This window comes from Musa acuminata, chromosome BXJ2-4 (assembly GCF_036884655.1).
Source record: "Musa acuminata AAA Group cultivar baxijiao chromosome BXJ2-4, Cavendish_Baxijiao_AAA, whole genome shotgun sequence".
NCBI lineage: Eukaryota > Viridiplantae > Streptophyta > Magnoliopsida > Zingiberales > Musaceae > Musa > Musa acuminata.
The window spans coordinates 39146519-39199512 of NC_088341.1; the positions used below are offsets into that span (position 1 = coordinate 39146519).

At 37.8% G+C, this 52994-nt stretch overlaps 3 protein-coding genes across 4 annotated transcripts; 1 reads left to right on the forward strand and 2 right to left on the reverse strand.

Annotated features, from left to right (window-relative positions):
- Positions 1–10150: 10150 nt before the first annotated feature.
- LOC103983142 (rhomboid-like protein 19) lies at positions 10151–23340 on the forward strand. Of its 2 annotated transcripts, XM_065105749.1 has the most exons (9): positions 10169–10308; positions 10345–10424; positions 13429–13553; positions 14284–14344; positions 17350–17516; positions 18451–18562; positions 18663–18865; positions 18963–19103; positions 23066–23340. In XM_065105749.1, exons 2-9 carry the CDS (start codon positions 10383–10385, stop codon positions 23169–23171), a joined length of 957 nt encoding a protein of 318 aa, XP_064961821.1. In that variant the 5' UTR covers positions 10169–10308; positions 10345–10382; the 3' UTR covers positions 23172–23340. The 2 variants fall into 2 exon arrangements, with proteins under 2 accessions (XP_009398592.1, XP_064961821.1); XM_009400317.3 differs by having other exon boundaries at positions 10151–10424.
- Positions 23341–25558: 2218 nt separating this feature from the next.
- Positions 25559–39174, reverse strand: LOC135610799 (beta-galactosidase 6-like). Its single transcript, XM_065105751.1, has 19 exons — positions 38651–39174; positions 38449–38544; positions 38229–38341; positions 38055–38121; positions 37861–37953; positions 37616–37759; positions 37372–37460; positions 37048–37153; positions 36812–36899; positions 36491–36609; positions 31876–32040; positions 29227–29444; positions 29023–29132; positions 28784–28893; positions 28247–28354; positions 27635–27742; positions 26323–26534; positions 25907–26231; positions 25559–25827 (listed from the first exon to the last, which is right to left on the reverse strand). Exons 1-19 carry the CDS (start codon positions 38855–38857, stop codon positions 25720–25722), a joined length of 2586 nt encoding a protein of 861 aa, XP_064961823.1. The 5' UTR covers positions 38858–39174; the 3' UTR covers positions 25559–25719.
- Positions 39175–42489: 3315 nt separating this feature from the next.
- Positions 42490–50005, reverse strand: LOC103983140 (phosphoenolpyruvate carboxykinase (ATP) 1). Its single transcript, XM_009400315.3, has 13 exons — positions 49906–50005; positions 49388–49696; positions 46873–47051; positions 46121–46274; positions 45944–46028; positions 44768–44868; positions 44220–44518; positions 43893–44066; positions 43734–43799; positions 43475–43653; positions 43222–43391; positions 42958–43126; positions 42490–42870 (listed from the first exon to the last, which is right to left on the reverse strand). The coding sequence occupies exons 2-13, from the start codon at positions 49684–49686 to the stop codon at positions 42727–42729; spliced, it is 2019 nt and encodes a 672-aa protein (XP_009398590.2). The 5' UTR covers positions 49687–49696; positions 49906–50005; the 3' UTR covers positions 42490–42726.
- Positions 50006–52994: the final 2989 nt, after the last annotated feature.

A 52994-nucleotide genomic window follows, 5' to 3' on the forward strand; every position in this document is an offset into this window, starting at 1 on the left:
TACTTTATTCTAGTATTTTAAAAAAGTTTTTAATTTACATTATTAAGATAGAATATAACATATATTATAATTCAATAAATCTACATTCCATATAATGATTCAAAATAAAAAAAATTTTACCGAAGTCTTCATCATTCGATCACTCAATAATAGGATCTTTCCCTTGATACCTCGTCCTCACTCTTCTCATGGTTGTACTTGTTAGGATCGAGAGCACTAAGAGGGGGGGTGAATTAGTGCAGCGGATATCTTTTAGCGATTAAAAACAAAAGCTGCGTTCGTTCGATAAAAATCAGTTTTGAAGCAAAAGCCGACTCAAAGATAACTTATGACTAAGTGCAGTTTACGTCTAAACGTAGTTTACGTCTAAACACAATTTACGTTTAAATGCAGTTTGCGTCTAAATGCAGTTTTACGTCTAAACGCAGATTTACGTCTAAACGCATATTTACGTCTAAACACAGATTTACGTCCAAACTCAGTTTACGTCTAAAACGCAGTTTTACGTTTAAACGTAGTTTACGTCTAAACGCAGTTTTACGTCTAAAATGCAGATTTACGTCTAAACGCAGATTTACGTCTAAACGCAGATTTACGTCTAAACGCAGTTTGCGTCTAAGCGCAGTTTGCGTCTAAACACAGTTTGCGTCTAAGCGCAGTTTACGTCTAAACGCAGCTTACGTCTAAACGCAGTTTGCGTCTAAGCGCAGTTTACGTCTAAACGCAGTTTGCGTCTAAACGCAGTTTGCGTCTAAACGCAGATGACAGTTTGCAGTTCTAAATGAAATCAAGACGTAAACGTAAACTGCACAGAACCTTGTTCGTAAAAGCGCAGAAGACAGTTTGCAGTTGTAAATGAAATCAAGACGTGAACGTAAACTGCACAGAACCTTGTCCGTAAAAAAGGCGCAGAAGATAGTTTGCAGTTGTAAGTGAAATCAAGACGTAAACGTAAACTGCACAGAACTCATTCGTAAAAGCGCAGAGAGACAGTTTGCAGTTTGTAGATGGAATCAAGACGTAAACGTAAACTGCACAGAATTCGTTCGTAAAAGCGCAGAGAGCAGTTTGCAGTTTGTAAATGGAATTAAGATGTGAACGTAAACTGCACAGAACTCGTTCGTAAAAGCACAGAGAGCAGTAGCTATGTAGGAGGTTTGCAGTAATGATAAAGTGCTCAAAATAAACGCAAACCAGAGATTTAGAGTGGTTCGGTCAGTCTTGACCTACTCCACTTTTGGCTTCCTCCACCGGCGAGGTCACCGACGTCAACTAGGAGCCTTCCTTCAATAGGCGAAGGCCAACTACCCTCTTACAGATTCACTCCTTTTGACGGGCTCAGGAGACAACCCTTACAAATGTTTTCTCTCCTCTCTTTACAACTCAAACTTGAAGAACAGAAGGAGGAGGAAAACTAGCAGTTTTGAGCTCTAAGAACCACTGAAAAGATCAAGATTTCGGCTTGAGTTCTTGCTCTTTCAGTGCTGAATGGGTGGGGTATTTATAGGCCCCAACCCAGTTCAAATTTGGAGCTCAAAACGATCAAATCCCGGAATTCCGGGATCAGGCGGTTGCACCTCCTGACTGGAGAGGTTGCACCGCCTGGCAGAGCTCGAAGACTGAGCTCAGGCGGTGCCACCTCTTGACAGAGGCGGTTGTACCTCTCTGCCAGAGCTCGAAGACTGAGCTCAGGCGGTGCCACCTCTCTGTCAGGGAGGTTGCACCGCCCAGCTCAGGCGGTGCCACCTCCCGGCTGGGGCGGTTGCGCCTCCCAGCCTCGTTGGAAGACTTAGCCTGGGCGGTGCTACCTCCTGGCTGGGGCGGTGCCACCTCTTTCACTATTTCAGCTCACTTGGTTTGGCTCCAAACTTGGCCCAAACCAGTCCGAACTTGGGCCTAATTGGCCCCTACTTGGGTTATAGGATTAACACCTAATCCTAACCCTAATTAATGTGCTAACTATGATTTTAAAGACATTTTCTAAGCTATTACAAAGTCCGCAAGTCAAGACTTCTTCTAGCGAGCTTTCGACGAGCTTCTTCGGCAAGCTCCGATCTTTCTCGGCGAGCTCCGCGAACTTCCAACGAACCTTCCGGCGAGCTTCCGAAAATCCTTCGGCAAGCTCCCAACTCATTCTCGGCTAGTTCCGGTAGCATTCCCGATGAACCTTCGGACTTCCGTCGAACTCTCGAACTTGCAACAAATCCTTCGCGCTTGACTCCGACACTTTGTTTCGCTTTATGTCTTCATCGTTATCATAGTTAATCCTGCACAATTAAAGCAAAACTTCGATCGAGACAATTAATCCTAAGCAATTAACCAAGTTGTCCGGCATGTCATTGGTCCCTCGACGCTTCGTCTGATTCTTCGGCGCATCGTCCTCTCCTGCGGCCTATTGCCCAATCGGCCAGTTGACTTCACAACTCCGATATCCTTGGCACAATACCCGCTCTTCTTGGCCCGATGCCCGAGTCCACGACCCGAAGCCTTCTGTCGATACGTCGACCGATCCACCGGCCCGACGTCCAATCTTCTGACATGTTCCTCCGGCACAACATGATGTTCCTGCTTTAATTGTCTCATCCTGATCAAAGCATCCTGCGTCACTCAAAACGCAGATTAAATCATAAACATATATCAAGTAGTTTCATCATCAAAATACGAGATTCAACAATCTCCCCCTTTTTGATGATGACAACTACTTGATGACGGAGTTAAACTTAACTCCCGGAGTTTAAACAAACTCCCCCTATCAATATGCCATATTGATAGAACCTTGAATTCAAACTGAATTCAAGTCATTGCAATATTCATCATGAATACTTGCAACACGTCAACATGAACTTATGCATAAACTTATGCATAACATGTCATGTCATCAACATACTTCTCCCCCTTTGTCATCAACAAAAAGGAGAAGTACCACAATCAAGTGTTTGTGATATTGGTTCAACTCATTGCATGAAAAACATAATATCAAGTTTTATCATCATGCAGTTTTGAAGCCAAAAAATTTAGCAAATGTTATATCATGCTTCGAACATTCAAGCTATCAAGATTTAGATATGCAAGTTTTACAGTATACAAGATAGCACTTTTAGAACATGCAAGCTAGCAATTTAGAGATGTTCAAGAAAGCAACTCTTGCTTCTTGAGATATGCAAATTTGTCAAGTTTTGCTAGATGTGCAAGTTAGCATTTTTGCCTCTTGAGATAGGCAAGATAGCACATTTGCTTCTTTTGAGATAGCAACTTTTCGCTTCTCTTTAGACTACAAGCTAGCAATTTTTTTTTTACGATATATAAGTTAGCAAAAACTTCGAAAGCAAATGCAAGATAACTTTCTTGTGTAGGCTCATGATTATTGCTTCCTATTGTAATGTGCAGGTTGCAAGTCTTGCTTCTTGAGATATTCAAGATGGTGATGTTCAAGAAGACAACTTTTGCTTCTTGAAATAAGCAAGTTAGCAATCTTTGCTACTTAAGATAGGCAAGCTAGCAATCAAGTTTTTTGCATCTTCTTGACTTGTGCAAGCTAGCTATCTCCCCCTTTGTCATTGTCAAAAAGAAAGGAAGAATACAGTTTTGTAGTTCTTTTTCCTTTTACAACGATTTCAAAATCATGACAAAGGATGAATAATCAAGTTATGAATGTCAAGACAATTTTTCATCATGAATATTTTATCATTGCATTATCATAAGTTGAAGTATTACATGTATAATATCATATCATCATTCATAATTACATTAATGTTTCAATATAGCAATTTCTTCTCAAAATGTGTAACTTAGCACTCATCATGATTTACATCATATGCAATACATCACATCATAATTAGAAAGCACAAGTATTGCATGCATAATTGCAAATCATAAATGTTTCATATCATGATGGTATCAATTTTGTCAAATTATATCCTACCATGCATGATCAATAACTCCTCATTTGTATTTCATGCATTATTTCATTTCATCTCATAAGGAATATCAAGAAAAGTTATTGGATGAGGAGATAAATATTTTATGAATACACGGAATTGTATAAAAATCATATCATAAGTGTTTCGTGTATTCATATTATCACATGAAGCATATTATCATTTTTGAGATTCATAACATGAATAACGTTATTACTATTTCATCAAAATCAATTTCGAGATTCACACAATATCATGAAATCATTAATCTCGATAAGATGGGAAAAGCATTTTCTTTTTAAGTGATTCTTTTAACACATCATAAAAAACTCATTCATAACTCAAGTGATTTACAAGATATCATAAATGAATTTATCACTTGTATTTCATCAAAATCGAGAACTCTAGAGATAGAAAATGATTGAAGCATTAATGCATGATTCATATTTAAAGTGTATCTTATGTCGTAAATACGAATCAAGCTTTTGTCAAATCTGAAATCATCCTCAAAATTACGTTCAATAAATTCATGTATGACAAGCATGGATTTATTGAAAAATCAATAAGATAGAGGATTACATTTCAAGTGTTCATCAATTGTAGCATTTCATCATATGGTAAGATATCAATGCGTAAAAGTGTGAAGCAAGATTTTGTTTGATATCTTGATACAGGGCATGATGTACATATTTCGAATATTTTAGCAAGTGTAGCATTGCATCACATGGTAAGATATCAGCTCGTATGATGCAAATTTTTGTTTGATATCTTGATACAGGGCATATAGCAATGATAGCAATCATATATTTCTTGGTGATGCAAGCATGGGATAATCATAGCATAGTGTTTATAGCATCAATTCATATATTTCTCCCCCCTTTTTTTTTTAAGTGTTTCATCTTAAGTGATCAATTTCATGTTAGCATGCCTGTTCATTTATGCCAAATGAAAACATGCATCAACGTTTAGGATCATGAAATGAATTTCATCATAAAACCATCAATCACAAAAATCATCATGTATAACTTTAAAATCTCAAATCTTTATTCTTATGTCAAAATCATACATCATATTTAACAAACAAAGACAATGAAAAATATCAAGCCTTCCAGACAAAAGCCGTGTATCGTCATTGAAAAGCAATATGAAAATCATCAAAATATACATTCTTGCTTCTCAAGCACATAAATAAGATTTAATCTCACTAGGTGTACAATCATTAGATTTCTATCTTGCATTAACATAAGACATGCAATTTTCATTATCATTTTCAAAATTACAAGCATGATCATATTTTTGAATTTTCATTATTAAATTATTAAAAATGTAATTTTCAAGAAAATTTAAAGAAAAAGAAAAATGCATCATGAAAAACATCATGTAATTTCGAAGTAAATTAAAGGCATTTTGATTACCTCAGCGTCGAAAGGCATAAAGGCGTAGTTTGCCACCTCGCCTTTGTTGATTTTCTCCTTGTCTTCAGAGGAGCTCGATTCATCCCAATTTTTGTTCTTCTTCTTGCGTTCAAAGCAAGTAGTTCCGTTCTTTTTACTTTTTAATTTTTGTTTCATTTGTAGTTTAAGTTCACCATCACTTGAGCTTATGCTCGAGTGGTCTTCAAATGTTCTATGTCCCAAATCCTTCCTGTTTTTTGGAAGGTGGTTCTCAAGTTCTTCACGTGCATTGCACGTCATTTCATATGTGATCAATGAACCAATTAGTTCTTCAAGTGGAAATTGGTTCAAGTTTTTCGATTCTTGAATAGCAGTTACTTTTGAATCCCAAGTTTTAGAAAGTGAGCGCAAAACTTTGTTAACGAGTTCAAAATCCGAAAAGCTTTTACCAAGTGATTTTAAACCATTGACGACATCCGTAAAACGGGTGTACATGTCAACAACGGTTTCGCTTGGTTTCATATGAAAAAGCTCGAAATCATGTAGTAAGATATTAACTTTCGAGTCTTTGACTCTACTAGTTCCCTCATGCGTGATTTCAAGAGTGCGCCAAATATCGAAAGCCGTTTCGCACAAAGAAACCCGATTGAACTCATTTTTGTCCAAAGCACAAAATAAGGCATTCATAGCCTTTGCGTTTAAGGAGAAATACTTCTTCTCCAAATCCGACCATTCGTTCGTCGGTTTAGAGGGAAGTTGAAAACTGTTTTCAACGATATTCCATAAATCCAGATTTAGAGAAATCAAGAAAACTCTCATTCGAGTTTTCCAATAAGTATAGTCCAATCCGTTAAAGAACGGTGGACGAAAGATCGAAAAGCCCTCTTGAAGAGCCATTTCTCTCGGGTGTAAATCCGAAATGAGAAATACCCCGCTCTGATACCAATTGTTAGGATCGAGAGCACTAAGAGGGGGGGGTGAATTAGTGCAGCGGATATCTTTTAGCGATTAAAAACAAAAGCTGCGTTCGTTCGATAAAAATCAGTTTTGAAGCAAAAGCCGACTCAAAGATAACTTATGACTAAGTGCAGTTTACGTCTAAACGTAGTTTACGTCTAAACACAATTTACGTTTAAATGCAGTTTGCGTCTAAACGCAGATTTACGTCTAAACGCAGATTTACGTCTAAACACAGATTTACGTCCAAACTCAGTTTACGTCTAAAACGCAGTTTTACGTTTAAACGTAGTTTACGTCTAAACGCAGTTTTACGTCTAAAACGTAGATTTACGTCTAAACGCAGTTTGCGTCTAAGCGCAGTTTGCGTCTAAACACAGTTTGCGTCTAAGCGCAGTTTACGTCTAAACGTAGCTTACGTCTAAACGCAGTTTGCGTCTAAGCGCAGTTTACATCTAAACGCAGTTTGCGTCTAAACGCAGTTTGCGTCTAAACGCAGATGACAGTTTGCAGTTCTAAATGAAATCAAGACGTAAACGTAAACTGCACAGAACCTTGTTCGTAAAAGCGCAGAAGACAGTTTGCAGTTGTAAATGAAATCAAGACGTGAACGTAAACTGCACAGAACCTTGTCCGTAAAAAAGGCGCAGAAGATAGTTTGCAGTTGTAAGTGAAATCAAGACGTAAACGTAAACTGCACAGAACTCATTCGTAAAAGCACAGAGAGACAGTTTGCAGTTTGTAGATGGAATCAAGACGTAAACGTAAACTGCACAGAATTCGTTCGTAAAAGCGCAGAGAGCAGTTTGCAGTTTGTAAATGGAATTAAGATGTGAACGTAAACTGCACAGAACTCGTTCGTAAAAGCGCAGAGAGCAGTAGCTATGTAGGAGGTTTGCAGTAATGATAAAGTGCTCAAAATAAACGCAAACCAGAGATTTAGAGTGGTTCGGTCAGTCTTGACCTTCTTCACTTTTGGCTTCCTCCACCGGCGAGGTCACCGACGTCAACTAGGAGCCTTCCTTCAATAGGCGAAGGCCAACTACCCTCTTACAGATTCACTCCTTTTGACGGGCTCAGGAGACAACCCTTACAAATGTTTTCTCTCCTCTCTTTACAACTCAAACTTGAAGAACAGAAGGAGGAGGAAAACTAGCAGTTTTGAGCTCTAAGAACCACTGAAAAGATCAAGATTTCGGCTTGAGTTCTTGCTCTTTCAGTGCTGAATGGGTGGGGTATTTATAGGCCCCAACCCAGTTCAAATTTGGAGCTCAAAACGATCAAATCCCGGAATTCCGGGATCAGGCGGTTGCACCTCCTGACTGGAGAGGTTGCACCGCCTGGCAGAGCTCGAAGACTGAGCTCAGGCAGTGCCACCTCTTGACAGAGGCGGTTGCACCTCTCTGCCAGAGCTCGAAGACTGAGCTCAGGCGGTGCCACCTCCCGGCTGGGGCGGTTGCACCTCCCAGCCTCGTTGGAAGACTTAGCCTGGGCGGTGCTACCTCCTGGCTGGGGCGGTGCCACCTCTTTCACTATTTCAGCTCACTTGGTTTGGCTCCAAACTTGGCCCAAACCAGTCCGAACTTGGGCCTAATTGGCCCCTACTTGGGTTATAGGATTAACACCTAATCCTAACCCTAATTAATGTGTTAACTATGATTTTAAAGACATTTTCTAAGCTATTACAAAGTCCGCAAGTCAAGACTTCTTCTAGCGAGCTTTCGACGAGCTTCTTCGGCAAGCTCCGATCTTTCTCGACGAGCTCCGCGAACTTCCAACGAACCTTCCGGCGAGCTTCCGAAAATCCTTCGGCAAGCTCCCAACTCATTCTCGGCTAGTTCCGGTAGCATTCCCGATGAACCTTCGGACTTCCGTCGAACTCTCGAACTTGCAACAAATCCTTCGCGCTTGACTCCGACACTTTGTTTCACTTTATGTCTTCATCGTTATCATAGTTAATCCTGCACAATTAAAGCAAAACTTCGATCGAGACAATTAATCCTAAGCAATTAACCAAGTTGTTCGGCATGTCATTGGTCCCTCGACGCTTCGTCTGATTCTTCGGCGCATCGTCCTCTCCTGCGGCCTATTGCCCAATCGGTCAGTTGACTTCGCAACTCCGATATCCTTGGCACAATACCCGCTCTTCTTGGCCCGATGCCCGAGTCCACGACCCGAAGCCTTCTGTCGATACGTCGATCGATCCACCGGCCCGACGTCCAATCTTCTGACATGTTCCTCCGGCACAACATGATGTTCCTGCTTTAATTGTCTCATCCTGATCAAAGCATCCTGCGTCACTCAAAACGCAGATTAAATCATAAACATATATCAAGTAGTTTCATCATCAAAATACGAGATTCAATAGTACTAGAATTACTGTTGTTGCTTGGGACCATTGTAACACTTTAACCTTGATTCTCGTTAGTGTTATATTCAATAAGGTCTAAGAAGTTGTCGACCTCGATTGAGAGTGAGAGCGCCACAGTGTTCTAGTTGTTGCCCTTCAAAGGATCGAGTGGAAGCCTCCTCTTATTTGTCGTCCTCGTGTTTTGATTCGTTGAGGCCCATTGGATGCTAATGTGGTAGGGATGGGTGAGGCTAGGGTAGACGATGAGGCCGCCACTGGCCAGGGCGGGGATGATAGGACAATGGGCGAGCAAGTTAGAAAGAGGGGCGATGATAGGTCCTCAAGAAAGCAAAGGGAATGAAGAAAGGCGCCCTAGCTATTGCCCTTCACAGGTTCAAGAGGTAGCCGCCTCCTCTTCATCGTCCTCACACTCCGATTCGTCGAGGCCCACTGGGACATTGATGTGGTAGGGGATGGTGAGGGTAGGGTAGATGACGAAGTCGTCGTTGGCTAAGGTGAGGCTAATGGGGTGACAGGCGAGGAAATAAGGGAGATGATTGGTCCTCAAGAAAGTGGAGGGGAGGAGGAAAGTGACACTTTGAGACGGTGCCCTGGTCGTTGTCCTTCATAGGTTCAAGAGGCAACCTCGTCATATAGAAATAGGGGTAATTATTGGTCCTTAAGAAAGTAGAGGGGGGGAGAAAAGCATCGATCGGAGGCAACTTGGATCTCCTTTGGAATGCGACCAACGCCATCATTGGTCTAGTTGTTGCCCTTCACAAGTTCGAGAGCCAGCCTCCTCCTCTGGAAACAAGGGCAATGATTAGTCCTCAAGAAAGCAGAGGGGAGGAGGAAAACGGTCATAATTGAAGGTGGTGCTCAGATCTCCTTTGGAACGTCACCAGTCTTGTGCACCGTTGATGTCGTCACTGGTCTACCGTCCATAGCGTAACCGAAGGAGAGGGAATTGGAGGGGAGAAAAGCGGTAAAAAGTTTCTATGAAAGCCGAAGAAAAATTCATATGAAGTTAATAATTTCAAAGATAATAAAATTATTTTTTTTACCATTTTCATTTATGTCATTTTTACACTGCCCATGCCATTTCTTCGATCCATGAATATGAGAGGTTAAATATTTTAGTGTCAGGCAGGTATCTTAATACTATTTTTTAAAATATAAGAATTAAGATATTAATTATAATTAATTATAAAAAAATATATAATTAGCCCCTTATTAATATTGAGCCACTCGCAAAAACTTAGTTCATTTGTAATTCTACTTGATACAACACTCTCCTAAATTAGGGATGATAGATATCATTTAAATGGAATTGGGGCATCTTTTGATCTGGTTTAAATAGAACTTTAATTTGGGGGCCGTTTAATTAGTGGATTTTGGATTTGACTAGCATTAATTTCTAGACGGAATCAACATTTAGCATTACGACTTACCAACGTGACTTGGCGACGAAGCACGTGACGATGCCTTTGTTTAAGCGTGTCTTGGATTTCATCTAAATCACCGTAAAAAGCGATCACATCTGCGACTCGTGCGTTGCACCAGGCAGCAGCATTTCCGTAGGCGGTAGCCAAAGGCCCCAAGCGCTTCGTCCCCCGGATCTCCCCCCGAGCCCTCCCCTCGCCCCAGAGACGAAGGGGGACGCCTACCTCTCTCCCACGCAATTTGCCGCAGAGAGAGAGAGAGAGAGAGAGAGAGAGAGAGAGAGAGAGAGAGAGAGAGAGAGAGAGATCGGCAGCGGCGAAGATGTTGAGCAGCTCCTCTCCTCCCCAGCCGCTCCAAACTGGAGTGAGTACTCTGTCTGTTTTTCCTCGCATTTCTTGATTCCACCTTGGATCCCCTACGCTGGATCTGATCTTTGGATTGCTGGATCGGATCTCATTTCGATAGCTCTTTCGGCCTCCGATCAGACACCGATTATGTGTGAATTTCGTCACCATATTCGGGATTGGCTTCGTGACTTTTAGCATCGAATATGCGCCATTTGATTTCTGAAAACTCCTTTTGGGGAGTAAAATACTCTTTTCTTCTTTGATTCTTGAATTAGCCGTACAGGAGATTTGTTGTTATAAATGATTAGGCCTTCTGTGACTCCAAGGATTAGATTTTTGGTCTTCTGATGAAGTCCTAAACAAGATTCACAGATTTACTCGTTTAACTTTGATTAAAATGATAGACAAATCAATTAAGGAGATGATGCATTAGTTGTTCCATCCTTCATGTGTCGGGCTATCTAATTTTCAGTGTTTAAGCTTCTCTGCTTACCTTTTTGGTAGATTGTTGTAATGTTTCCGGCATGAAACCCTGATTTCGATGGGAGCCTACACATGACAATTGGAGAGCAAAAAGAAAAAACTTTTCCTGTTTGTATGTGTCTGGGCGGGCATGCAGGCATGGACCAGGGGTGTTTTTGGATAAGATGATGGCTAAAAAAAGTTTAACAAACTAAAGAAGAAGATAACTTGAATAGCAGGCCAAACATTCGTTGATATCTAACTTACACTCTTGTCATTCTCATTTAAAGCATTAAATATAATTCCAAACAACCTACTAATGTTTGACTGACTTATTACATCTGATTCATAGTTCCTGGTATGTTCAAGTACCTAGAGATAATGTATTCAGAAACTTAAAAAATTGTTTTTTTTGTTAATTTCAGGCCAATATTTGGAATATAAATTTCAGATGTTACTTATAATTTGCAGATTTTGCGGTGATTTAAACAAATTTTGATTAGAGTAATTGCACCCCTTGGTAGGATATCTTGAATGATTCTTGTTAAGATGTTCTATTAGATTATTTCCTTATAACCTTTTGCATTTCACAGTGCCCCCACTTCACCATTGCTACATTAGTTGGCTTTGTTTTGGTTAAAAATAGTCAAGTGATCATCCAAGGGGCTAGGGAAAAATAAATTTTTGTCCAGGGAAACTGATAGATTCGAGGATTGTAGATGATTGTGTTCCCTTTTTTAATGGGTTAATCCAAGGTGATCAACATGTAGAAAAAATACCAATTTTTTGTTTGATAGTAAAATAGGATCCAAATCTTTATTATGACATTAGAACTATGAGAGGCCAATTTCTACAGAAGAGGTTAATAAGCCAGTTACACTCTCCGGGACTCAAAATTAATGTGGTCTATCGCATGACTTAGATTCTTTAATTAGAATAACTATCATAAGACTTTCAAATTTCAGTTGTATCCAGAAATAACTTTCTTTGACTAAAACAACTTTCTTGATGGAATTATCTTGAAAGCTACTCATAGTTTTGAATGGAAAAAAACCCTAAACATTGTTGCTTGGAGGATTAGTCATAAAGAACACTGAAGGCAATTGGTATAGTGCAAATTGCATGATGATTATGTTGATCATGGATTGTAGAATACAACCATTCTAGTCCAGTTACAAGGTCTAGGCATGGATCATCAGATCTTGGTAATCCTAGGCATGGTACCAGGCATGCAATCATTTTCATTTTTAGCAAGTTTCTGTCACTGAGGATGAGAAAGAGCATGGCTAAGCATGTATAATGCAGTTACTAGCAAACCTGCCAAGGAATTGGTCATGCTATTTTAAGGTGATCTAACACCCTCACTCCATTTGCAAATATTTAAATGGGCATTGGAAGCCAAACCATCATCAAAATAACAGGTGTCTGTGGATCCATCTGCAAAGCTTCTTTCTGCTTCAGGCTTGATAGTTCAGGTCAGCAACAATACCATATCATCTTCCACAACCACAGTGATTTGGAATGCCAACTTATTTTGGAAATCATGGGTGGTTAATGGAGATCCTTATATAAAATCTTTTTCATGGATCATCAGCTCCTAAAAACTCTGGGCATGTTGATATATGACACACACACCATAATTGCGTGATAGAGTTGACACTCTGCAGTAGGTCTCTCATGCAGAATTGTTACGAGACCTGGTCATGATATGATTAAAGGGATTCAATACCTTCTCTATTTTTTGGCAAACCGAATGACCAGGATGTTGACTCATTTGCAAAATACATGAAAGAGCATAACCAGATCATCGAGCCTTATCTTGTTTGTCCTTGTGGATCCTAGTTTGCTAACCTCATATTGTTTTATGTGGGACTTCTAGCTAAGATATTACCTTTTTTCCTGTATTGTACATGATGCAAATTACTGTAGTTGCTACTCTAGTGATAGTGAAAGGCCTAGTCTGTGAATTCTTTTGGAAGAAATATTTAGTCGTCGGAAAATTTAGTGGATTACCTTTCAATTGCAAGGATACATGGTCCATAGGCCAAATTCGAATATTTTCATCATGCATATGTAAGGCCCCCTTGCTTTTGTTAGTTATTGCTATCATTCTATAGATACTAGAGCAACGTAACTTTAGCTTTAGGAATCTTCACTGGTTTGAAACTTGAATATAAAAAAATGCTCGAACACCTGTATGGACAAGTAAAGAAATGCATCATAAGAATTTTACTCCATGATACAAACTACAAAGAAGCTTTTGCTTTAGATTTGTGGAAAACAAATTTAGCCAATGACAAGGGAAAATGCATTGACAGCATTATAAATGCCTCAGAATCTTTGTTTGCTATGATATGGACAAATACAGTTATGGTTGACCTTCTTTTATCTTGATTTTGTATAGTATTTTCTTGCTGTATTTCTGTATAAATTGCTCTTAGTTACAAAATATAATTTAAATGTTCATTCAGTTACTGAAGTCTACACTTTTCTATTCTTCTATCTATTTTTTTTGGAAATTCATCACAAATTTATAATGCTACATTTTCTAAATGCAGAGCAGCAGCTTTTATACAGGGTTTACTCGATTGTGCAAGGGCCTAGCTGTGATACTAGTTTTAGGACATGTTTTGCTTCAGATCTTTCCTTCAGCTCTCCCTTATGTTGCTCTTATTCCCTCAAGGTAGCAATTGGAGTTCCTAATATGCTTATTATGCAGGATAAAAATGCATATACTTTATATGCTTACATGGACAATGCATATGTATGGATATACATATATTTTTTTTCTACAATGTATATGCATCTATGATGTTGTTGCCCAGAATGTGTTTTTTTCCTTTTACTTAAAGTCTTTTAATCCATCTTTTCTTTTTAAAAGAGTGCAAATTTGCTTTTTTAAAAAAAATTAAAACCTTGCTTCTTTTTTACATTGACTTTTTGACATTGACAATAACTTTAGATTAGGAAGTACAATTTAATTGATATAGAAAATTAATGGAATTAGATGGAGGAAGAGAAGGTTCCCTTTAGTAGGGTTGGATTTGTGGTTGCAATTATGATAGCACCTTCATTATATACGCAGGCCAATGTTGAGGAAAAATTGTATATTGCATTACTAGCCTAGCCACTGTTTTGATCTTTTTGTAAAACTAGATATATGAACAGAAATGCAACTGTTTTGATGGAAGAAATGTCTTTTTATATTCCTTGGGTATTATGCATGATCTATGTGGAGTCGCCTTTCATATTCTCTTTTATATACTGGAAATGTAGTATTTCTTTATTATATTGCGAGGCTTTGAATGTCTTCTAGTGTCCAATAATTGTTGATCTAAATGACTCGGGTTGTGTGCTTCCTTGTGAAAAATTGTCATAATTATTTATGCTGAAGTTTTTTCTGCTTTTTCTAGCACAATTCCGTTTGCATGGAACCTCATCACTGCTGGTTACATTGAACAATCACTTATAGGGGTAAGCTTTGTCGCTTTTTTCTCTTATGTCTTCTCTTTGTCAAATGAATTCTATTTGCATTGGGCATGCTTATTTTCTCTTACATCACTATTTTTAACAATTCTCATCTAAAAAGAAATAGGAAACAAGAGTAATAATTACTGATGAATTCCTGGCCTAGAATTTTAATTAGATCCTTATCTTAGTGTTGCATTTGTCAGAGGTAAGTTCCTCTTTCTGGAGCTTTGCTTGTAACTTCAAACCGGGAAGAGAGAAATTAATTGCAGTTTTGCCTTAAAAATGACTCTCAGGGCTACTTGTAAGACAGCTGGTACAGCAAATAAGAACATTATACTGGGTTAAAGTATGTCGATTTTATATTTGTTCAAGTTGTAGTTGTGCTGACCAGTAGTTGGCAAGGAGGCTAGCTGACAACTGTCAAACACGATACTGACACTTGCACATAGGTTGTAGACAAATCAAGTTAGGTGCACTGAAAGAAGAAATGAACAACTATAAAGTTTCTTTGTGGCATGAGATATTTCTTATCATGATTGTTTCTAGATATGTTCCAAAACTAAAGGTTTTGAAGTGGTCTTGAAAATCCTAGAATCAAGATTTTGCAAACTAGGTTCTCGGGTCCCTGGTGGACCTTCAAATCTATGATCAGGATTGTCAAATCAGGACTGGCCGGAAAAGGAAATTTAAAGGTTTTACTAAAAGTTAAAAAGTCATACATGTTCTACAACTTATAAAATTTATTAAAAAACTGCGAGGTTAAAAAAATTGATGTTTGTTAGCCATTGCATTTGTAGGATTTAATTTTTCAACCATTTATCAATAAATGCCATTTTTTACCGCAACCACACCATACCCAAAAGAGAAAACAATGTAAAAGTTTCTGTTTTCCTCTTACCCCTTCTCTCTCTCTCTCTCTCTCTCTCTCTCTCTCTCACACACACACACACACACACACTTTGTCATTGCTTACTTGCTCACTCAATCTCTGCATCAAAGGAAAACAATGCAAGGGGCAGCGTATCAGCAAGCAGCTCTATCCTAGTGCATCAACAAGTAAACATCGTCTGCAGTTCGTCTTCCATCTTATCCTCTAGTTCTTTTGCTCTTGCCAATTGAATCTCCCAACATCTTTCCTCTCTCTCTCTCTCTCTCGCTTTATCACTTGTTGATTGCAATCGACCAAGGTTCAGTCTATTTTTGGTGATTTCATTGACTATCCATCAATAGTGCCGAGATATCAATTTAACCAGGATCAGTCATTCTAGAAAACCACGATTGGCACTATGTTGATTGCCATGTGATTTCTATTACAGTAATCATTATATGTTCATTGCTACTTATCATCAATATCCTAGCACATTAATAATCTGCCTTATAGCTGAAATTATATTTCTTTGATCTAGGCAGCATCAACATATTGCCTTCATGGTATAAACAATACAGAAAATTTTTTATATCTTTTTTATAAGAACATTTTTATTGCTTCAGTAATATTGGGAATATGAACTGGAACATAATTCATCTAGATATTAATTTTATACTTTATCTTGGTGGAGGTGAATGTTATAACTCCACTATGGATGCTAAATTGTTTAGTTAAGAAAGGCAACATTCTAGCAATTAAAATAATATTTTGGGGTTATATCCATAATAAAGAAGGTTTTTAATGATTTTGGTGTTGTTGTAAATGTCACTTTGAGATCTAGAATCGTTTAAAAAATGTGTAGAAATGATAGTTTACTATGATCAAGATTTATTTGTTTGAAAGCTTTTGTTTTAGTTTGGTAAAAGTAAATCCTGGTTTTGGTTTCATTTTAGGAAATATGCCATTTTAGTCATCTTAGAACATTTATCATGTTTATTTAGTAATATATTTTAATTCGAGGTTTGCAAAGATAATATATTTTGGGGTTTTATCGTAGCTGAGTAAAGTACATAAGATCCTAGTATCCTTGTAGGTAAGTTGGAATTCGGATAAGTTGTCTTAAAGATGTTTAGTAGAAGGTAGAAGTATAAGATGTCACTGACCATCACTAAAGTTTGTTAAATAATTGTACTTTTTGGAGATGAGTTTTGATTTTGTCTTTTTTTTTTTCTCTTGACCTACATTTTTGTCTTGACGGATTCTTTTTTTGAACATGTTTGATCCTTCTTCTTGGGTAACTTTGTACCGTAGGTCTTCGAAATCTTTTTAAATATTTTTTTATTTTTGCTATTAGTTTATATAAATCCCTCATGAGCAGTTGGAATGTTTTCACATCTAGAAAGGAGCCTTTTAGACTTCCTATATTAGACTTAGTTGTGCTTTTTCTCTGACCTATAATTTCTATTCCGCATTAGTTGATCTTACATATGCATTCTTTAACCTACATGTTTTTATCTCCTTTTATTTGATCTGCTTATTGTACACTAATTAGATGAACTTTTACTAATTATGTGACAATTCTTATGGACTCTCCATTTAAATTTATTATTGAATCCTTTTTAAGTGTTGTTGGAATGAGTTAGCAATCCCACATAGCATAAAGGGGAAGCAGTAGATACATATGAGCTTGTGTAACCTTACACTAGTATTTGGGTATAAGCATTCTGGCACATTTTGTGAGTTCCAGTTCACACATTTTTCTGTGGGCAAAGGATAAAAGAGAGCCTATCCAAAGTTCCAAACTCGTCTCATGTTCACTCCAGGCAAATTAATTGATCAGCAGATGCTATTAATATTTGACTCAGACCTTAGTCACCCAGCTTGGCAAGGAGTCACCTTATGATAATGCCAATACTTGCTATCTAATTACACATTTCATCAATACAACAAGAAATTGAACCTAGTATAATATCTGTGGCGACTTTGATTCAGTGCTTAAGAGTTGTCATATCCAGGTCAACTGCATAAGCTGACAAATGCCATAGTAATGGTTATAGACAAAAGTTTTCATTAGTTCTTCACATGTTATTTTGTATTTTCTATATCGAACATACTCAAATATGACATTTTATTTTTACAGGTGGCAATTAGCACAATTGGTCTCCTTTTATTTGGGAAGTCGCTGGAGCCATTGTGGGGTTCCAAAGAGTTTTTGAAGTTCATCATAGTGGTGAATTTATTTACTTCAGTCTGCGTCTTTGTAACTGCTATTGCTTTGTACTACATTACAAGACAGGAAAGCTATCTGTAAGTCTCAGATTTCACAAGGCTCAGTTATATCTCTGTTTGCAGCATCTTCCACATTAACCAAGACCTCCCATCTTTCTTTTCACCTCTAAATTCTGGGTGAATCCAACTTTGACATTCTTTATGCCATGATATAGATAATGAAAATCAAACTTTAGCATTTTGCATTAAATAACATATAGAGTTTAGATTAGAAAGTTATTTAAAGTGATTTATGCTACTATGAATATGAGTTATTACATCATAGTAAGTTTGGTTGTTCTGGTTCCTTTATCTGCATCAAACTGGAAAATGGCAATGATTACTTTAGGGAACGAATTCATGGCAGGTCAATTTTTGTTATAACTGCACATGTAAAGCTGTAGCTGCACCTAGATTTAGTATCTGTCAGCATATGGGTGATATGTTGATATAATCTTGATCATCATGTTGAGCATCCTACATAGATAAAGGTCATTCTGTTCTGTGTGTACATTCATTAATGTTATATGACAACAATTATGTGTCCTTTGATATGTTGATATAATCTTGATCATCATGTTGAGCATCCTACATAGATAAAGGTCATTCTGTGTGTACATTCATTAATGTTATATGACAACAATTATGTGTCCTTATTGGCATAAATTGTGAAATACTGTTATACCTATAGAACAAGTAATGACATTTTTTAAGTGTGTTTATGAACACTTACTCCCATCACTGTCTTCTCCCTTCGCCTTATTCTTGGACTACAGTAATATGCCATTTTCTGGCTTCCATGGGGGTTTCTTCAGGAATTCTAGCAGGCATTAAACAAATTCTACCAGATCATGAGCTTAGTGAAACACTGCTGTACCTTTAGATTTTGTAATGTCAATTTTTTAGTATGTTTATATACATTGTACTTTCTCCCATCACTGTCTTCTTTGTTCTCCATATTCTTGGTCTACAGTTATACGCCATTTTCTGGCTTCCATGGGGTTCTTTCTGGATTTCTAGTAGGCATTAAACAAATTCTACCAGATCAGGAGCTCAGTCTTTTTGTTTTGAAGATCAAAGCAAAGGTATACATCTGTCTCCGTAATTTATCAGGACTTGGTATATGCTCTTCATAGTCCAATAATTTGCTGAAACAGCAGTTATTCTTGTTCCTACGCTTCACAGTGGATGCCAACTCTTGTTACATTGATATCGATTGCCACAAGCTTCTTTATAACAGACTCTGTGTCTTACCTTCCAACTTTACTCTTTGGCATATATATGAGTTGGATATACCTGCGTTACTTTCAAAAGCGACCAGAAACAAGCCTTAAGGGAGATCCAAGTGATGATTTCTCTTTTTCAAGCTTCTTTCCTGAATTTTTGCGGTAACAGTAACACTTATGCCTTAATGGTGTCCCCTTAAATACTCACCAAGCTGACATACTCTGATGAGTTGATCATGATTCATGTAACAACATGCAGGCCAATTTTAGATCCCATCACTTCATTATTTCATTGGGTTTTTTGTGGAAGAAGATCTGGGAGCTCTGCTGAATTAAGAGGTCGCTCGTTGGATGCGTCTCCGTTGCCTGGTTCTGATTCAATTGAAGCAGCCAGAAGAAGGTGTGTTTGTTTGTCAGTTTTATCCAAACATCTTCTCTGCTTTTATTTGCTATGCCCTCTTGCAGAATATATAATAAGATTATAAATCCTTAAGATTCCTTGATCTTATTGCCTCTCAGGACCTGTCTAGAACATGTTCATGCTTTTTTTATTTTTGCTACCATATTTGATTTATTATTCTAGAAAGTGCCTGAATCCCTCTAGATTTTTTATTTGTTTTTATAATACCACCAATATTTTAATTCCGTGTAGGTTATGTTATTTTCATGGGCTAATGAATTCACATTGTAACTAAGTGATACATGTCATGTTGCACCACTGGAATCATGATGACTATCTGATAGGATAACTTTATCGTGCTGCTTAAGAAAAGCCTTGAGGAAGATCCAACTGATAATTTCTCATTTTCTATCTCCTGCCCTGATTTCTATATTTGGAAAGCTTGGATTGTTTCAATCAGCAAATGCAGAACCGGAATAATCTGCTTATATTAGTAAATACAATAACATGATGTTTGTCCTCCATAAAATTTTATCATCTATAGTGAATGTTTCTTTCGTCACATCAAGGTGCAACCAAGTATTCATGTCATGGGACTTCAAACACTCAACATCTGGTGCATATTCATGTGCTTTTTCTTCTCTTGAGATAGTATGTTTTCCTACACATGCTAAAGAGATTTGACACATATACACATTTCTTTTGTAAGCTATATTGTTTCTCTTGTTTTATTTTTTTACTCTTTGGTTGTCACTTCATTATTTTCTTACTAGTTATTTTTGTCAAGGGCTGCAATTTGTTATAACCGGTATGTATTTATCGATCCGGGCCTCAACCAAGATGCAAAACAGGCCTTTTCAGGCAGTCCAGATATGGTACAGGGGTTACTACTCGGGGACCCTTTGAACCTAGTAGAGTGCCCATTTTTGGCTTGTTACTGGACCTGAACTGAGTGGTAAGCCCACCACCCAGTTTGGTTCATCATAATCCCCCTCTCTCTCTCTCTCTCTCTCTCTGCACCAGCCCATGCTCAAAGCCTCTGGCTGCCTGCCTCAGCCCATCCGCTGTTGGCCACCAGCTTGCCTCCTGGTACTCCATCTCCTCTTCCTCTTTTCCTCCCCTCTGTTTCCTACCCTCCATGGTACATGCTGGCCAGATCATCATGGCATCGGTAACCGAAACTACAACCATTGCTCTGTATTTATCTTGTAGTTACCTTCTTACTAGTTATCTCTGTATTTACATTAACTCCTCTTAGATATAGAAGGTAAAACTTGGGCATGGTGAGAAAGACTCTAAGAGAAGGAAATATAAAATGTTTAGAAGAGTCTGCAATCTTATTTATTTAGTTGACTTTTATTTACCTTGATGTCAACACGTCCTTTTCTTTTTTTTCTCACTTTGTTGGAAGAGGTAATTGACATTGTTGCATAGGTTACCATTGAAGAGGATTAACATATGACTAAATTATATTCTCATCTGTTAATTGAGAACTTGGTTCATCTTTTTCTATGTGCCATCATAGCTTGCTTGCAAGATCGGTATCGAATTAGAGTCGACTAGAGACAACATGATCAAAATCGAGAGGATTGGTTGGATTAAATTAGGGGTCATGAGGTCAACTTAGAAAATAATTTAAAATTTTAAAATATAAAAATGATAAATTAGCAAAAAATTAGAATGGAATATAAAGTTTATGAAAAATAACAGTGTTGTGGGCTAAATGATCTTTTATATTCATATTTCATAAATTATTGGATTAAAAATATATGAAATGAGAATATGAACAATAAAAATATAAATTTAAATTTACATTGAGCAAGAAATTGGTGTCTGAAGTTAAAACATCTACTTTCGAAGTTCAATAGATCTCAACCGATGATTAAATAGGCTTATGGCTTCACAAATTGTTAGAGAATACTTCTAGCTCTTTCCAGCTGGAGATCAAATATGGGGGTTCCAAATCAATAATAAGCTTTTCTGATCATGATCTGCAAAGGTAGAAACAAAAATTCATGCAATTTAATAACTTTATGTCCATTAGCCAAATCAAAATGAATAATAAAAAAACATTTTTGCAGTAAATGCCCACCTTTTGCATGATCGCGCCAGTTTAAACTAAATTCCAAGCCTTGTGCATTAATCTAATAAACGATTGGTTTGTGCATGCTGAATCTTGACATATTTGTTTCCAAGTTGTTGGACAAATTAAAACTTCTATTTTTGGTCAGAGCTAAAAACAACTTAGGTCGATCTCAAGTTATAGATACTAGTAAATCATATTTGCAAGCTTAAAATAAGACATAAGGAACTCCTGTGGTCGCCGAAAAGCATAAAACAAGACATAAGTATGATAATCAGCACATCCACAAGCTTCCCTATGAGTATGTGTAACACTAACATTGAGACCAATTTTTGGTATCTTTGTTCGATAATGGTTTCAATAACTGGTCTGTCTAATATAGTATGATATACTCGTACAACCCCAGTATAACCAGAAAAAATAATAAGAAATTGAATATTAAAATAGTACTGACCTTTGGTCAGAATGGTAAGTACCGGTCGATACTTACTGGTTCAAATGGTTATTTGATCTCTTGATTGAGACAATAGCAAACAAGAGAATCTGTCGTACTGCATTTCATAGTGCAAAGGATCATTAAAGGGCTCTAGCTAGAAGGTAGGTTACCACTATCACTTTATGAAAAATTGTGCCTATTACTTCCTGAACACCTTCTGTGTTAATTAAAACTTCTTAGTAGATGGTCCTGTCCTGGAGACTAATCAGAACACCTGCTGAGAGAGAGGATCAGAACCAGATCAAAATGAACTTTAATAAATCCTTCGGCTAAAGGGTCTGTTGGTATTAACAGATCCACTTGTGTTACTTTTGCTCCAAAGAGGATGAGAGCTTCCATCTAACACTAACGTAGATGGTAAGCTTCCATAACATTAACTTTTAGCCATAGTCCTAGCACATCTACAACAAGCTTGACATCCCCAACGTTTTCTCACAACCTATTTTGCACCTCATTTTCCAGGTTTGGCACAGCGAATTAACAATATTAGCTTTTACAACAATTATCTGCAGTATTATGAGAATAGTTCATGGCATGGTAATACCTCTTCCATTGCACCAATTAACATCATAACTCAGGCTTATTAAAGTCCTGTAGAATTCTTACCAAAACATCACCAACATGTTTATACAATAATAAGAAAATTCCATCAATGGTTTCATCCATCAGCTCATACAAATGACACTGAGAAGGGCACAAGGTAAAAGCCTTGACCAAAGAAATTCTCTCCTAGATGTTTTCCAAAGTAATAATTTAATCTTAAGGTCATAGAAGGCTTCGAAACTATCGACCAAACAGCCAATTTATCCTCTAAATAAAAACACACAAGGAACCTATAGGCAATAGCAGGGATGGAGCACCATTGATTTAAGCTCCAGCACCATTGATCTGTGGCTGGCAGCAGTACCCAAAACCCCAATGTTAACAGTAAGGAATGTTTAGCGTGGGATCCACAGACTTAGAAAGCAAATCAGAATCCTAATGTTCAACAGCAATAAAATCAGAAACCTATGAAATCATATTTTCAGAACAGTGGTAACTGCTTGTTTTTTCATATACTAGATATACAAATTGCTTGATAGTTTGTTTTTAGAGGCATTGAATATTCCAGTGTCTCTCCTCTGCTCATCTTTCCTCCATGTTGTAAATTCTAGTAAACTTTGGTATCTGGATTTGGATGATGTATCATTACATTCTTCGTCAATAGATACTTGTAATAGAATGTTAGCTAGTGTGCTATTTTCTGATTACTTGGTCACCAGGTTTGACATATTCTTTGCATCTGTGTGGGATAGGATATTTCATTGGATGATGATGCATCGAGGTATTCATCGGCATATTGTGTGGCACTGGTACTAATTCAACAACCTTATTTTGCTACAGGGAACGCGGAGCAAGGGCGCTAGAACAAAGATTAGCAGCTGAGAAACTTTCTGCAGTGGGAAAGGTAGAAGGTACATCACACCAAAGTGCTGCGGAGAATGTTTGATCTCCCTAGACTTTTCCCAAGAATTATTAAGAATTTGTTGCTACATGTTATAGTTTTGTGTGTGCGCAAATTTGATGGTGTCTCCATTTTGGAGTCTCCCCGTTTCTTCTTCCTCTTTTGGTATGGACTCGAGATGACCAAACCAATATGGTACAGAAACATAGGAACACACCGCTTCTTGTCTTGGGATGATGGATCACAGATGAGTGGACTGTCTGTTGTGCCACCACCATATCACCGGCAGGCACTGAAACAGCTATGGCTCATTCTTCCCACCAGTCTTATATATCATGCATAAATCTGAATTATGCAACTAAATATATAAAACTTTATGCTGGTTATATATGTCGGTCGACAATATATTAAATAACTATTTCATTATAGTATGAAGTACTTGTTAACCCCAAATCCTGAATCCAAACTCTACTAGCTTTAAGGCTTTGAATCATATAGCTTAAGCCTATGCTGGATTTTATGCATTAAATTAAAGAAATTACATACAAAAATCGTAGATATCCTAAAGATTGGACGCATGAGGTTTTTGGCACAACACAGTGAGCAATGCACATTATCTAAGATACCTTCACTCTTATGTTCTACATTATGGCATACCAGTGACTTCACTATTCATTTGAGATAAGCAAGATGTCTGCATTACAACTTACCATGCCATCGTATCTCCATTAGGATAGGTTACTTTGGCTTATGTTATGATTTGCTGAATAAAACCTTCAATGTTATTAGGTTAATCAATTATTTTTCACTACTAGTAATCTGGACCTTCATTTGCCATGCAATTGATAATGTGGATATTTTGCCATGCTATCCCCCATTCCTAATATTCATCCACATCCAGTGGCCTCAATTGTTAATAAAAAGAGAATAATTTCCATGTCCAATTTCCTTATTGTCCTACTTTTCGTCCTTCGGCTCAGCTATTAACTCTTTCTCCTCGTACTCTTGTTCATTTGCCTCATTTTCCTCGTCCTTTAGCTGCCCCTCTCTTGTTCTTCTTGCTATTCTTCCGCTCATCAGCACAAAATTGCCTCATCCAACAAAAATAGTGCCACGTCAGTGAAAAGAGGAATAGGAACAGGCAGATAGAACGGCTACAATAGCTCTGTTGACGAGAGGAGGAACGGAGTTCATCCTTCCAAATGTCTCTATGCAATCATCCTTCCGAAACTCTGTAGATAATAATACGACAGAGTTTTGTTTGATATACAAATTGACAAATTCTAAAGATACTTTTTCTATTTATTTTACATCTTATAAAGTTAGTATAAGTAATCAAATCAAAATTTTTAGATTTAGGTTAATTTTAGTTCTACAAATAAATTTTTATGTGAATTTAATTACAAGAGTATGAGCTAAAAAATTTTGATTTGATTACAAGAGGTAAAGAGAGTGCAAGTGGGTACGATCCTTGCGCCCTTGCACTAGTCAATGAAGGCCACCAAGTAACGCCACGAGTTGGGTGCCATCTAAAAGGGCATAATCCTCCATTGCTTGAGGCATGACACAATGACAGGGTGGAATGAGAGTTGTACTAACTTCATCCAAGATGTCGGGTCAGGAACTCCCTCCGATGCTAATCACTTATACAGGATCCCCGACAAAGTCAAGACATACCTCGGCTCATCCACAAAACCCCGAGGAAGCCCAGATCACCTTGAGCATACAAGCAACACCTCGGGATTGTTTCGATTAGACCTTCCCCCACTCCAATCACCTCTTGTGACTATCACGTAAGTTGCAAAGACAAACTTATGCCTTCATGACAAAATTAAGTCAATAGGATAAAGGCAATAAACAGAAAGCATCATCAATATTCTCTCTAACCTAACCCCGTCACCATTTCATAGAACTTACGCTCCCTATGTCCGGATATCTTCTTTTATGCAAAAGTATGCAAAAGTAGTGGAAGTTGGTCGATAGAATTTCTGATTTTGATCGATAAAAATTCCTCTGTTAATTTGGTCGTTAGAATTCCTCTGTTTCTGGAGAGTTGTTTCACCTCCTTTAGGTTGTATGAACCTTGTTTAAACTAATACAGTTTGTTTTCCCTTCAAAGAGAACTCTGTGGTCAATTTGAATCTTGACCAAATAAATCATGCTAAATCTGCATATTTGATTATTACAGGTAGGAGGATTAACTACGTCGGACCAAATGGCAGTAAGAAACAAATGACGACAAAAACTTAATGGTAAAAATCAGACTCACTTGAATAAAAGTCCTACAAAGGACCTAAATTGACCATTTGGTAGAGGGACCATTTATTAGCCCTAACTATATAGTGCATTGGTTGCTCCTTGTAGTGGCCAGCCAGTATTTAAGACAGATTCCAGTCCACTTCGAACAAAAGCAGAACCTGTGACAAACAACCTCAGTGCAAAATATACACCTTATCTTTCATTTTTTGGATCATTCTGTTTGATAATGTTTTGTACATTTTATTCATCGTCACTCTCTTTCCTCCGACCACCCTGTGGAACTGCTTTAGTCCCACCATTTGGATCTTTGACGCTCATGTATCATCATCTTCCATTAAGAACATGCAGCTTCAACTGCAAGGCTCTTGATAACATTTCTACATGGATCGCCAAACAACTTGATTGAGACCTCGACGTCGCAGCTCTGGACACCAATGCATGCCTGAAGTATTGCCACAACCATCAGCAGGGAATTAAATAGTTTATTCGAAAAGAGAGTGATGAGCAGTTGCGTGATGTACCTGCTGCATGACAGCAAGAGCATCGTCGCTGCTGCATTTGCCATGGTTGTAGCTTCCACAGGTGCCATGTGGAGTTCCAAAGCTTGCAAACTTTATTGAAGAAATCTTCTGATTTGGATATGGGCACTCTAGACGGAGCATTGGCACATTACTCGGTGCGGTGCCCTGAGCATCTAAGAGCGCTGGATGGGACTCCGATACATGTCCACATAAGCTTACGGTCTGCCTCGTAGCAAAAGATATCTGAGTCGGATCTCCACTCATTTCCTCAAAAAGAACCAGTCTATTTTTGCCAGATTGGATCAGTGACCGAGGAACATGATACCTGTTTAAATGAGTAAACATGATTTCAGATGATACAAATACACACAAAAAAAGAAATTGAGATTAGTAAAATATGATTCATAGCTTCATACAGTCTCTGAGACGGTTTGCCACAGTTCTTTAGGCACTTATTTGAACTAAATGCTCCTCTGTAGTTGCATGAAGTGGTACAGCCAGTCTGCGGAGAAACATAAGCTGGCCAATAGCGTCCGATGCTCTGTCCATTCACCCATGCCTCACCCTTCCCCATTCCAGTAAAGTCTATTGCAACCGGATCGTTGCCCTCAGGTGCATCAAAGTAGCCCTGTGTGGAAAATTTGTGATGGAGAATTCAACTCGTGAATGCTACATATGGTTAACAATTATGTATACTAAAAGAATAAAAGAATAGGGTGCAGAGATTGTTGTAGAGCTACAAGGCTGAGAGCATGTAATATGAATCTATCGACACCCCTGCAAATACAAAAGTCTAATTGTTGTGCGAGTGGGGTATCACTCATGCACAACCACATGAAAAAAGAGAGGAAAAGATAAGGAAGATGACAGAATTAAATGTTTGCTGTTTTGGCTAAATTTACGGGCAAGACAAGAGTAAGTTTCACTATCAGTGAGAAAATACAATGGCACACCCTCTCCCAACAACTCACAGGACTTATTTCTTTTTACAATAACCATTTGCTGAAGTTTTAAAGGATAAACAGATCTAAAAAAGAAATGATTGATCTGTTGCCAACAAGGTCCAAAAGAATCTGTGCCAAATAAAAAAACAAAAACTCAATATAAAAAGCCCAATGCAGGCTATGCTACAGTAATAAGGTTGTTAGCATGATTTTAAATTCAAGCCAATGAATAACATTTATCTATCTGGTGCATTAATTTATCTACATTACACAACTATTTCATTGTGGAATTTAAAGAAGCACTCTAGGATTCATTATAAATTTAAAGAAACACTCTATTTCATCGATCCAGATTCCACAACAAACTGGTGTGAAAATTTATCATGAATCATTTTGAAAAAACTGGAATGCAAATCCGGGGTACATGTGATGATCCAAATATGCATTGGCATAACGTTAATATCTATATATTTTTGGACCTCAAACTGGTAATATGCAGAGTTTTCAGGCAAGAAATTTTTAGAATCTATAATCCGACAAGTATGGATCAATTTTTGTAGTGTTGGATTGCTTGAGCTGGATGTGCAGAAGGAATTCTTCGATAATTTATCAGAAACTTGTTCTGTTTTCAATCCTAACATGACCTGAAAGATTATTAACTAGATATTAAAGTAAAAATCAATAATATGAGTTTTGTGAATCTAGTATAACAGTTTATGCACAGATGAGATGTTTCAGTCTGCAACTTAACAAATACTTTCAAATGAAAAATAATAAAACTCACCTTGTACCATACCAAAGGCTGATTCTTTGGCAAAGCAGATTGTGAAATCCATATTGATGAATCCCCTGACTCTTCATATATGCCCAACTCTTCACCTTTAAGGCCAATCTGCACCAACATGACATAAGATGAGGAGTCCAAATCTGTCTATTTCCTAATACTAAGCTTCAAAAAGATATTATTTATCATCCATAGTTTATTATTAAAAGAAGTTTGTGATTATTTTTCACTTTATTGACCTCAGGATAGTAAAATGCAAGTCAAACACCAACTAATGTGACAAAACAGAATTAGATCATTTGCTACATTGTTTTCATATAAGCTTAGTGATACTTATTTCTGCCTTGAAATGAGCCACCCATACTAGAAGTTAGGACCAACATGATTAGAAAAATTGACCAGCTATCGCAATTTCGGCTGACTTATATGATATATCCCACTTTTTTCTTTTAATAGAACCCTAAAGAACATGATTGTGTCCTAATTGCATTTCAGATATGACAATATTTTCAATTCCCATTAGTGTCTGAGGATTTGATCTATAAGTCTGATTTCATTTGCATAGCTATCTCAGTTATGCAGTATGTAATCATTGCAAAATACAAGAAAAACCTGATATGTCCAGTCATTTGAAGATAGATCTGTCGTGCTTTTTTGGCCCTTCAGCATCACAGGACCAGTGATTCCAGCACCCCATAGATCGAAGAATGCACCATAGTTCTGGAAGAGAGAAAATAAATTAAGAAGACAATCACAAAAACTTAAAGATCAACAAATCATATTATGGGCAAGTCTGGTTAGGAAACATATTATGAATAATGGCTTTGGTAGCACGTTTGCTAAAAGAAAGTGCACACGTCATATTACTAAAAGTATAATGGCCTCTATCTTAAAATTTCATCGAAAAAACCTCCTGGTATGAGGTGGCTTTCACACAAACCTCTTAAAGTCAAGGTTGACATTATCTCACCTGTGGGCTTTACAAGTCAAGTTTGGGAGACAGCCAAATTTTGGAACTTTGTTATTTGTACCGGATCTCTTACTATGCAATATACAAGTTATAGGAATGGTCCAATGGACCTATCTTACCAATCCTAGGAAACAAGAAAAATAAATGAACCAAACGGTTGGTCTGTAGACTGGAACAACCTGAAGGCCAACTGTGGCACTTAAAAGATCGATTTTGTTCTTTCCTGGTGCAAGCATGATAGACTTGTCCAATGTGACTTTTGCATTGTCACTATTGCCCATCCCACTGCCTGTGAAAAAAATTCATCATACAAGTTCAATAAGAAATGGCAAAGTGGCTTGCAAGTTACAAGGGAACATTGAAGTTATGCATTACTATAGAGTATGACCTGATGTTATGCATTAATATAGAATATGACCTGATAATTGTCCATTGACAAAAGCATGGAGGACATGACCAAGAGATTCTACGTGCAAAGTAGTCTGAGTTCCATTGAAAAGAAATGGTTCATTCCCATTAATATCAATGCTGCAAAATCATGAATAAAAGAAATTGGACAATTAGCACTGGCATCAACAAAAATGTAGACTTGAACACAAATATACAGATATATATACAACACCTTGTTGAATACCAAAGGTAGTCACTGGCATCAGCAGTAGTATTTATCTGTTCAAGCAATCCTACTTTTGTGAAAGCACTGCTCTTTGTGATACCCACAGGTTCTTTGATAAAAGTCCATGATGACTCAGATATTTCAGAGGAATTTATGGGTTGATCTGAGGCCTGACTGTATGTTTTTACATATTTTGTCTCCAAAAGAGTGGATTGGGAATTTATCTGTCATTGACACAGCATTTATATATCCAGGGTCAAAAGAGCTACTTTAGACATGGTCCTTACAAGCAAACAACAATGTGAGAAATTTATGATCAATCCCCATAGCTCAACTATAACTGACAAAAATATGAATTATCACACACATAAAAGAAAATGCTGCAACTGAGTGTTTGTCTATGACATGTATTCTTTGTATTGTAATCTAAATTCAATTGGGGGAGCAGTCAACTCATAAAATCTTATAGTAATGCTTAAAATCAACAACTGGAGATTAGTAAAATTTGAAATTCCATACCATAATTTATTTCTGTTTTTGCTACTTAGTTTCCCACATTGAAAAAGGGCGACAACCTTGTCATATTAAAAGTCAACTAACTTCCTAAGCCCATTAGGGAATTGCAATGTGGAAAGAAATAAATAAGACTTAGAAAAACTGAACCAGGCTACATCTAACCACGACGCCAAGAATCAAGGGCCACGTTCTATGGAGTATGGACTACAGGTTAGTGTCACTCAAGTAGATTTAACTTTTAATTACTTTTGTTATTTGAATTACTCAATAAACTTTTAAAATAAATAACCTCATACCAAATGACTTAATCAAGTTATTGTGATATCTACTTATACCATATAATTTGAAAATATACCTTAGCTTAGACATCTCTACCATATTTTGATTGTCGGAGAGGGTCAAATTACACAGAGGTTTATGCAAATCAAACCTTTGTGGACTCAAATACTGGACTTGAATGTCGAACTTAGGTCAGGTCTATAACTTGGAATAGTCCATTTGGGAGAGTAATAAAACTTCTCACTTCCATCTGACTGCACAGTCAACCTTCCTTTGTTTGGTTCTCTCTCAATGTCTGGATAATTACAAGCAATATGATCAAGTGGAGCAGCAGCACTCACAGAGAAAACCTAGTTGTATATTGAGACATTGAGCCAGGAGCTTGTGCTATTTCAGTGGTTTTAACTTTAGAAGTCTAGTACCCTTGATCTGAATAAATTAATCCAATTGGGGATCAGACATAAGCAACCTAATTTGACAGAAAATTCAGTAGCTATGGTTTTTGCTCAGCTATCAAACTGCAGTACATACAAATAATCTACATATTACATAATACTAATAGCATATATAATAACATATTACAAATAGAAAGTAACAAATGTTATTCTTCATCTCTTCTCACCAATTGACTCACATTGTATAACCAAGGCATTTATTGGATTTCAATACTTGCCCCTGACTTTATACTCAACCAGCACCATTTCTAATTGTTCATAAATATATATGTTTTTTTTTTTTGAGCCTCGTATGTCAAAGGCATCATCTTTGTGTCACTAATTTTTTGGATAAATTATTTTCAAACTGCACAACATTCTGATCCTCATCTTGGCTAAAATTTCCTTCTCCTATATTTCTCTTTAGAATATCATCAAGAAGAGACGGCCTGCATTGTCTCTATATAATAGAAAATGGACTTTCCTAAGCCCCTCTTTTGGTCAGAAACAAATACTATAACACAAGTGCATGCTGGGATGGCTTACCTCATGATAAGCACATATTTGGGAAGAGACATGAGAATTGACATGAGAGTCTCATGTCATTGGCCATTGCTAACTCCAGATAGAACTAAATTTGTTTGTTTTTGTCACTTTACTATATTTGACTTCTAAAAAGATTAACTTAAAGTAACATTCAGAGAAAATGTATATCTCCTAGTGACTTTGTTTTACATTTTAACTTCATGCAGCGATTCAACTAGTTTAAAATCGTATAAATTCTTCATTACTGCTAGGCTACGTATGATAGCTTGAGAATTTATTGGGCTTAAACATTACATCAGGCTATGTTAGACGACCTACATATATGACAGTAGAAAAAGATGCTATTTATCATAGCTTGAGAACTTATTGGGCTTAACATTACAACAGGGTATGTTGGACCTACATATGTGACAGTAGCAAATCTATGAAATACAAATCTGTTACCCTTGCCTTAAAAGTCTATTCCTTGATTCAATTCTAAATTCTTTCCTTCCTGAGCAACCTTGACTAACTACAATGTCACAAAGATTTGCAAGAGTACAGATGCAACCGAGGGTGGGAGAGAAACAAAATTCCCCCAAAGTTCAGTGCAAGCAAAGAAATTGTTTCCATGACTAAGTTTGCCAATGCACTTTTCAGGAGTTTTCCAGTTAAACTAAAAAAAAAAAATCATTTGTGTCAAATTACACTTTGTTGAATTTTGTTGTAAACACATGTCCCTGTATGAAAACAAAGAACAAGTTTTCACAAGACATCTCAACCGGCTTTCAGTAATATCAATGGAGCAAACCAATGATATAATGGATCTAATGATGCATAATGATATTGCTCCAGTTTGCTAAAAAGATTGAAAGATGCAGGATAAGGTAAATAAACATACCTGTGCAGTATTGAATACAACATTTTGGCAGTCAGGAAGGATGCTCACCGACCATGCAGGTAAATTATATGTTTTACCATTAAAAGTAACAGTAGCATCAGACTGGGTGCCTACATTGGCAAGAAATGCTGCACAGCTCCCTGACGCTGTCTTATAAACATGGGCCTAAAGCATGAAGCATTTTAGCAACATGACTGAAAAGAAATAGATAAAGCAATAGCAATGTTCCAAAGGCAAAAACACAATAGGAAAAAGAAAAAGACATATCAGCAGAGCCACATTTTTGTATATAATATCAGTCACTTGTTATCAAAGCAAGCACAGAGAATATGCACATCACATGCCCAAAAGGTGCCCCAAAGGCCTTCAATCATAATCTATTTCAATATACAAAAAGCAAAAACTTGGTAGCCTTTAAGCTGCAAATGCATATACACACAGCCAATGCAATTAAAGCAACTATGACACGCACTATGTAACTAAGAGTAAGACTCGGAAATCTATTAGAAGTTGTTTTATTAGAGTTCTGTTAAGGCGTTGACCTGCTAATAGTCTTGCATACTGCATATTTGCAGTAAAGTGATAGAAGGTTCATACTTGTAAAAGGTCTAACAAAAAAGTTTTGATGACTTTCAGTCAACCTGTGATGTTCTGAAAACTTGTCATTAAGCATATCTTATCCACAAAAAAAATCAATTCCTCTGAGTTCTAAGCATCATGAGTTCTCTTTGACTAATTGGACTAAAATCTTTATGAAAGTTCATCAAGTTTTTTTTAGTTAATGTCATCTTTGAAACACTATTTTTCCCCTTTCCACACTCACGAATTTTAGTTCTTCTGCCCTCACAGATCTGATAAATAAAAGGTTATCTTTAGCTTCAAATTTGAGTACCTTAGGTGTGAGCTCCAAATATCCTTATCTCTAATCTTCATATCATTGTTGAGAACCTTTAAAGCATTGTTAGATCATTTGTGAAATTTTTCTAATTTATCCATCTGAAGTCTACCCCTTCATGTCTCTTAGAGATTTACATCTAGTAGTTACTCTAAATTGTTCAACATTCATCTCATATGAATCTTACCAATTTTTTGTCTCCTAATGAGGATATTTTTGTCACAACCCAAAATGTTTAAGCACAGACTAACAAAAATTTATTTATTAAATTCTCAAATGTCAATTTAAATCTTTACCTACTTCCAATATGAGACTAAATCAAGGTGTTAGAAACCTCATTCTCTTATAAGATAATTTAAATATTTGCCTATTTCTGATGTGGGATTAAATCGGTATGTTATAATTTCCTCACTTAAGAGTTTGACGTCCTCGTCAAACCCAACATAACCTACAATCAGACCCTGATATGGTGCACATGATTCAGCCCAATGGTGGCTCTACATCATGGTGTGCCTTTTGACCTCATCTATGCATAGCCCTTTCCTACTCGAACCTCTCGCTATGCCTCAATAGTATGCCAGCCCTGATACCAATTATAATAATCCGATCTGATGGGATACCTAACTCATTAACTTCATTGATTAAATCGGGGTGTTACAAATTTTAAGGAGGGTCAAAGGATTGCAGAATTTCTATTATTTTCATGACTTCCTATCACCAAATTGTGAATGAGTGACCCAACCATGATGCCAATGTTCACCATTGTTAGCTACTAAATAGTGCAGCTTCGATGCTAATACATGTTGTATTACATATTTCAGAGTATCATTTTGTATCTTTACTATGTCTATAGTTATCACTTACCAATAAATAATAAATTGATCCCTTCTTCATGGTGAGTGATGAATGACTTGCCCTAGAAAGTATAAAAATACACAATAATGTCCATATTGGCCAATTTGTAGGTCAGATTTGCATTTTGAAAGAATCCTAATACGATATTATATGGCTAATAATTGGCCAAACATTATAATGCCTCACTATTTATTCATTTACTTATTAGAAAAAAAGATGAGGTAAATAAGATAAACTAAAATTTAAGAACTATTACACAACTCTAACAGTCCTTAAATTAATGGCTGGTTTAGTTCCACACTAACATTTCCTTGAACAAAAGACTTTGACTGCTAGGCCAATTAACCCAACTACCACTTCTACATTCATAAATAAATTCGACATGTACAATGCATCAAAGTGTCCTTCCTACCCAAGTGTTTGCTTGTCAGCCATTATCTAGCCAACTGATAATCAGGTTGTTTTTCACTAAGGTAAAAGTTCAGTCCACTTCTAGTACCCCATTATTTCAGATGTGTGGAGTCCATCTATATTAGAAATCGTAATTCCCTCTATCAACCCTTGACCAAGGTTGAGCTATTTTTTAAAACAAAGAAACTCATTTTTCTTTAGCTCTTTCATGAAATAAAATCCTTCCTCTCATAATAAAAATTAAACATTAATGACATTAATTCACATGGTTGCAGACCTAATTTTGTTTTCTGTTGGAGTTACTACTTGTATATATGCTTATTAAAAAGCATAGAATGTATATGTGTAAGCTCCGCATGTCAGGTCTGGCTATTGTAATCATTTTATTCTGTTCCCTTTAATACTTGACCCAGTGTCTATTTCTTCCACATATCATTTTGTGTAAAGCATGTTAATCTTGAGCTTGCAACGTTATCTTGCATTTGAATACACATGTCAAGCCTATTAATCATTCATCCAGCTTGCACATGAAGGGACGTTGGGCTCTTTCCTGTCAGTTTAAGCTTTTAGGATAAGTGCTTACCCAATTCATCATTTGATCACTTATATTCTCTCAATCTATCATCAAGCAGAATCTAATTCCTATTCTTGTAGTTCATCGACACAACAACGCTCTCACTTCATGAATCTGTGGCCAATATCTTACTCCATCCACAATCATATAGTTGTTGCAAACTGATGTTTTCTCATCCAAGAAGGCTTTATTGTTTAAAATCAACAAGATGATAATATTGTTTAAAAATAATGTATATCTGTACAATAGTTGTTGATCTAACTACTTTTGCTTAAATGTTATCACATTTATTGTTTACTTCACGTCAAAAAACATCATATTGTTCTCCCCTAAATCCTAACCAACTATGACTTAAAAAAGGCTAGGCACCAAAGGATGCCAAGGTGTCAAAATGCTTGAGGTGCTAGGCGATTGTTCAAGCGAAGTGAGGTGCTATGAGATATTAAAATATAAAAAATATATAATACAATTGATAAATATGATTATATAAATAAAAATATGATATTAAATTGAAGAGATCTAAGGTACCAAGTCACATTATTCATCTTTTAATAACAAAAATGCCAAAAAACACAAAACAATAAAGCTTTACATCAAATTCAATCATCATTATAATCAACATCGTCATTTTCAAAGATATCACCATCTTTCCCTTCCTCTCATCCATCTTCATCAAAATATATTTTCTTCTTTTTAACAATAGCAGGAGATGACTATTATATAGGTTTCCTCTTGCCCATCTTCATCTCTCTCTTCCTCTTCAACAATAGGTTTTAAATAAATAGAGAATAGCAATGCTAAATCTAAATAGGGACTATTATATGATAATAGTAGTTAACAACCTAATTTTAATAATATTTAATCCACTATTAACAGTAGTTAGAGGGGAGAAAAGAGTTGATGACAATGGAAAGTGGGAAAGGAGAGGGTGACGGTGGCAAAGAAACTTTCGATTGACGACAGCAGCAGCGACGAAGGAAATTACGAATGACAACAGCAGCGACAGATAAAGCTTCGGGCAACAGTAGCAACAGTAGAGGAAGTTGCAGACAGCAATAGTAGCCACGAAGAAACTTCAAATGGCGACAGCGGTAGCGACGAAAGTTGCAAGCAACGATGTTGTGGAAGGAGGAAGTTTCAAATGTGTCCATCGATGGCAAAAGAAGTTGTAGTCCTCTCCCTCGATGGTAGAATGAGCTACACATAGAAGCAACGACAGCGAAAGGAACTACACACGAAAGCTAGACCTTCGAACCTGTTCGTTGGCAGTAGAGGCAGTGGCAAAGGAAGTGTCAATGATGGAGGCAGTAGCTACGCATGAAGTAGGGTTTATGGGTCAGGGTCGGGGGGCGGGGGTTGGTGGGGGGGTGGTGGGGTTCATGTGTAGCTTTAGTAACAATATTTAACTTAGTTCGTTTAATCGAACCAACTAAGCTACTGTTCAACTGAACCAGACTTGATCATCTAGTTTGATTGCTTTGCTTCAACCAGGCGCTCGCCCGAGGTGCCCAATGCCTAGGTTCAGGCGAGCACCTAGGAGGCGCTTCACTGAAACAAGTCACCTAATCACAGTGCGAGCCGTTCAGGCCTCACCTCACCTTGCCTCACCTGAGCGCCTAGGTGAGCACCCGGGCACCTATTTAAACCACCGCTAACCAATTATCAAGATTCCTTTCTCTATTCTATCGCTCAAAATAGAAAATTGTAGAATGGAGAGGGAGAATTATCCATCAACATAGATGTTACAATTAGGTTTCACAATGTTTTAAATTTCAGCAACATCACCTTCAGTTCTTCATAATATTGGAATAAATAATACAATAGATGGTCCTCAATATTGAACCATATGCATCATATTAGTGGAGAACAATCACAATTACCTCCAGATTCTGACCAAGAGAAGTGTAGGTTGGATCAGTTGCTACCAATGCTCCTTCACAAAGCTTTATGACTTTATGCAAGTCTCTTAGGTGGCCCCACTTAGGTTGCCTAAGAATTCCTGAGGGGTTCACAGAAAACCATATAAACAAGTTGTGCAGTAAGGGGAAGATGCAAAATTTCACTAACTAGATAAGTTAGATAACAAAGACAAATTTCAGAATGCAGATAATATATTTGGTTAATCAATCTAACTATAGTTGTGACAACTTAGCTTTACAAAGTTTTAGCCAGGGATCTGATTGTCTAGATTGTAGACTTACCATACTCATCGATTGGAGCATCATAATCATAGCTGGTAGCAATAAATGGTCCACCTGTAGTGCGGCCAAAGTTGGTCCCACCGTGATACTAGAAAGGAAAACATCCCTTTGTTATTCTATTAAATTAACTTATAGATGATTAAAAATTGTGTCTAAGATAAAATAAAAATCTGATCTTGTAGGTGTACTTGGATGTATAAAGTAGAAACTAAAGCAGTTCCAGTCACAGGTTCTACCATGTAGTAGTTCTGGAAGGTGCCACCACGTTGGAAGAATCGGGCTACAGCAAATGCAAGGTCTTCAACTGGTCTGTATGGCACTCCACCACCAAAGGAAAGAAACCTGATATTTAACTCATCCAGTGAGACGAGAAATAAAGGTATCACATCAAACGTGTTCGGAGAAGCAGCAATACATAAAAGATCTTTGTCTTAAAGAGCCTTGCCTTGAACATCAGAATTTTGCAGCAACAATACATTGTATGATAAAGTTGCTCGATAGATAAATTTAGGTCTACAATAGGTCTACAATACAGAGTAAAATGGAGAATATTGTCTTACCATCCAGTCCAATTTTCTGTCCACATTTTTGGTTTCTTGTTAGAGTTTGGAGTAAACTGATCACAGTAAAAGCCATTGCAAGTGTTGATCTGGAAAACAGAGAGAGCATGTAGATAAATCATAAATCTACCAACACAAAGACATAACAGTGATGGGACATGATGAACAAATTGACTACGAAATTCATACATATTATTAATCATCGGTGAATGATTCCATAGAGAGGTTGAAATATGAAACTCACAATGGGGTCAGGTGCATCAGCTTGTTGGCACATCACCCATGGTACACCTGTGTCTAGAGAGGTTGCCATTGATGCTGACCAATTGATGTAAGTCTTTGCTGCAGCACCATAAGAAGAATCGATGTTCCCATACTCATTTTCGATCTGCCATGAAATACAAAGTGAATAAGATATAATGATCGATGAATCTTGTTGCAGAAATCAAACCTATCTTACGGGCAATTGTCAATAATGAGGCTAAACACCTGAGACAAGATGATGGGTCCACCTTGGGATGCATAAAGTTTTTCCTGCTTCATCATTTCCACAATCTTTGTCGTAAACCGTTGCATCTCTCTCTGGAGCAGAGACATCAGAGAAACAATTCGAATGAACAACTACTGCAATACTCATTGCTCAAATACGCATCATCGTTATTGAAATTAAAAGACAATTTAACCTTGAAGGGTTCGTTGTCAGTCCTAAACTTGATCCCAGGTATGAAATGCAACCAGAGAGGAAATCCCCTGCATCAAATAGTTAGATAATTAAACGAAATCTCAAAACATGGTTACACAATACTGAACAATGTGGAATGCAGGACTGCTTGATTGTGGAATGCATTCACAGTTACCCATAGTTCCATTCGGCGCAGACGTAAGGGCCGATCCGGAGGTGAACATAGAGGCCGGCCTCTGCCACTGTCTTCACGAACCTCACCAAATCCTTCCTTCCTTCAAAATCATACTGTCGAAGATATATGCCAAAATAACAATCTTTAGAGAGGGCAAACACGATGAACGTTCTGTAGTAATCCAACACGAGAAGGATCAAGGGCTCTCAGTAGCAATGACCTGGCCCTGGACGGGCTCGTGGAGGTTCCAGAAGACGTAGGTCTCAACGACGTCAAGACCACCGTTCTTGGACTTCTCGATGAGGTCCGGCCACATCTGAAGTACAGCCACAGAAGGTTGCAAGTTCTTGGCATCAATCAAAGCATAAATGGAGGAGAAGGTAAGCGTCAGAGAGAGAGAGAGAGAAAGAGAGGAGGGGGACCTCGGGAGTGCTGCGGGGATAGTGGATGGAGCCGGAGATGAGGACCCTTCGGGTGCCATCTATCACCAGCGCCCTGTGGTCGTACGTCACCGTGGCCGCGGCACAGAGGTGAGAGCAGCCACAGAGAAAGCATAAGAAGATCACAAGAAACGGAGAGAGCTTCGGGTAAGCTGCATCCGTCGCAGCAGCGGCTGTTCCGGCTACCATCCTCCTCCTCCCCACGGTAATGGCGTGAAAGGAAGCGAGCAAACCGAGTTGCGAGGGGAAGACAAGAATGAATGATGAGCCTCCTGCAATGAGATGAATGGAGACAGATTGCTTGTTCGCAACTCGCTGATACGTCCAAAATTGGGTCACATGAGAAGGGAAGCAACGCAATAATAAGGTGCGGATGTCAGCTCTTTCCTTCCCATCATCTGCTTCAATGCTGATGTTTCTCTCTCCGCTACTACCAATGTGAATGCTACAGCTCGTCTACGCCACCTCTCCTTCTCACCCAGTGGACCATCTCTCCTTCTCTCTCTCTGCTACTTCACTTATAGTTATAATGGCTGGCTGTTCCGACTGTCTCCATGACCTGTTTGCTCTCTGCACTCTAATTTTTAACTTCAATTGTGTTACTCGATCATTATTGCGTGCACTTCAATTCTCATTTTTGCTACGACAAGTTCAGATCGGAACCCTTTCAAGGATGGGGGTAGATTTGTTCTTCTCCGCTAGACTACGCTTTGTAGCAGTCCTGGAGTGGTGCGTCGGCTGGAGCACGTCGAGGTGGGCCCGCCGTGTAGTGAAACCCACCCACGCGTATCCACGGTCGCAGTCACTGGTCGGGTGGCAGCGTCGGTGATGACTAAGGGTGGGGTCACTGTGAAGTTACATATTTACCCTCGTGCATGACCAAGGTATCGAATTCATTTTACGGTAAATTGAAATCACCGACCAATCGAAGCCATGATATCTCCACGCTGCACGGACGTCAATACCCTCAACCCAATCCAACCTCTTTGGTGGCGGCAAGTGCCCGTAACCAGCTCCGGGGCGTTGTTGTCGGCCTTCTCCTCGTCTTCCCCCCCCTCCGCCTGCCCGTTCACCGTTTGATGAAACGACAGCGAGAGATTCCAAGACGAAAGAGATGGGCTCCCCACGCCGTGCTGTGCGTCGAGACGCGTCCACTGCAAAGATAAAAAGAAAGACAAATGCGTTGCTAATAGTTCTTGGTGCAACGGTTGCCGCCCGTATCCTTTCCATCCGGAATCGAAGGCCACAAGAAGATTTGGTGCAAGAAAAAGGTCACGAGAAGCGATCTCTTCGTCTCCCCACATGTTTGACCAAGATGCCATCTCCCTCTCGTGTGGGAGTTGTTCGGGTGCAATAAATAAGTACCCTAAAAATAGATGGATAACAATTTGTAGTTCGTCCATTCTTGGTCTAATTTTTCTCTCCATGAACAGTGTTCTCTGTGGCCAAACAAACAGTCAATGCCCCTTTGAGACTCGATCGTCCCTTCCCGTATCTTTTTCAACGTGTACAACAAAAACATGGACACTCCATTACTGGTTGGATGAAGTGATCTTGTGGATAGAATGGACTAATTCTCAGACGTTCCATTCGAAGCCAAATACACCGATAGTTGCGAAACGCTAAGAAACAGGACAAGCGGTGTTTACGTCAACAACTTTGCCGTGTCTATATCTCATCCAAGTTCTTTAGATAACCACACGTAGAAAAGTCGTCCTTATTGTTGAGGTTAGGAACCAAACAAGATTCTCCCTCCTCTTTCCATGTCGGAAATTGCAGGCCACCTTTCGGTAGTTTGTTCTCGATCTTTTGACATTTAGATTTACAAGGAAAAAGGAAAAGAATATTACCAAATGATCCATTCGCACTGATTCAAGCACCAAAGAAAATTAAAATAAAAAAAAAGTGAAAAAGGATTGTATATTAATTACTTGGAAGCTTAGCCCACAAAAATATATCACATCACACCATATCATTAGGTCCTTAATGATTAGTAATATGTTTATATTTAAGCTATGCTTTTGGCTCCAACAGATTAAGGACTCATAAGCATTCAGTTCAACCACTTCTTTGTGGCATGGAGTCCCCATGACAACTTTTATGAGTTGGATGGGGATTGTTGGAGTGGCTACTCCTGAAGCTAATAACTCCAACACAGGGCATTCATTCTCAAGCAGTGCAGCATCACCAACCAAATCCACCACTCAACACCTAAAGGGGTTTGACACTGTTCCTAACATGGACATCAAGATATTAATTAAAATTCTTTGGTTGGTCACCAAATTATATGCAGATAAGACTCTTCAGTGGCTGCCCAACCCATCCCCCCACTCAACAAAGTAGTCAAGAGTAGTTTTTATGACTTGTTATTAGTTTCTGGTTCAAGTGCAATGTGAGCATTTCATATCAGCAAATGCCCTAACTTGACCTAGTTTGGGAAATTTTATACATGAACAAGCTACAATGTTTTCCTTATTATTATTATTATTAAGCATATGTAATTTGTTAGGGAAGCTGTGAATGATTTTACCATCAACAATCAAAGATCTTTATCAGCTTATATACTTATGGTTATATAATTACTTTCATAAAATGGATTATTTTCACATCTACTATCTCATCACTGTTTATAACATAGGTAGAACAAACAAAGAAGACTTATATTTAAAAAAAATTCAAATTTAATTTAAGAAATAAAAAAGATTTTCTAGGATCATGTATATCTTTACATCAAGAGATGAGAATGTCACTCACTGATTTTGTTTGCTTAATGTCTATGGAGAATAACTAATAAAAAATAGAACAGAGTCAAAGTGTACTAATAAATATAATTGCTAGTATGACCAGTTAAACATGGATTAGGTTTATGTAAAAAATTAGAATATCATAGTTCAAAAAAGTTGATATTAAAAGTGATCTATCCAAACTACTTGAATCAGAGTAAGATATCCTCCATTAATCATGTTAAAAATTTATTACAAGTAGAATCTGAGACCAATTTCTTGGTGTTCTTAATAAAACAGGCCCAAACCTCCTTGGCATTCGAGGAAGATCGCCCCAATTATTCCACCAATATCAGGAAGAGAGTCAATTTATAGAGGTGGCATAGCTCCCTCCTTAAGACTTTATGGTCCTGTGAGGCTCTCACAAACCTAACCATCTAAGGTCAGATGTTTATAATAGAATTGTTTTTGTTGATATTAGATCCTAGGACCCTACCATAATTGTTTAATGTTCAAATTATTCATCACAATATGCTTTCTGATGGTTTATTTGTCTTGTTGCTTCATCACAATATGATATGCATGAGAACTTCCCTTTCAGGTATAGGTTAATCCAAAAAAATCCCAAGTTCATGTCTGCTCTTCAATGGGTGGCTTGGTTTCTGATGGATTTTGTGGAACACTCAAAGTTAAATAGCAAATGAACTCCATGGAAGAAAAGCAGCAATAGCAAGTAACACACTAATTGTTAAGTATCTTCTCCAAAGTCAATACTGATTTGACCATGAATTAATGCACTTTTAAAACAAGCAAAAATCCTGCAGATAATGCAAGCTTATACCTAAGTTAATGATGAATTAAAAGAAAAAAGATGAAATGTAACAATAAAGATTAGGACCCCATCAGCTCTGAAATCACAAGCCATGCCTTGATATCATAATATGCAAGCATAGTACTGGCACAAGAGAAAATGTTAGTATCTGAGTCCACCACTAAACATAATAAGATGATGAAACTTGACATGCCATGAGACTTATGATAACTGATCCACAGTGAGCCAGCTTTAATCAGGAATCCTGGTTATCTTGAAGAGCAGAATTAGATAATTCTGAAGTAGTAGCATTTATGATGTAGACAAAATACAAGCTTCATTAGACTGTAACAAGAAAATGTAGAAGTTTCAATAGCTTCTGATATACTTGAACTACCTTCAGATCGATGAAATGCAGGATGGTAAAGTAACCGAGAAAACCTATATATCGTTCTATATTGGCATAACTGATCAAAGAGATATTACAGATCAACTACGATGCACTCTCATTCTCTTCAAAAAGCTCAGAAGTTTGGCCCTGCAGCAAGAATTTCCTCAGTCAGTTTTCCATCTTGACCGATCTTGTAGTTGGCAAACACCTCAAAGTTCTTCTTGAATAGGCTACCCAGCTTTAGCAAAGTCTCCTTATAGCCTTCCTTGTCTCCCCACTGCAAAAGGAAAAAAATCATGCAAGTCAGGCGCAAACATCGGATGGTCAACAGATCATTATTTTAGTTTCATGAGCCATGACTCACCGTGTTAATTGGGTCTAAAATCCCCGAAGGAACACCTTCGATCTCAGTGGGTATCTCCAAACCAAACACTTGAGTCCTTTTGTAGTTTGCCTTGAGGAGGCTGCCAGAGTGTATGGCATCAATGATTTTCCTTGTGTATCCCAGCTTGATGCGGTTGCCAACACCATATCTGAACAAAGAACAAGTGTACACATCAACAAGAACAAGCTTTTTATTCTTCATAATTTTTTAGAACTCAAATTCATGTGCCATGTGATCTTTTACCTTCCACCTGACCAACCAGTGTTCACAAGCCACCCTGTGGCACCATGTTTCTGCATTTTCTCGGCCAGCATAGCTGCATACTTAGTAGGGTGAAGCATAATGAAGGCTGCCCCAAAGCAAGCTGAGAATGTCGCCTGAGGTTCCTTGATGCCGTCCTCTGTACCAGCCACCTAACATTGTACACCACCGGAATTATAATTAGTAGTGTGCACATTATCAAATGAGAAACAAGAAACAATGACAAAATATGCACCAGAGCAGTGTAGCCACTGATGAAATGGTACATGGTCTGAGGCAGGCTGAGCTTGCTAACAGGTGGAAGCACGCCAAAAGCATCACATGCCAAGAGGATGACATTTTTCGGCTGTGGACCAACGCATGGTATCTTCGCATTAGGTATGTACTCAATTGGATAGGAAGCTCGGGTGTTCTCTGCAGCACCACCAAACAGCATTCCAATTTGTATGAAACTTGTACCAAATTATGCAAGAAACCTGCTTCAAGAATTGTACCTGTGACAGACTTATCAGTGTAGTCTACCTCCTGAGTGTGCTCATCGAATACCACATTTTCCAGCACTGCAAGCAGGTCCCAACCATTAGCACAATGATCACAAGAATTTACATGCCGTCTGAATTAAAAGGTAAGGTCCAAGGTATCCGAATGTTTACCGGTTCCAAATTTAATGGCATTCCAGATGTCAGGTTCCTTCTCCTTTGAGAGGTCGATACATTTTGCATAACAACCACCTTCAATGTTTGAGATACCATTTTCGCTCCAGCAGTGCTCGTCATCGCCGATAAGCAGCCTATTATGATCCGTAGATAGAGTGGTCTTCCCAGTGCCTAAAAGACAGTAAGGGGTTAGTCATTATGAGCCATGGTAATAAGAATTCAGGAGGTAGTAATATTCCATTGTACGGGAGGGTAGGTGCCTAAAGGCAGGATGTGGATGCAATGGGCAGGTGATGGCACCACATTCAACGAGCCCAACCTTACCTGATAGTCCAAAGAAGAGGGCAACATCACCATCTTTGCCCATATTGCAGCCAGAATGCAGGGAAAGGATTTGTCTTTTAGGCATGAGATAGTGCATCACACTGAATAAACCCTTCTTCATCTCCCCGGCATACTGCGTGCCGAGGATTACCATTTCCCTCCTAGCAAGGTTAAGGTCAATGCTGGTCGAGGATGTCATGTAGTGTGTGTAACGATTACATGGAAACTGTCCAGCATTGTAAATTGTGAAGTCCGGAGTACCAAAATTCTCCAGTTCTTCAGGCGTGGGACGGATGCACCTGCCATCCATCCAGTTATCGCATGTACAAGAGCTATACTACTTATTTACCGACTTTTCATGTTCTCCTATGACCTAGAGAAGCAACAGGAGCTGTGTCGTCCACTTGTACTATTGCTATTAATAATAATATATCAATAGGCAACTTTAAGAGGATGACTTATCTGGGTGACCGTAGCAGGCCCACGAGAATTAGAGCACTGCAGAAAAGAACTGCATCCTAATGTTATTGTTAGTATCTTTTACTTACATGTTGTGCATGAATAGGGAATGGTAGGCCCTTGCAGAGACGATTCTAACTTTAATCCGATGTTCAGGATCCCAGTTCAGAAATTGATCATTCACAAAAACCTGCATTTAGAAAATACAAAGATAAATCACTGCAAATCAAAGAATAGATATGTGCTTTTGCGATGAGATATAAATTGACCCTTGCACCGTCTGGACACATTATATGGGCAAAATAGCTGGGAGGAAGTTTACTTCATAGGGTTACTGTCTCACTTGAGAGGAGGAAATTTTAGGAGTTACCAAGGAAGGATCAATGCTTCTGAAGAAAACCATAAATATTTGTGTTTATATTCTAAAAATCTTCACCTGTATCATAATACCAAGCAAAACCCTATGTATCTAAGCTAATCTAGCAGTTCGAGAGAAGATACTATACCAAGGGAGATTCATGATTTTTAATTTACTGCAGACATGCATAGTTTGTGATTAATTACAAACATAAGCTTTGTAATAAAGCAAACCTCCTTAGAAAGAAAATTACCTAACCTTTGTTGAAAAGAACTGATAAGCAAACTCTTCCAAAAAATTACAATTATATAAAAGGCATGGTCTGCAGTACCGAACTGTACCGCCCGGTACGGGCGGTATGTACCAGTCCGACAGGTTGCCGGTACACGGACCGTCTGTTACCGGTCCGAGTGCACTGTAGCACTGTAGCAGTGCTGCAGTACTCGGCACACCTGAGTATACCGCTCAGTACACCTGGGTGTACCGCTCGGTATACCGTACCGTACCGGTACCGAGCCCAGGTCGAAATACCGGTACGGTACGGTATTGCGAACCTTGATAAAATGTGAAATGGATTAGATTATCGAGTTCTCAAAATAAGAATTTTATAGGCACACAAATGCTTAAATGGAAGAAATTGATTGAGGAAACGGAAGGAAGCGGTGAGGCAAAGGAACATTGGTAGAAAAAAAAAATAGGCATCATCATACTTTACTTAAAATCACTTGATTTTTTGTCAAAAGGATTTTCAATTAGATCAAAACCAAAGTGCTCATTAACAACAGAGTAAACTTCCTTGTGGTGTACAATAATAATTTGTTGTGTTCTTTTCTTTGTTTTAATCCAACAAATGAGCAATCTAAAAATGACAAATAGTTGTATTGCATTGTCATAAGATAAGAGGTACCTTGTCCAGAGAGTTGAGGTAATCAACAGCCCTCTCTCTGTTCACCAGGAAAGTATGCTCATCCATCTCAATATTCGGTGAGCCCCTGAGATCATAATAAATCGAGAAGATATTACAAAAGAGAATTATTACATGTATGAAAATTATGGCACCCAATGTGCAAGTGAGGAGACTTACTTCCCCCACCAAAGCTCCTCAGCTATAGTTTCATCCTTGACGACCCGTTTGTCCCTCGGGGAGCGACCTGTCTTTGCACCAGACAAGGTAGCCAGTGCCCCTGTCGATGTTATGAACGAACCCTTCTCATATTTTATAGCTTGCTCATACAGTTCTGCATGAATATAACAGTTACTGATAGAACCATTGGAAGAGCAGCAGCAAGCAAATTGCAATAAACAAGGCTGGCACCAGATGATCATCCTCTGATGGCCACAGGGTCTCTGGAGTGGAATTCAATGTTTCCTACTACCCCTTAAGGTGTTCAATATCATGGAGATAAGTAAAACCAAAATTATGGGCAATGACAAGATCAAATCTCAGGAACCATATATAGTTAAACAAACAAGTCAACTAATTCATCATGATCAATGTTCATTGCAACACTCCTTTTAGTCTCCCTTGGTACAATCAACATGGAGGAGGCAACTGGGAACAATTTAGACTTTTGACTTTGGAAACTTGTTGCTTGTAGAGATCAAAATCAAGTAAAAGGTCAAGTCCTCTCTCTATATATAAATCTACCAATCCATTTTTCTTAGACCAAACTATAATACTACAAAAAAAGGGCACAAGGGCAACCAAGTATATGGAGAACTTCACAAAAGAGATCTACCATGTTCAAAGGAGGGAACGATATGACCTCGGTAATTAAAAGACATATCATAATTAAATCAGTTTATCACTAATTATTATGAGTATGAGCACAATACCAGCTGGGGAAAGATTGTAGAGGACATGGGTGAACTTGAGTGCACTGTCGCTGATGCTGATGGTTGGGGTGATGTAGTGGTGGTGCTCGGCAGTGACCTTGGGCGTATCCAGCTTCCTGGCTGGATCACCCTTCACCACCTTTGGTCCTGTCTCCCGTGTCAGCGATGCCAATGATGCACTGCCCACATCACCAATTAATTAATTTAGCATACTTGATACAAGTTCCTACGATGATACATCAATAATAAATTAAGAATACTTAAGCATGCAAGTACAAATGCAAATGCATTTAATTTGGATTGATCGAGAAATTATGCACCAGTAATGATACAACAAGATCTGTCCATAAGAGGGAATCAATGAATGGTAGAATCCTATAGCATATAATTTATCTTTCAGTTCAAATAAATGATTTTGGCATTTGAATGCAAAATCAAGCTAACAACCAATCTGATTAAGCCTCAGATCACTAAATCACAAGTTACACCAAAGGATGAATCTTGACCGAATCACATATTTAATATAAGATATTTTAAAATATATTATATAATATATTTAAAAATAACAACAAAGGATTCGATTCCAAGGTTTTAAATATAAAAATTACCCTCTGATGATAACAAATTTAATATATTATATTTAAAATAATAATAAATAATCTGATTTCATGGTTTTAACTAGAAATATTGTCTATTCCAAAACTTAATAATGGAAAAAAAATTCCATTATAGTTTGGATATTATAGGTTCTGATTGTCGTTGCTGCTGCTTAATTCAAGGTTAACGTCTTTCTATTGTCAATAATCCAAGAGAAAAGAATATACTCAGGCTGTAAGAAAATAATCATTATTGGGGCATTCCATAAGACAACCAAGTTTGGTTGGACCAACTAAAATTTCCAATTCATAAAAAAATAATAAAATTTGATTCAACTAGCAATTCAATTAAATCGCTATCGTCAATAGTCCAAGACAAAAATATATACTCAGGCTGTAAGAAAATAATTATTATTGGGGCATTCCACATGACAATCAAGTTTGGTTGGACTAACTAAATTTTCCAATTCATAAAAAAAAAGTTGATTTGGCTAGCAATTCAATAGTTAAATCACTATTGTCAATAATTCAAGAGAAAAGAATATACTCAGGCTGTAAGAAAATAATCATTATCAGGACATTCCATAAGACAATCAAGTTTGGTTGGACCAACTAAATTTTCCAATTCTTAAAAAAAAAAAAAATTTTGATTCGACTAGCAATTCAATAGTTAAACCATTCCAACAAATAATTTGGGTCACAATTAGCTAATTTGGTTTTGATACTTAAGATCCAACTAAGAAATTAGCTCACTAATTTAGTAGATCTAAGCCACTGATTTTAAAAAATAACTTAAATTTAATTTAATTGAAATCAGACTTGTGTAGTCCTACAAACTAACGATTAACTCCCGACCGGCTTATGATCCCACAACCGTGTTTAATCCCGAATGTCAACCTAAAATTCAAAAGGTCCATCGAGGCCGCCACTCTATGATGTACTTCCCCTACGTGACACTTTCCTACACAGACCTCTCATCATGCCCATCTCAATCGTCACAATAGAGTTGCTCCATTAATTTAATAGGCTTGTGATCAAGTGACTAAAAATATTTAAAATTATTTTTAAAAGCCAATTTTATTTTTATTGCATTAAATTGAGCATACCTGAGGCCTATCAACTGTCTAATAATACTAGACTAATAGTCCACGAAAATATTTAAACTCATGTTATAGATATGAGTCGAGACACATCTAATTCCGAGGTGTCACATCAACAAACAGTGGTAAGGCAAATAAGCTTTGCACACGTTGCTTTTCCAAGTCATTTTCCATTTTTCCTAGAAAACGTCATTTTCTATGGAAAATTGTCCGTGCAACCCACGTGATAAACACAGCCTTTTGCTTTCCTTTTTGTAATAAGCTAAGGAACAAACATAAAAAAGAGAGTCAGATGCCTACCAAAAGACTGCCGAAGCCTTTTCGGAAACATAGTTCATGCAGCAAGCTTGAGATGTCTTCCTTATTTGTTTGCTCTAAACTTTCAATTTTTATCTTTTCATGAAAAATAAGATCCCAAAAAGATAGTTATGAAATTAGATAGATATATATAAAGCCTGCACCGTGTGACGAGGCATGTCCACTGGGAAGAGCAGGCGGTGCCAACCGGTGGAGGTAGGCGAACAATCCCTCTCGGCACGGACGGGGAGATTGGATTTCATCATCCCTCTTTCTAGTGGTGATTATAAATATATTTGATTTTTGCCCTTTTTTAATCTCATGCATATCGTTTTTCCTCTTGGGACATGAGATCCAAGGACAGGCCCACCAGAATCTAGAAATGAATCTTCACTAGGAACAAAAAATCTCACAGCAATTCTTTTCCCGTTCTTTTTTTTGCTTTTAACTTTCTGCAAGCAATCTAATCAGAATATTTGTCGATGCTGCCTTCAGAAGCAAGGATTGATCGAGGGAAGATACCTGATGGATTGGAGCTGGAGCTTGTGGCGCTCCTCCTCGGAGATGGTGGCGAAGGCCGCGTTGTCCTGTTGCTGCTGCTGCAGGCCGTCTTTGATGGGGGTGGTGGGCGCCGAGCGCTTCTTCTGCAGGGAGTGCAGCTCGTCGATTGTCTGCGCCTTCACCGGCGGCGCGCTGTCGTCGTGGCAGATGCCGTTCTCCGCGCCGCCGCCGCCGCCGTGGGTATGGATCTTCGGCAGCCCGTTCGGCATCACCACTGCCTTCACGCTGTTTCCGAAGCGGAAGTCGCCGTTCTCCGCCATCGCCTCCTCCCTGCTCAGTTCCAGTTCTTACTATGTCAGAAACAAATAGCAGGCGCAGATCTTTCCAATGTTATGTCTGTCTATTTCCGTTCTAAGAGCAGTTCATAAACTCATCGAACAGCAAACAGAAAAAAAAAAAAAAAAAGGCCAAAATGTTCTCTGCGATCAATTACATTCCTCATCCCATATCATCCTCCAGCGTTAAGAACAAAACATTACCTAAAGGAAGAGCAGAAGCGTCGGAAGAGAAGTAGTCGTAGAAAAGGAAGAGAAAGAGACGATGGACACAAACGAACAAGTCTCACGACGAGCAACAAAAGAAGCGAGGGAGGATGGGATGTGAAGGAGAGCAATCTCGGGCCCTTTTAAAGGCGCGTGTCCCCTCCTTCCAAACCCAACCCCCTTGTTAACCAGGGTTAAGTCACCCCAACCCCCTGCTCAAGTCAACTCCCAAAGCGTCCTAACATTGACCCGTTCGCAACTCACCCACCTCCCACCCTCATCCGTATCCGTGCCACGGACGACACATCCTTCCGGTCCGTGTACATTCGCTGGCACAGCGTAGTTCCCGTTACGCTTTCTCCACCGTCGCAGCGTGTAGCATATATTAGCTCTATTTTAGCTGCCGCCAGGCAACATGTGCCTGCAAATACGAGTGTACAGAACAATAAATGCTTATTATACGCAGAGATTGGATCCAACCAAAGTCATTCGATTGCTTGCAATTATAATTTCAATTTGCACCCGCAAATACAGCCCAATATTTTGGTTGTCTTCTTGTAAATCACTCCATTATAGGAGCTATCAAACTTTTACTATATAAATAAATACTATACATATTTTATATGTACATTATCTAATATATGTATATATATTAGATGACATAATGTGACAGCTGACCGCCACCTTGATGTCTGATTTATGGGTAGCCACCAAAGCCAAATTCGACTTTACCAAATCTTTATCTCGTCGATATATGTATAGTTCATGTCCAAATGCGTGCACCTCATGCGATGACCGAGACTTCAGCGAGAAATGATCTTCTAAATCCTTTTTATTCTTTTTTGCTTAATTAATGACTTCGTCTTCATCCTTCTGGTGAGGGTGGTTGAGCCGAGCTGGAGTACGCGTGGCTAACAGATAAGGACACGGGATTCGTGGCTAAATCACTGCCGTCTATTTTGTTTTGGACGGCGAGATAGCGGAGACACGGGTTCCCAAACGGGGGAGGGCGCCTCCGCCCGTTGGGCTCACGGACGGCGTCACGTCGGCCGCTTACTGACGGTCCGTCCGTTACTTTTCGGGAGATGGGAGCCGTTACGGATGACGGCACCGCGAAAGCCCACGAGAGGACCGTGAAAAGCGACCCGAGTAGCCTCCGACACGTGGCAGACCGATTGTGCTCTTGTTTTTTTGTTTTGATTCAAACAGGATACAGGGCCTTGCTCCAATAATATCGGCTGCACTAAAATCAATGACATGGTAATTGATTTTTCTTGAAAGTATTTCATCTAATATTTCAATTAGAGAAATACGAATAGCAATTAGGTAGTAGTACATACGTGTCAATTATTTTTCCTAGCCAATTCAACATAGAAGGCTTTCTTACAGGTGAGATAAATTATAATAGGAGAAACAACAAAGAGAATTTAATTTAAGAATTAAATTGTTTTGAAATTTTAATTAATAAATGATTTATATATTAATTAAATAAATAATATATAAAAACCTAACTTTTGTTTAAACATGTTGGAAGATGAATAAATGGTTTACGTTCATTGTTTCTTTAATCTCTTTTGACTCATCATCAACAATTGTCTTTGTTTAAATCGAGTCAAGTGTGCTTTCATTCTGAGAGTTTTATCTTTTCACGTCCCAATGCAAGTAAAAAATCATACAAAGGCACAAAACTGTGATTCGAGAATAATCACCACTGGATTATTTGGCCTATATTGATTCAAATATCGATGTGCACAATCTAATCAAACTGAATTTTTCGATGAATCTTTATGTCATTGATCAAAATGAAAAAATAAAAATAAAAATAAAAATAAATAAAATCATGAATCGCAAAGGTCAATTTATTCGAAGAGATCACACGTTTGTCGCTCTCATGTTCGAGCATCATTCTCGTGCTGGATTCTCTTCCATCACCTCTTTTGCTTTTGCCTGCTGTAAGTTGCACGGATGTTGATGGATGCTGTTTGGATGTACGTGAATATTGCAGTGACCCCTCTCTCTCTCTCTCTCTCTCTCTCTCTCTCTTCGGCATTAGCATCTTTTTGTTGCGTTTTCCATACAACTAAGTAACTTATTTTTTTTATTTTAAATGTGTTAAATTATTCTATTCAAAGACAGTGATTAGTATTGTTTCAAAAATTAATATTTTAATTATGCAGAGTTATTGTGCCAATAGTATAATATAATGGAGACTAGACAAACCCACGTCCAACTAAGATATTAGTAGCACTTTCTGATGCATATAATACCAATAGTATTTATCGGTTCGATACCTTTTATCAGTACAAGACATATGTAGATGACAATAATACATGTCTTATATTAAAATAGTTTTCTCTCTTTTTTTATTTCTAATATTTTTATTTAAAACTATATACTTATTGACGTATTAGTATTCGGTACAATGATAGGATACAAAATGGTTATCAGTCGTCTGAGGCTGGACCAAAATTATGAAACTTATAGTAAAAGATATATCTTGAATTACATAGAAGGAATGAATATTAACCTATTTTCGATTTTTTTTTTCTTTTTATATTATATATTAATCTTGATTTGTGTATATGTCAATCAAAAAACATAATATGTTATTATTAAACGAAAGAACTTTAATGTCAAAAATCTAAAATCAAATAATAACATATCTAAATATTACGATGCGTACATTTTAATACTCTTTAGAAAATATTTTTTTTTATTTACAAGTGCATCATTGTTGGATCCAAGATTTATGTGATGATGATTTGTAAATAGAACTAGACTCGTCTTCTCTTCTTTTCTTATCTTTAATAATATCACTATGATTGATAAATTTATGAATAAAAGAATATGATAGAAAACATGTGATCTCTCGTTTGATTGTTTCACGTGATTAGGGGAGATAAAAAAAAAAAGATCTATAATCTCTCAATCATGTCACGTATCAACACATTTGCATACCCGTATATTTACATGTCCGCGTATTCAATTATTACGTGTTTTTATTATGTTGTGTTAAGTCCATAGGAGATCTTGTTTATTTATAGACGGGAGTATAGGCATATGATAAGTAATTATGATAGTTCCTC

What these genes read in the sequence shown, in the direction of transcription:
- LOC103983142 (XM_009400317.3), top strand. Translation starts at nt 10,383, where the DNA reads ATGTTGAGCAGCTCCTCTCCTCCCCAGCCGCTCCAAACTGGA. An exon ending in GTTGCTCTTATTCCCTCAAG is followed by an intron (nt 13,554 to 14,283) that starts GTAGCAATTGGA and finishes TGCTTTTTCTAG; the next exon opens with CACAATTCCGTTTGCATGGA. An exon ending in ATTGAAGCAGCCAGAAGAAG is followed by an intron (nt 19,104 to 23,065) that starts GTGTGTTTGTTT and finishes ATTTTGCTACAG; the next exon opens with GGAACGCGGAGCAAGGGCGC.
- LOC135610799 (XM_065105751.1), bottom strand. Translation starts at nt 38,857, where the DNA reads ATGGTAGCCGGAACAGCCGCTGCTGCGACGGATGCAGCTTACCCGAAG. An exon ending in CCTTCCAGAACTACTACATG is followed by an intron (nt 36,900 to 37,047) that starts GTAGAACCTGTG and finishes TTTCCTTTCTAG; the next exon opens with TATCACGGTGGGACCAACTT. An exon ending in CAAATGACTGGACATATCAG is followed by an intron (nt 27,743 to 28,246) that starts GTTTTTCTTGTA and finishes ATGTTGGTGCAG; the next exon opens with ATTGGCCTTAAAGGTGAAGA.
- LOC103983140 (XM_009400315.3), bottom strand. Translation starts at nt 49,686, where the DNA reads ATGGCGGAGAACGGCGACTTCCGCTTCGGAAACAGCGTGAAGGCAGTG. An exon ending in CACTGATAAGTCTGTCACAG is followed by an intron (nt 43,654 to 43,733) that starts GTACAATTCTTG and finishes GTGGTGCTGCAG; the next exon opens with AGAACACCCGAGCTTCCTAT. An exon ending in ACTGGTTGGTCAGGTGGAAG is followed by an intron (nt 43,127 to 43,221) that starts GTAAAAGATCAC and finishes TTCTTTGTTCAG; the next exon opens with ATATGGTGTTGGCAACCGCA.